Raw genomic sequence first — 61,591 nt, forward strand, 5'->3', positions numbered from 1 at the left:
GCATCCGCCGTGTCTTACTGGACACCGCCACCTCACTGTAGTCATCGTGAAGAAAGCGCTGCACAATGGCCGTCTTGCCCACCCCCTGAGCTCCCAGCACCGCGATCCGGAACGGAGGGGGCATTGCCTTGTTTCCGCCTCGCCCCCGGTGGGCCGCCCCACCCTCCCTGCTCTCGCAAACAGCTGGCCAGTGCATTCAGAGCGGCACATGGGCAGCACATAGTCCTGACTGAAGTACAGAAAGCAGTGTTGGCCACAGCACAGTCCCATTCATAGGCCAGCAGCCACTAAGAAAGAGAAGATTGAAACAGCGAGAGAGATGACAATGTCAATCAAGAGTCCAACTCATAAAAACAGGATAAATGAATCATTTGAAATCAAGCCACCTTTATATAGATTTATACAATAGAGATTGTTTCAAGGCAGGAGGGGGGACTGCGTTGTTTTCTACGATCAACTTAGGCTTACGACACATTTGGGAAACACAGCCCAGTTCAGTTCAATAACTGTGTTAAGTTTATCAACAAGTTCAATTCAGCTATAAACAGAAGAAAATAGTGTTGTTATTGACTTGTTAGTTCAGCACCACATAAACTGACACATACATCTATCCAAAATAGTTCACTGCAAATGTATGATTGATTAATAGGTATCTACTAGTAACTATGAAAATAGTTAAATTGTTGTTTACATTTACAAACAGCAGCTGAGTACTATACAATTCAGAAAGCAAAATACTAAAATAGCAAAATAAGATGCAAAGAAAAAGAAGCTAAAAATACAAAAATAATAATTTAAATAATATTACTAATAAATAAAAAACTAAAATAACAAAAAACGAATAATAATAAACTATATTAAAATAATATATCATAGTCTAACTTCATGATATGTCACAATGTCCCCATGATATAAAGCACTTAAAGTGGGTTGGGATGATTTAAATGGAGCAAAGATATTAATAGGAATCGCCACACATAAGCAAACGACACAGGCAGCAGCACCTCTATGTGTGTGAGCTATTCTTATAGAGCTACTGCAGGGGGCAGGATGAATGATGCTAACTCAATAGTTACTATGATTCTTCTCAAGTGTCAATCTACACAGCGTGATTAGACCAATAATAATGGACACAATGCTTACGTAACGTATTCTCTGCATCCTATAGAATAAAGACGCACTTGTCATGTACTTGTTCATTTACTCACATATATAAGCGCCGAATACCTGTCTAAATGCCCCACCCCATGATATCCAACACTTTATCATTCCCATAAAGCTTTTTATATTTGAAGCATGCGACTGTTGGCTCGAGCGCATCGCGAGCGCAGCAGCAACGGCTCCGGCGACTTACCTTATGCGCAGGTGAGAAGTTGCATTCTTCGTGAGGTTCGGGCTGCTGAACACCTGCGCGATCTTTCTCGTCGAGTTCTCACTCTCTGCTCGCATTCAGGTGCAGAAGTAACCCTCAAAGTGTCCTGGAGGAATATCCTGCTCTTTCACGTCATGTGGACCTCGCGCACAGCACTGCGCGCGGATGCTCGCCCGTAACAGACAGATAAATCAACGCTTGCGCGTAAAATCAGAGCGCCGGGTCAGCGTCACAGGTTAATTGAATTTGAAAAAAAGCTGAGAGCTCTGCTTTGTCTATGGCAAGCCTCGTTGACATTTATGCCTTAAAACAGATATGTCTGTTAAATCTTTTACGTTGGTTATTTTTTATTTGCAAATTAAGCATGAGAAAATTTTGTTTCATGGCAGAAGCTACAGTTAGCCTATTACGTATTGGTCTTGAATTGGAATAAATTGGGGGTCTTTAGATTAATCCATTCACTGACATTAGAAAGCACACTCCATCACTCATCATCTGATGGTTGAAGTAAATCACTGCTGGTTTATCTGTGCCAATTTTGATCATCAAAGGTCATTTTGTCTCCTGCTGCTGCTTGCCATAATTGTCAGCAACATTAAGCCTTAAGATTTTAAAGATGCATCTCTGTTATGTGATTCTGTAATTCTACAGGACTTTAATTGAAGCAGAAGTTGTGAATAATGAAGATGAATAGGTTAAAGTAACATGTTATGATGAGTAGCCCAAAGATTATGTTTGCAATATACATCTAATTCATGTAATTATTAATAAAATGAATTACAATGAACATTATTAATGTTCATTGAATTGCAATTAAATTTGATCTTCAACATTTCACTGGAGGCCTTCTTAGGGACCAATTCTGTGGGGGTCATCTTATCCTAAAGGTCTTAATTTAACTTTTCATTTCAAAGAAAAAACAATTTTGTTACTTTACTGCTGGGTCATTCCGTGTCAACTCAACCAGAGGTTCCTGGCTCAAATTTTTGATTTTGCTAATATTTTTTATGAAGAAAGATAAACATGTATAGTGATAAAAGCCAAAATATTAAATGTTATGGATCAATATTTACTGAGTAATCCACTATTTTTTAAAGGGGGGCAAAAAATGGCAATTTTCACCTGAGATTCAGAGCCAAATTACAGCGGATTAAAAATCTGTTAGTACAATCTGTTGACTTTAGCTGTCTTTGTTGCAGCTTTGTTGCATTACTTGCCAGTGACCATACAAAAATGGGAAAGAGCACTTTTCAAGTTTTTTTCTCCAAAGTTGCATGCCTGTAACTCAAGAAGTATTAAAGATATCTTAATCCTTTTAGATATTGGGTCTTAACAAACTTCCCTTTTGGCATCTTCATTTCTAAGGCCTTATATGGTTCAGTTCCAGAGATACTGGAATTTCAAAATGGCTTCAGGAGTAAATCGTTAAATTGTACACATTTTCAGTGGTCACTTTGAAAAAATATGACACTTCTTTTTTTTTTTAAAGAGGAATGTCTGAAGAACAAATAATGTTTAAACTAGAAATGTGTCTTGTTTCCTTTTGTCAAAACAACTGCATTGAACATACCTGTCTGAGTACCATATTCTTTTTCCAAAGTTTGCATGCCTATAACTCAAGAATTATTAAAGATATTGCAATATGATTTTAAATTCTAGTTCTTAAGAAACTTTTCTTTTGGAATCTTTATTTTCAAGACCCTATATCATTCAGTCTCAGAGATATGGGGGTCTTGATGAGGGAGGTCATGTACGGGACACATCAATTAAGCCCAAAATACAGGACATTTCCGGCTAATACAAATTTTTAATGAGCCGAAAAGAATGCGCGTCACACCTCTGTTTATCAATTTGCACTGGCTACCAATAGCTGCTCGCATTAAAATTCAGAGCATTGATATTTGCCTACAAAACCACCACTGGCTCTGCACCCCTTTACCTACATTCATTACTTCAGACTTATGTGCCTCTAGAAGCTTGCATTCTCCCAAAGAGGCACAAAATCACTTTCACAGACTTTTAAATTAACTGTTCCCTCCTGGTGGAATGACCTGCCCAACTCAATCTGAGCAGATTGGCTAAAAACACATCTCTTCTATCTTTATTTTACCCTCTAACTCTAGCACTATCTATTCTAATTCTGTTCTTTAAAAAAAGAACTCCTTTGCTCCTTTTAGACTTGCACTCTATTAATTTACTAACTGCTTGTTTTCTTAAAAAAAAAAAAACGAACACTAGTTTCTCTAATCTTTTTGTATTCTATTTATTTCTTTTCTTTTTATTTATTATACAACTAACAAAAGCAAAAGATGCCTCTAACACTAGCTTACTCTATTCCTTTTCTATTCTGTTTTCTTTTTATTTATTATATAATAAAAAAAAAAAACCTTGCTACATGTACTACGTTAAGCTAACTGAGACTTGTTATAGCACTTGCATATCGTTGCTCTTTTGTTGATTTTGATTGATTCCATTTTCCTCATTTATAAGTCGCTTTGGATAAAAGCGTCTGCTAAATGACTAAATGTACATGTAATACGGGACAGCTGGCATCCCTATTTACTGCACAAATCTAATTCCATCCAATTCCACCATTAAATGTAACATAAAAAAGGTTAATATCCAACTTGCGTATGACAGTTAGCAGAATAGAGATTACGTTTTTATAAAGTTTTAAATATGGATATTTTTCTTACAAAACTGCATCAATTCGCTTCAGGAGGCCTTTATTAACCCCCCAGAGCTGTGTGGAGCACTTTTTTGGGACTATTGAATATAGTCCAACACCCATTCACTGCCATTATAAAACTTGGAAGAGGCAGGACATTTTTTTAAATAAAACTCAGATTGTATTTGTCTGACAGAAGAAAGTCATTTACACTTAGGATGGCTTGATGGCGAGTAAATCATGGGGAAATTTTCAATTTTGGCTGAACTATCCCTTTAAAGCAGCTGATATGGTCATACAAGATATTTAGGCCTGCAACCTTTGATATTGAGTTGTTCAGGGACTCATTATTCCATTTCGTTTTATGTTAAGAAATTTGCAGGAAAAAAAAGAAGTTGAAAAAGAGAGAAATCTCTAGTTCTCCCGCTTTAAAGCGCCTCCAGCTGGCAGAGAATGAATTTGTATTTTCAATAAGTCCGTCTGATATATGCAGCAAACATATTTTGCTTGTTATCAAAACATAATCTACTCTAGAGGGACTTTGCTGTTGTTATTGATTCTATTTGGATGTCTACCAGAAGTTAAGTTAGGGCCACAAAAGCGAGCATGCGAAGTAACGTTTGTTTATGTTGTTGCCGTTGAAACCGTCTATAAATCCACAGAATTCTTTTATTCAATGACAAAAAAATTGATAATTTAACCTCAAAACCTAAAAAGTCTAATAACATTAATAAGAGCATACATGTATTGAGATGACATTTAGTGACATCTATCAAGTCAGAAATTAAGGGGTCTTGAGTGTGTGTTGTATCTTACCGGTCTTAAACTATTACTAAAGAATAAATGTTAAAACGGCTTGCCATAGTTGTCTCCTTGCGTAAATACGCTGCGCGTCATGAGCGGTAAATACCGGCGAGTAAATAGCAGCACGCGAATGAAGAAAACTCATCACTGCCGTGCTGCACGTGGACACACTTATTACCTCAAAATCGATGGATACCGGTTTCACATAAATAATCATACCCCTCTCAGCGGCTTCTGTTTATGAGCGACTGTCTCGTGATTGCCCATTGTTATTGCTATCTGAGAATGAATAACGTTACACTCTGTATCAACAGCCTGCGAGTACCACGGCTGTCTCTTAGCAACCTAATCTTTCCTTCTGTTGCTAAGTAACCACGTGGTTGTTACCTGTTCGCTTCACGTCACTCACACAGTCAGTGGCTGTATAGGTGCGACAGGACTTCAGCTCAGCACTGTTAAAAGAGAGCAGGGTTATGGCTAATTATTATTCCCATTTATTAAAAAAAAAAAAAAGAAAAGAAAGGTTTTTAGCAGTTAAATGATATTTGTTTTGGGGTATTTGGACATAATTGTTCTAAAAGGGGAAATGACATCAGATAATGGAAGTCATTAACTGAATAAATGGGATTAATAATTATCCACAACCCTGCTCTCTTTTAACTGTACTGAGCTGTGAATATCTAATGTTCTGTTATGTTGGTATTTTAAAACACTTTCTGTTATGTTGGTGTTTTTGGGCATGTTACCATTTTGGTGAAGTGGTGGAGCATGTGCTTGGGCTGAGGATGAGGATGAGCTAAAAACATTTTAAGTAGATTTGCAACCTGAATTCCGGAAATATTGGGACGTTTTTTAAATTTGAATAAAATGAAAACTAAAAGACTTTCAAATCACATGAGCCAATATTTTATTCACAACAGAACATAGAGAACATAACAAATGTTTAAACTGAGAAATCTTACACTTTTATCCACTAAATGAGCTTATTTCAAATTTGATGCCTGCTACAGGTCTCAAAAAAGTTGGCACGGGGGCAACAAAGGGCTGAAAAAGCAAGAAATTTTGAAAAGATTCATCTAGCAACTAATTAAGTTAATTGACATCAGGTCTGTAACATAAAAGGGATGTCTTAGAGAGGCAGAGGTTCTCCAATCTGTGAAAGAGTGCGTAAAAAGATTGTGGAATACTTTAAAAACAACGTTCCTCAACATCAAATTGCAAAGGCTTTGCAAATCTCATCATCTACAGTGCATAACATCATCAAAAGATTCAGAGAAACTGGAGAAATCTCTGAGTAAGGGACAAGGCCAAAGACCTTTGTTGGATGCCTGTGGTCTTCGGGCCCTCAGACGACACTGCATTACTAAATTACTAATTACTAATACTTGACAATACTAAATGGGCCCAGGAATACTTCCAGAAATCACTGTCGGTAAACACAATCTGCCATGCCATCTGCAGATGCCAACTAAAGCTCTATCATGCAAAAAGGAAGCCATATGTGAACATGGTCCAGAAGCACTGTCGTGTCCTGTGGGCCAATGCTCATTTAAAATGGACTGTTTCAAAGTGGAAAAGTGTTCTATGGTCAGACGAGTTCAAATTTGACATTCTTGTTGGAAATCACGGACGCCGTGTCCTCCGGGCTAAAGAAGGGAGGGAGACCTTCCAGCGTGTCATCAGCGTTCAGTTTAAAAGCCAGCATCTCTGATGGTTTGGGGGTGCAGAAATGCATATGGTATGGGCAGCTTGCATGTTTTGGAAGGCACTATGAATGCTGAAAGGTATATAAAGGTTTTAGAACAACATATGCTCCCCTCCAGATGACGTCTATTTCAGCAGGACAATGCAAAACCACATACTGCAGCTATTACAACAGCATGGCTTCGTAGTAGAAGAGTCCAGGTGCTGAAGCCTGCCTGCAGTCCAGATCTTTCACCTATAGAGAACATTTGGCGCATCATTAAATGAAAAATATGTCAAAGATGACCATGAACTCTTCAGCAGCTGGAAACCTATATCAGGCAAGAATGGGACCAAATTCCAACACCAAAACTCCAGAAACTCATAAACTCGATGCCCAGACGTCTACAAACTGTTTTGAAAAGAAGAGGAGATGCTACACCATGGTAAACATGCCCCCGTCCCAACTATTTTGAGACCTGTAGCAGGCATCAAATTTGAAATGAGCTCATTTTGTGCATTAAATTGTAAAATTTCTCAGTTTAAACATTTGTTATGTTATCTATGTTCTATTGTGAATAAAATATTGGCTCATGTGATTTGAAATGATTTTAGTTATTCAAAGTATTCAAATTGAAAAAAAATGTCCCAACATTTCCAGAATTCGGGTTGTAATAAAAAAAGCAACAACTCTAATGGGAGGGCTGACATCCAACATAGTGTGTGTGAAGAAAAGTTACATGTAACTTGTTAGAATGTTCTTATAACACTTTGGCTGAAGTTGCATGGACAGTGGTTCTACTTGATGGGAACATGTTAAACTTCATGAAATATTTTATATAGGATGAACTAAAGCAAAGTGAATAAACACCACTTAAATTAGACATGTCCAAATAACTTCATTCAATCACATGGAACCACTGACCATGATTGACAGTTATTTTTTGTCGTTTTGGTTTGCTCCTTTATGAACTGAGTCCAAGAAAATTTTCAAAGGCACCACTTGTTTTTACTTACAATAAGCCAATTCATATATATTATAGAAGTTTCCATTACATTTTCATTAATATTTATTTTGGGTTTTATTACTTTAGGTCTAGAAATCACAGCGTTACAATTCCAGGTTTTTTAATGACCGTATGGAGCCATTTCTTGAATAAAAATGACAGTTGCTGGGGAAAATAAATGAAAATAAGAATAATAACAGTTTATATTCAGAATTTGTGTGTGTTTTAAGCTTTCTTTTTGTCTTATTTGATATAATTTGAAGCCATTTTGCGGCATCCTTGGAAGTTTGCTGAGGCCCTTCAGTGGGCACCCTGATTGAGAACCACTTAGCACAATGAAACGGAGCTGAAAGAGTCTTGAGACATGTTTACACACTTCACCTTTCTGAGTAACTGAAAAAAAAAAAAAACAGCCAGAGACTGAACTTCCAAAGACGCCGGTATGACGCATGAGTACGTAGACAAACCATTACAAATTGTTCGAATGCATCTCAAGAATGAACCTCGACTGCCCCCTAAATCTCTGTGCATGTGCTGTAAGAGCTGTTCAGTATTCAGTGTGGGCTCTGATGCAGATCCGAGTGATTACGACATGCCTGCGTCACCTCCAGCACAGAGCTGATTATCACCAACCATGACATCATAAACTCAGACGCATTCAGCTACTTTTGGTGAGATAGATGTTATATATCGATATTATAATACCATTGTAATTCTTATATAATTATATATCATATTGTAATTGTTATAAATAATATTATCTACATAATTTGAGTAAAAAGGTGATCTGAGAAATACAGGTGAATTGCAGGACGACAAAGATAGTGAGGTTGAATACACACTGCTGACTTTATTTTGAATTACCATCCATAAAATAAATCTGAAACAATCTGATCAGTTGTTTTGTTCAATTTCTTTATGTCAGACATCACATTTCAGTATTGCAATGCACTGTGATCACATTGGCAACATGGTAATCATTAAAACTCATATTTGCACATTTAAGGGTTACTGTCTTAATATTTCACCTTCTTACACAAGTGTTCTACTGGCAGATGTTTATTGGACGCTGCTTACATGCAGTTTCACAGGCACATTAGCAACTATGGCAACAAAAAAAAAGTTCACATTTAGTCACCAGCACCACCATAAAGACTAGTACAATTTCAGGGAATAAAACAAACTCTACTCAACAGTCCAAAAGTGATCCATCCTTGTATCGCTGAGTCTATGTTGATGATTTTTTTTTATTGCATCTCTATATGTTAGTGTATTAGTTTGAACCAAAGCTGAGCAAGGTTGTATACTAATGTTGAACAGATATTTCTAACACTCCAAGGAGACCAAAAACTACCTCACAAAACCTACTCACTTTCACAAGCACAATATATCACATATGGATGGATTCAGTCTGGGAATGAATATCAGATGGCCCACTTATATAAGATCGATAGAAAACATGTTTCAGTCTTTTCTAATCACATTAAGTTGATTCATAGCAGTTCAAACAATATAAGACATTGATGGAGTGTCGGCATGTTCATACAGTGGTTAAGATGAACAAGGTATACAAAACATTAAAAGGAATGTGGCATTTTTGTGTTGGTCAAAGCATGCAAGGCTAATATCAGATAGCTGGCACATTGTGCAATTGCATGAAGCAACATTGCAGCATATCAGAGAATGAAACAAAAGCAATAATGCCAAAATGCATGATGTAAATGATGCAAAAATGGTAACTATTTAAGGTAACCTACAGTGGTTTTTAAGTGGTTACCATTAAAACAGGATAACTTTTAAAAGTACATCCACATCACATTTCTGTATGCCAGACATCTGCTTCGTTACATTCCTTTGATGCTATTTATAGATTCAACTTGTACACTTTTTCTTTCTTTGCATATGACCAATACAGGGCATGTGAAGGTGAAGTACTGACCAAGCATTTAAACAATTGAAAAAATACATAAAATCACATTGGTGCTGTGTTCCAAAATTCCCTTCAACACTTTATCAACAACATCAAGACATTTGGCTAGAACAGAACATGATTTTTACATAGTGGGCACATGGAGTAAACTGGTACCTATAGATGGATTTAAAACGGCAGAAAACATGGAAAGCTGGATCCTGCAGACAAATACGTAGAGGGAGAAAAGGATGATAGAGACGTTCAATTCTTCAGAATGGCATCGTACATCTGGTACACATACTGAGACACCTCTGGAGCCCTGCATTTCAGAGAGAGCTAAAAAAGGAAAGAAAGAAAAAAGCAATGAGTAACTTCAAATTAAACGCGGAGTGCTCTAATATAAATGTGCAACAAAGTACTTATTTTGGTACAGTCATACAAATAAAAAGTTTCATTTTATGAAAAAGAAAAAAAAATTCCTCAATCAAACATTGACAATTATTAATATTACAAATAAAATGAAAAATTAATAGGACAAAGGCAGAAACAGTTAATTAGAGCCACAAATGTTCATTCTCTGCATTTATTGCGATTAAAACAGACCTGAGCAGCTTTTTGGGTCATGACCCACCACTCTTGTGGGCTACATATATGCAATAATATGTGCTATGAATGACTGACTACTGTAAGAGGTTTTTCTTGTACTGGAGTTATAGCTGTTTTTCACCTTTTCAAGAAGCCTTGAGTGAAGACAGACAAGTAAAGCGCTACCCACTTAAAAACTGAAGTGTTACAATCAATGTTCCCTTAAAGACCAAAACACACACACACACACACACACTTTGAGTAAAATACGCATAATTTGAGTAAAAAGTTGAATGACAGAATTTGCCCCTTTTACTTCAATGACAGCAACATGAACTAGATAAGTTTGTGTCAAAGCTGATAATCATTTCAGATGATCCAAAGAACAAACAGCAAAAATTTCTGCCTGTCTGTACAAAGAGCCACATGATCAATGTCAGAAATTCACTTATTTGATTAGTGATCCAGAAACAGTGCAGAATATTTCTTATTTTATTTTCCAACATTTCTTGGTTAGAATTTTTCAAAACCCAAAAATGTTTTTTCCTGGTTTAAATTAGATTCTGAAAGTGAGTCACAGACTTTTGGACTACACTGTATTTATCTGTATTCTGTTTTTAGTTGACCCCCCAAGAGGAAGTTTACATATACATACATATATATACACATGTACATATACATATACATATACATATAGATATATATATTTTTTTTTTAACAGTCTGCTCCGGTCCTCAGACACAATAGCATGGATCAGATTGTATGTGCGAGTCAGCGCAGACCACAAAACGTATCGGAACCCTTTGAATTCTACAGAATGCTCTATTTTATAGCAATATGGATAAGATTGTGATTGTCATACCCTGTCGAAGACGGCTTTACCGAGCTCAGCGGCTCTAGCCCCAGCTGTGATATAAACAAATGCTATTAGCTATTTAAAAAAGGGGGCGGGGCTGCTTGATATGTCCCATCCTGTCTTCCTGTTTCAGTTAAAATGATGTCAACACAACACGCTGCCTGTTTCACAGCACTTCAGTGGACCTTTAAAAAAATGGCACAGTGAACACTGCAGTTGCAACTATATTCACCCTGAGAAGCAAATTTAAGGGCACAAAAAATAAACCAGAAAAACATTTCTGTTTTTTTGTTTTTTTTTGTCAATGAACGCTTTCCTTTAAATGTCACTACATTTAGACTGACAGAAGATAAATAAGTGACTTTAATCCAATTGATTGCACTGAGTGATTCTCAGACCACCAGGAACATAATCCCATGTACAGCAGGGCTTGTATTGGTTACCTCTACTTGAGGAATGTGCATCCAGAGGCCTTGGCTCTTGGCAGACAACAGCACTCCATCACCGGCTGTTAGGTTAAACCGCGCTGGCTCAATGGAGTCCAGTTATCATCTGTTCAGATCGGAGCCAGCTGCTGCCAGAATACTGAGAGCTGAAGTCTCATTAAAAATCAATTGTCTGGGATCAGGTAGGGTTTCTGATCGCACTGAGTCGACCTGGCCTCGGGGGGCCACAGGCAATCAAGCTCAGCATTGGCGGCTGAACAGATGCCTTCTGAATAATCAAAAAGGGTCTACTGCTAATCAACAGATCAATCTATTTAGCAGACTCTTAATTTGGCCACCAACTTCCCAACAGAAATAAAGAGCCCATGGCTGCTGAAACTGAAAGCAGATGCCTAGCTGGTCAGTCAGTTGAGACTGGTTTTTGTGTGTTTTTGTCCTAAGGACTACAATGCTTATTTCTCACTGGAAATGGAATCACAAGTTGAAAAAATTACATTCATGAATTATTTCAACTCTTCCATCAGATGCTATTCTTATTATTTCCACCAACTGCCAACCACGCACACAGGATGGTGGGAAATCAGAGGCAGTGAGCAATATATCTATGCTGCCTTCACAAAAACAATTTTATAGAAACATTGAATCTGGATGTGTCCTGATGCCTGTGTTCCTGCACTAATTATAAAGCACAACACTGCTACTGAGTCTATAGCATGAAATGGAGCAAACTCTGAGTTGGTTCTTTTTAGTGAATCAAAAACAATCAGTGCAACTACTGTAGTCTGATTCTCAAATGAATGACTCTTATGAGACTGTGGTTTAGAATGACTAATGATTGAATCAAATCAAATCCATACAACTTTTATGGACCAAAGACGAAAAGGGGTTTTCAAGCATCATAATAATAAAAGTTTTATATGGCTTTAAATTTTCTTTTCTTTTTCCATGCTACAAAAATAATGACTACTATACCTTTTTACACTGACTTGCAGAAAAAAAGAAGTTAAATGTCATTCAGTGTAACAACAGTTTATACAAAAAAAAAATCTTGTCAGGCATATTTACAACAAGAACCATTAGATGACATTAAAAGTCTCTATTTAAGGATTACAGTGCAGCCCCAAAAACTAATTCATTGTCATTGTAAATCTTTACCAATCTTTGCCACTATCCTTTTTTACATCATTTGTCAGCAAGAGTTTTTAATCATTTAAAATATAAAATTTTGTATGATTCTTATATTTATATATATATATATATATATATATATATATATAGATAGATAGATAGTAAATGAATAAAATATAAGAGTAAAATATCAGAATAGTAGAAAGTATCAGAATAAAATGTTCAATTTTTACATAAATATATGTTACACTGAATGAGAATGAAACATTATTTCACCTATATTTTGACTTTTTTTTCACAAGTTATTTGAAACTTTAATAGACACTTTACTTGCATTTAATACATATTCTATGTATATAAAATCAATTTTGTAAACTTAATTTGATGCAGACACCAAAATGGGACATCTTGTCTTTGACCCATACACAGTAAGCAATTTGTCAGTAGTATTTATTATATTAATATTAAATTTATAATCAATATTATTATTATTATTATTATTATTATTATATTAGACTAATTAATGGCACGTTATCACGTTATTTATGTTTTGTATAATGTATAAGGACAATTACTGCATTTATATATTATTTTTATGTATATAATAAACTAAATATTTATCCCTTCAAAGTACTAGAAGAATTAATGGAATCAAATCCAGAACCTTTAAATTCTTTATGATTTCCATCCCCTCACTACCTGCACAGGCAAGCATTTTTCAGTTTTCAGACGCTGACCATCTGCCGTGTACACACTCTCTCTCACACAAACACACATTTACACATCACTGCATGCTTAGCAGAGAGTTGTGAAGATCTGAAGAGGGATTTTCTGTCTAGCTTGTCATGAAGCCAGTTTTATCCAAGTGCTTTGTGTTAGATGAACAAGCATTAAAAACTGTTGAATATGATGCTGTAATTTGTCTCATCCTCACTCATATGATTATAACAAACCACTGTCAAATGTGCAGCTGGAGCTTATCGATCTCCAGTGCCATGCTGTTGCCAAGGAAAGGATCACTGCAGGTGCTCAACCTGTGTTCTGTGCCTCACTGAGCGAAAGATATTTCAATTTACCAGGCAGAGCGTCGAGCAGAGGGTTGAGCAGAGCGCTGTTTGGCCCCACATGAATTATAAAACATGTAAGTACAGACCTCGAACAGATGATGAGCACTCATTTCCATACTCGGCATCTCAATTTCAAAAATGCAACCTGATTTGATACCAGATGAGAGGTTTGTGAAGCACCGTTCATACTGAGAGTCTCTGCTGCTCAAAGGCTGATATGAATTATACAATATGACATGTTTATATGTACCCACAAAGAAATTCACTTGAAAATAAAAATCGTTTCAACAATGTAATGTAAAACCTGTATGAGTTTTTCTTTTTTGTGTGAAACACAAAAGGATATATTTAGCAGAATGTCCGAGCTGCTTTTTTCCCACACAATGAAAGTGGATGGGGAGCAGGGACAGCAGTCATTGTCATTCATATTCATAAGAAAAGTGCAGCTTGGACATTCTATTTAATATCTTTTTTTGTGTGTGTTTAAAACCACAGAGGAGAGTGCTGCCACTTATCGAGATGCTGCATATGTAACAGCATGTATGCATGTTGCTGTTTGTGAAGATAATTCAGGAACGTTAAATAGCACTGACCCAAATGAATAATTATTTGATACGACAGAATCAAAGGGCACTGGGGCTCCATGAGCTAAAAATGGGGATCAATACTCCACCTGTCGTGCGACAAGCCTTTTCTGAATGCTTCACACTGCTCTTGACTTTCCTGTTCATTTAATGCATTAGGCAAGCAAGTCAAGCAGAAAGCACGACTTTCATGGTCATAAATGTATCATGTTTTAAAAGCCTGATCTTCAGAGCACTGAATTATATAATAATGTGCTGAATCCTTGGAGTGGATTGGTGTACAAAAAAGAGAAAAGACAAATAAGCCAGGTTTTACGTTAATATAGTATTCTGTCAAATTTAGGGATGAAGGATGTCCTTGAATATGTTCTGGACTATGTCAAAAGCATTTTGTCTGTCAAGGGACAAGATTTATTTTGCTCTTTTGCGGCAAATTGGCATGCGCTCCTCAAGGCAGACTTTGTTTGAATACACAATTGGTCAATCTTTGTGCTGTGAGCGATTACCGTGTAATTGGGATTGCCAGGTTGTATGCGGAGTTCGGCGAGGATCCAGATCCCGTTGGTAAGTTTGAGCGACTGATACAGCATGTCCTGGCCTTCTACGTTCCTCTTGGCGATGGTGTAGATGTTGTTGTTCTGCAGTTTGCCTGACACCGTATCTGCCAATACCACAGATGCATGGTTACCCAACAAGATATTCACAGAAGTCTCTCACTAGAGTACAGTTATCAGCTGAAAAGCTACAATGTTTCCATTTAAAAAAAAACAACAACATTAAATGGTCTAATGAGCACTGGTTACGAGTATTTCCTATGAAACAGGAATGGACTATATGGAAATAACCTGTTTGTACTATGGATGAATGCATTGAATACACTCGGAATGGATACATTTCAGCCAGTTTCTTCACAATCAGCTTATGGTTGGCAAAGAGCATTAGCACAGTATGCAAAGTATGAGCATTAGCACAACTAAAGGCACACAATGAACCGAAATTCACTACTTCCTTGTTGGAGATGGTTGGTATTTGAGCAGCAACATGCAGAATTGTATCGTCCTCGAAAAAGGCAATTCATCTTTCTCTTGTCATTTGGGTGGAAAAAAAGATTTTGCCTACAATCATAAAATTATTCGAATGAATTCTGAATACTTTAAAGGTGCCATAGAATGCATTGATACAATATTTTAAATTGTTCTCTGATATCTACATAGAAGGTATGTGGCTTAGGTAAGGGCAAAAATTCTCCAGAAACGGTTTTACATGTGCATTTATAACCCTAGGATTTCTCCCTAGAATGAAATGGTCTGTTATTGGCTTATTTGGAAGGGTCATGAATAATAATGTTGAGCTCTGCTCTGATTGGCTGTTTTACAGTGCGGCTCATTTTAGTAGCTCACACAGCAGGAAGGAAACACAGGGAGGAAAATATATATTTCAATACTTTCTCTCGCAGTTATATCGTCAGGTAATTATACTGTATATAAAATGCGGGCATCAGGGAGCCGCTATTAATATGCAGGGCACTGAAACTGCTTTCAAATGCACGATCGCTTTTTACTTTCACTTTTGAGATTCGCGATCGCACGAACTCTGTTTATACTATGGAGCGGCGGTACTTACCACACATTTTACAAGATCAGATGCTTGTCAGTGGTGCTCAGGATCTGTAAATCATTCGCCATCATCCTCAGTCATCTCTCCTTACTCTGTTTCTGTGGTAAGTGAAATCTTATGTACTGCAATGTAACAGGCTACCGCTAGCAAGGAGCTAACCATGTCCCTTTAGTGGCTCGCGTTATTTTATTAGAACGCATTATTTGCTTTCCGTGCCTTTCTGAATACAGTTTTTTTTTCTTATTTGAGGGGCACACCAACAAACGAAAGAAGTAAACAAAACATATAATAATAATAATAAACAAAAACAAATAAATAACGTTTACAAAAACCTCTTTTTCCATTATAAGGTAATCTACTGCATGTAACTGCCTGTCCTAAAACTACTTTACACATCATACTATGAAACTCCTGAGTGATGCTGTTCTGGAATAAATCACTCCTGAGCCATATCATTGAATTTTGGGAACACTGGACGGCATGGAACGAGAGAGAGGGAATGATGAAACCCTTGGCAACAGAGACAGACATGCGCTGAAAGACAAGGACGCAAGAGCAAAGTAAAGGGGCACAATAAAACGCAATGAAGTGTTTGAAGAGGGAGAAAGATGGATTGGGGAAATAAAAAGCCATAAGGGTGACGGACAAAGAAGATGGAAAACATTTATACACAGAGAGGGAGGTCCGAGGGTGGCGGCAGTCAGTGTGTGTTATATAAGCCACAGAATCAGGTGATGACAGCTGGTGTTAGCAACATGTGGAGCGTGCTGTGACTCACTCCAGTTCACACTACTGCTGTCAATCCTGAGAGTCTGCCTTCACAATACACAGCACACACACAGAGCTGCACATGACAGGAGAGAGAGGCGGATGAGGAGTGACAGTGCAATATTAATACAGATTTTCTAAAGAAAATGCAAAACATGCCGCTACAATGCTAGGGTTTTGTGGGTGGCTGCCAAGGCATTGCTATGCGGTTGCTTAAAATGTACAATATGACTTTTAGCACATTGCTAGGTGGCTGCTAAAGAGCCCACCGGCAACTCTGTGATATTTTGGTCATTTATGGGATATTTTCACCCATTTTGTCACCTCCCAGGTGACAATTGCATATCTAACTGCTTAGAAAAGTAATAGCACATCTCTCCTCAACAAAGCCACATGATTTGAGGTATCATTCACATCTGTAGTGAGTTACAGGCTAATGTTTATTACTCTGGGTTAGGGATTTCAACAAACCCTTAACCAAAATATGAAAAACAGTTACTTTTCTCAGTAAGCACCACTAATATGAGTGTAATGTATGCAGTCGTGTAACAGATGTTATTGCTGTCACATCTTGCAGCAAGAATGATCATCTCAGTTTTTGCTAACAATTTGAATGCAATTTGAACTGGCACAAAATGTTAAAATATAATTGCGTCACAACAGTTTGATAAATATAATAAATGTTTCTTGTGCACCAAGTCAGCATATTAGAATGATTTCTGAAGGATCATGTGACACTGAAGTAGTAATGGCTGCTGAAAATTCAGCTTTGCCATCACAGGAATAAATGACATTTTAAACACATTAAAACAAAACAAAAAAAAAACTATTTTAAATTGTAATATTTCACAATATTACTGTTTTTACTGTATTTGTAATCAAATGACAAAAAATCTAAATTTTGAATTGGTCTAGTAACATCAGTGTCAGCTAAAAAGTTCAAAATAAATGCATCCATAAATGTAAAGTATTAGAATGTCCTGCCCACACCAAAGATGAGAACCTGTATGAAGCAATTAAATTATTCTTATTTTTTGTAACGTTCATGTACAGGCAGCAATTCTGCAGCATATCAATGAGATTTTGTAAACAGTTGTAAAACATTAAAGCTGAAAACTAATTAGTGATGTTTATTTTCTGCTGAATTAAGTGCTGAAATTACTCATAATTAGGAATCTGTTGATCCACGGACACAAGAACTGCGACTGCATCCTGATAAGGAACAAATCAGCCAGTCTCAACAACAACAACAAAACGCCAAACACCTTCTCACTAATTCAATTCTACGAGAAAACATTCAGTCATTTACAAATAACAGCAATGGACACGGTGTAGGAAAAGGTATTCTGTTACAGCCTGCCCTCATTTGTGCGCTCCATTACATTCACATTGTTATTCAAGTCATGGCAAGCAAGAGCCAATCGGCATCTCACAATAGCAGTCGATTATTCTCTACATGCTAATAAACTGCATGGTTTCTCCTCCCAAAACAAGGCATCAAAGAAAAAGGGGGGAGGAAATCAAAGCCTGGATTTGTCAAACTACTGCTGTTCTTGCATGAACTACATGTGAAAAATCAGACCACAAACACTTTATACAGCTGTATAAAAACGTGCATCTGTGTGCCCTGTGTGTGCTTGCTAAAAAGAGAGCAGATGAAAGCAGGGAAAGTGAGATTGTCTGACGTCTGGTGATTAAGGCACCTCTGGGCGTCTGATCAGTAATTCCAGAAAGTGAAACAGGCTCTCTGTGCTGGTCCCTGTGTTCGGGGCTCCTCCACCCCCCATGTCTGTGTCTGTATGCTCAAATTGGCTCCAGGTTGATGAATACAAATAGAGAGCTGATAAGTCTTGAAATACACCAGCTCTGCCAGAGTCTGTGCACAAACCGCCACGTTCCACAACATTTTAACATTGCCACCAGACTAAATAATTAAGTATGAATAAAAACAGAATGGTGGGAACTCTTTTTTTTTGGTAACACTTTACAATAAGGTGTCATTTGTTAACATTAGTTAATGTATTAACTAACATGAACAAACAATGAACAAGGCATTTATTACACTATTTATTAATCTTTGTTAACGTTAGTTACTGAAAATACAGTTGTTCATTGTTTATTCATGTTAATTCACAGTGCATTAACTAATGTTAACAAACACAACTTATGATTTTAATAATGCATTAGTAAATGCTGAAATTAACATTAACTAAGATTAATAAATGCTGTAGAAGTATTGTTCATTCTTAGTTCATGTTTACTAATGTTATTAACTAATGTTAACTAATGAACCTTATTGTAAAGTGTTACCCTATTTTTCTTCCTTAGGAGTCAAGAAACTCTTTCTGTTTTTTGTTTTTTTAAATCTCAAACTGTGCAGAGGATGATGTGTGATAAAGCTTCAAGCAAACAATTCAATTGTTGGCTTAATATCAGAGCATCATGAAGTCACAGTCATAAATCAATAATGTATGCTATTCAACATTGTCTGTGACTATAATGAGGCCTGTGCAAACTTCAATACCAGGTGTGTAAAAAATAAAATAAAATAATCGTAAGATTAGAATATATTACATTGTCATGTTTTATAAAGAATAAAATTTGTGAACTATTCCCAGATATAAATGTATATAAATTTATATTTATACAACAGTTCTTTCTGGTCCTCGAATCTGATTGGCTGATAAGAGTATGATATTATAGTGATAACAGAACTCCAACAACCATTTCACCGTTTGTATCACTCCGCTTGCCGAAACTGCCGTATTTCTTACAGCGAGTGTCAAGGTGGACGCCCATATCTACTATAATTTAAAAAATAATACAGTTTTGGCATCACAGAATGTAGTTTTAAGAGTTTTTTAGGTGAGAATGTACTTGTTTAGACTTCAAATATGTGGATTGTTAAAAAAGATAACATCTATTTGAAAATTAGCTTCGACGTTTTCGGAGATGTGAGCTCCAAGGCATTAGCGGCCGTTCAGCGTTCATAAATCCACCAAGAGCGCCTCATCTTGGCCAGATCTTCTGGAATTTGCGCTGGCTCTGATGTCTCTATAGTGGTTAAACATGAGATCATTTGTTTTGGGTAAATCTAATGCAGTTTCATTAATCTATTATTTGTTCCAGAGCAAATAGTTTTGACTGAGGGCAAAATCTCATCACGTTATATTTTATGTAAATTCAATGCTGTATATCAGAGCGCTGCCTTTGTACTTTTGACTGAATTGCCTAGCAACTTTTATGATGGCTGTTGATGTTGTTTATTGCATAATATTATTCCATGGTCTGTCTGAATACTGGATTCTGATTGGCTGGCAGGCATGCAGTAAAACGGTTTAATGCACAGGTAGTTCCAAGTCAGTTTAATCACCGTTCCATATTAAAGGCTGCTTTAATTGATGCACACAAACCCACACACATCATTCGCACACAAACAAACAAACAAACATAGACAGAGAGAGAGAGCGTGAGACGGAGATTGCAGACTGCACTGCTCAAACACATAAACTTGTCTTCAACGCTTCCCCGTGATTTTTATTAATAAAATAGCCTAGATCGTTACATTATATTCCTCAGCAACGAGGTGGTAAAAATCGCTGTTTTTGAAGTAATTAATTGTTTGTAGAGAGAGAAGCGCAGACGCAGCACGCAGGTAACGCACACACAACTGTCATCTTTCTCTCTCTCGATTGAGCGATAATTAATTGAAATACAGGTGCTGGTCATATAATTAGAATATCATCAAAAAGTTGATTTATTTCACTAAAAAATTGTGAACCACAATAATGGGGAAGACTGCTGACTTGGCAATGATCCAGAAGACGAACATTGACACCCTCCACAAAGAGGGTAAGTCACAGAAGGTCATTACTGAAAGGTGTGGCTGTTTACAGAGTGCTGTATCAAAGCATATTAAATGCAAAGTTGACTGGAAGGAAGAATTTGGGTAGGAAAAGGTGCACAAGCAACAGGGATGACTGCAAGCTTGAGAATACAGTCAAGCAAAGCCGATTCAAACACTTGGGAGTTTCCACAGTCAGTGATGATTTGGGCTGCCATGTCATCTGCTGGTGTTGGTCCACTGTGTTTTCTGATGTCCACAGTCAATGCAGCCATCTACCAGGAGATTTTAGAGCACTTCATGCTTCCTTCTGTTGACAAGCTTTATGGAGATGCGGATTTCATTTTCCAGCAGGACTTGGCACCTGCCCACACTGCCAAAGGTACCAAAAGCTGGTTCAATGACCATAGTGTTACTGTGCTTGATTGGCCAGCAAACTCGCCTGACCTGAACCCCATAGAGAATCTATGGGGTATTGTCAAGAGGAAGATGAGAGACACCAGACCCAACAATGCAGATGAGCTGAAGGCCACTATCAGAGCAACCTGGGCTCTCATAACACCTGAGCAGTGCCACAGACTGATCGACTCCATGCCACGCCGCATTGCTGCAGTAATTCAGGCAAAAGGAGCCCCAACTAAGTATTGAGTGCTGTACATGCTCATACTTTTCATTTTCATACTTTTCAGTTGGCCAAGATTTCTAAAAATCCTTTCTTTGTATTGGTCTTAAGTAATATTCTAATATTTTGAGATATTGATTTTTGACTTTCATGAGCTGTAAGCTCTAATCATCAAAATTAAAAGAAATAAACATTTGAAATATATCAGTCTGTGTGTAATGAATGAATATAATATACAAGTTTCACTTTTTGAATGCAATTAGTGAAATAAATCAACTTTTTGATGATATTCTAATTATATGACCAGCACCTGTACATGCTATAATTCATTCAAATAAATGTGGTCTTACCGTACTATTTCATCTCTGTGTCTGATTTGAAGCAGGCAGAATGCTAGAGCTCACAAGCCGTAACTGACGAAAATAGTCACCATTTATACCCATTCGGTCAAATATTGCGCTACAAAGAGCAATACTAGTTTTAACTTGTCTGTAACTTGGCAAATGAACAGGGAGTAAGCGGTATAATCAATGGCTTGCCGTGTATTAAAGGATTTTAAATGCACTTCGCATCGGGTGGCTCTTTGCCGCCGTGTCATGATTATCAAAACCGTTGATTATCCCTTACTTATTCAATTTGTGTGATACTGCTCATATATAAACTTGCACCCCAAGAAACATTTCTTATTATCAATGTTGAAAACTATTGTGCTGGTTAAATGTTTTTTAGGAAACTGTGATGCATACAAATATAAATCTTTTGTAACATTATAAATGTCTTCACTGTCAGTTATTAAAAATGTAATGCAGCATTGCAGAATTAAAGCATTAAATATTACACACACATAATATATATATATATATATATATATATATATATACACACACACACACAAAATCTATGTATCAGAATATATTCTAAAAATCAAAACATTGAAAAATACACCCGTTGATATCACAAAATTAATTAAACAAAATTTATAGCAATCAATTTTAAGAAGCACTCGAATTCAGAGAAGAACACAAATGTCTCTATGATTTAGTTTAAAATCAAATGCAACAGTGCTGATATTCTCAACAGCACTGACAAACATGAGAAACATTGTGCCATGAACAATCCCATTAGAGGGTTTTTACACGGATTTACCATGGATTTAACACTAACTGCACCATGGTATTGTAGCTGAAATGTGGGATATACATATGGAATTTTATTATATTAATGTAGACATATATTAAATGTATTAAAGGACTAATAGTTGTTTGTAATAGCATTTGTGTTTATTCTAAATGTATTTAGACTGCTTTCATACAAATACTGTAGAAACCATATAGTTACATTTTACCATGGTAGTGAGGTGCTATGTGTGGTTTTAACTTTGTTTATCATGATCTAATTGTGTGATACTGTAGATGGCCAATAATCAAATTAGTCTTAACTCATACAGTCAGAATATTTACATTTTACCCTATAAATATGAGGTTGTTGCAATTTTTTTACAGATGTTAATGCTTTTGTTAATGAATAAATTTACATCTTCATTGTGCCAAGTCAGGGGACATAAACCTGTTTCAAGATTTGTAATCACCCATTAGAATGCAGAAAATGAGAAGTTAATTTTTCTATTAAGATATTTTGCTAAGGAAAATGCAACCCGAATTACGGAATTTTTTTTAAATTTGAATAAAATGAAAACTAAAAGAATTTCAAAATCACATGAGCCAGTATTTTATTTATAATAGAACATAGATAACATAAATGTTTCAAATGAGAAGTTTTATAATTTTATGCACAAAATGAGCTGAAATTTGATGCCTGCCACAGGTCTCAAAGTAGTTGAGACGGGGGCATGTTTACCATGTTGTAGCATCTCCTCTTCTTTTCAAAACAGTTTGAAGACGTCTGAGCATCAAGGTTATGAGTTTCTGGAGTTTTGATGTTGGAATTTGGTCCCATTCTTGCCTGATATAGGTTTCCAGCCGCTGAAGAGTTTGTGGTCGTCTTTGATGTATTTTTTGTTTAATGATGCGCCAAATGTCCTCTATAGGTGAAAGATCTGGACTGCAGGCAGGCTTCAGCACCTGGACTCTTCTACTACGAAGCCATGCTGTTGTAATAGCTGCAGCATGTGGTTTTGCATTGTCCTGCTGAAATACACAAGGCCTTCCCTGAAATAGACGTTGTCTGGAGGGGAGCATATGTTGCTCTAAAACCTTTATATACCTTTCAGCATTCATAGTGCCTTCCAAAACATGCAAGCTGCCCATACCGTATGCACTTATGCACCCCCAAACCATCAGAGATGCTGACTTTTAAACTGAACGAGATGACATGCTGGAAGATCTCCCTCCTCTTTAGCCCGGAGGACACGGCGTCCGTGATTTCCAACAAGACTGTCAAATTTGGACTCGTCTGACCATAGAACAATTTTGCACTTTGAAACAGTCAATTTTAAATGAGCCTTGGCCCACAGGACACGACAGCGCTTCTGGACCATGTTCACATATGGCTTCTTTTTTGCACAATAGAGCTTTAGTTGGCATCTGCAGATGGCATGGTGGATTGTGTTTACCGACAGTGGTTTCTGGAAGTATTCCTGGGCCCATTTAGTAATGTCAATGACAGAATCATGCCGATGAGTGATACAGTGTCATCTGAGGGCCCGAAGACCACGGGCATCCAACAAAGGTCTTCGGCCTTGTCCCTTACGCAGAGATTTCTCCAGCTTCTCTGAATCTTTTGATGATGTTATGTACTGTAGATGATGAGATTTGCAAAGCCTTTGCAATTTGACGTTGAGGAACGTTGTTTTTAAAGTATTCCACAATCGTTTTACGCACTCTTTCACAGATTGGAGAGCCTCTGCCCATCTTTACTTCTGAGAGACTGCCTCTCTAAGACATCCCTTTTATAGCTAATCATGTTACAGACCTGATGTCAATTAACTTAATTAGTTGCTAGATGTTCTCTCAGCTGAATCTTTTCAAAATGTCTTGCTTTTTCAGCCCTTTGTTGCCCCCGTGCCAACTTTTTTGAGACCTGTAGCAGGCATCAAATTCGAAATTAGCTCATTTAGTGGATAAAAACATTTGTTATGTTCTCTATGTTCTATTGTGAATAAAATATTGGTTCATGTGAATATTGGCTTCAAACTGAAAAAACGTCCCAACATTTCCAGAATTCGGGTTGTAAACTGGCTTTTAGCATCTGAGCTATGAAAAAAAATGGGGTTGTTTTTCAAGCAGACACACTGATACAAAGTTGCATCTATCTGTATCAGATGCCAGTTTTGATAAGGACAGAGCCCAAACTACAAAGAGGTATGAGCGCTCTGGCAAACAGATCAAAAGTCCTTTCCAGTTACCCTGCTATTTGTAAGCTTTTCTTTATTCTATCCGTCTTTGATTCAATAACCACTGATCCATACATCACAAAACCCCTCAACACAAACTCACGAGTCATGCATGTTGAGGGCTAGATGATCTCACCTGCGTTTAAGTGGCAGTCTTTGATCTGGTATTGCAGCTCATTCTCATTTGGAATGTCCTTCCATGTGGCCAAGAACACCTGACGCTCTGTTGAAGAAAAGTTTAAAGATTATCACGTGGTATTGGCCAATCAGTGTCTTAAGTGAGTTCAATCCTAGTTCCATCCAATCAATCCACTCTTTTATTAATCCTAAACTCAATCAAAACCTCAGCGTGAAACAGTGTGCTGTTTTTAGATCGAGCATGTGTGCGCAGAGTGCTTGTACCCATTTTGCCGTCCTCCACGAAGAAGACGCTGAGAGGGATCAGCGTGCTGAAGTAGAAGACATCAATATTGTTTTTCACAGCCACCTGGAGTGAGAAAGGTTGAGTGGTCAGACTTTAAATACACTTCACTGTATAAGGATCTAAAAAGCCTCTGCAGCCCGACTGCATTTTGATGCTGTCCTTATTCACCAAATGGAAAAAGAACTTTCAATTGCACAGAAAGGGACAGAAAAGGGAAAAAAGAATAAAGGCACAAGAACAGACGAGAGGGATGGCAGAAATCAATGGTTGCACCCCGCTGATGAGTTCTTTCATATTTTACACCATGTAAATATTATTAGACTGCAAAATCGAGCCATTGAAATCCAATGAATAAATTATGGCATAACTGGCCTCTATTTTTAGACACCCAGTACATTTTTTGTTGGAAAGGAAGATAATTTTTATTCTTGGTTGGACATAGAAGCACAATTGGCAGATTTTTTTGTATTTTCTGACTAATTAAGGAAAAAAATGTGGAGTGGTTTTAAAAATAGTTCACCCAAAAATAAAAATTTGCTCACCCCCAGGCTGCCCAAGATGTAGATGAGTTTGTTTCTTCATTGGAACAGATTTGGAAAAATTTAGCATTACATCTCTTGCTCACTTGCAGTGAATGGGTGCCGTCAGAAACATCATAAAACATCACAATAACACACAAGTAATTGATTCCAGTCCATCTATTAACATCTTGTGAAGTGAAAATCAGCGTGTTTGTAGGAAACAAATCCATCTTTAAACTGTTTTCACTTCAAACACTTTCTTCAAAAATGAGTCCATAATCCATAACAACGCAGTCCTTAACAAATATGGCGCTGGATTTTGATGTGAGAAGAGGATGGGCTTTTTTTATTATTATTATGAATTATGAACTCATAATTCACGCCAGAAGTCACAGTTTAAAGTTAAAACACCTTAATGATGGATTTACTTCTAGCAGCTTTTCACTTCTCAAGACGTTAATAGATTGACTGGAGTCGTGTGGATTACTCATGGATTATTGTGATGCTTTTATCAGCTGTTTGGACTCTCATTCTGACGGCACCCATTCACTGAATGCTAAATTTCTCCAAATCTGTTCAGATGAATAAACAAAGTCATCTATATCTTGGATGGCCTGAGGGTGAGTTCATTTTCAGCAAATTTTCATCTTTGGTTAATATTACCTCCTTAAATGATACAAGTAAGAAAAAAAACAAAACATGGATGAATCGGTCAAAATAATCAATAACATGCATGTACATAATAGAGAGGTTGAATTTTTATTTTATGCCATATAAAAAAATTCTGGAAAAGGGCGGCTGGTACACTCATCAAAATGCATCTTTTTGTGTTCCACAGAAGAAAGAGACTGGTACAGGTTTGAGAAGACAGGACGATATTAAATACACCTGTTTAATTAACTTGGACATAGGTCATAGCATCTCCCGGCCACTCAAAGGGCATTCGGTTGCTGTTTACAGTGATGACTCTTGAGCTCATGAGAAAGCTGAACTCATTAACGCAAGTCATAAACACTCTGCAGGCAGCTCAGCTTAATACTGAAAACACAGATGCTTGCCACTAACAACGGTGAAGAGGAGAAAAAGTCACAGAAGGTGATCCTTAAACAGGGGACACATGAAGCAAAGAGAGCAACCCAGCAGGATGTCACAGGCAGAAAATAGAGGTGGAGGAGGAAAAATGCTGGGACATTGTAGTGTAAATGAATTCTAAAGGAAGGAACAGTCAGAGCAAACACTGTTGGACGTCCATCTGAGGATAAACCGACACACTGGTGTAAAACTAATGAGGCAGAAACATGTCGATATAAATCATATGAAACGATGATGATTCATAATGACATTTGTATCTGATTGATTATCTGCATTAGTAGACTAGATGCTGTGGGCAAGTACTCATTATCTAGAGTGTTTTAAAGGCATGAAATTGAATGTTTTGCAGCCTCTGTTCACACAAATGATCTCAGTAACTAATGAAGCACGTGGGGACGACTGACTCAATCGTGCGTGCTGTGCAGTTGAGAGCTCGGAGGTTTGGTTACACAGAGATGTCATTTAAACATTAACGCATATTTGTAATGTGTTATTTCCTGTGGGATGATTAATGCATAGAAGGGATTTTAGGAGGACCCAATAGGCGTGTGTGGGTGTGTACAGGGGCGTAAAAATACACGGCAACAGGCAATAATGCATTGTACCTGTAGGTTGTTGAGTGGGTCCATTTTCATCACAGGGCCGATGGTGTTGAGAGGGAGGGAGATGTCGATGCTCTGGCTGGGCATCAGTGGAGTGTGAACGGGGAGAGGTGTGGTGGGGATCACTCCAAAACTAAAGACACAAAAAAAGACAATAAAACATATGTACATAGTCTCTAATTGCTCTACGTCATGTATCAGTTACAGGAAAGGCATATTAACACTTGGCAACAAGAGCAAAAATTAGAGTTACTGGCTATGTGGTCTATAACTTTTAGGATTAAAAAAAAAAAAAAAAAAAAAAAACACAATACATGGTTTAAATGGCAAGCTATGTGAAAATAACCATCTAAGTCTAATTAGATATTTAGATATCTAATTACAGCAGATCTACTGTTAAACTTTGCAGAAAATTATCATCAGAAGTTGTTTGTAATTGATTTTCTTTTTTGTTGTTATAGCGGCTAAAATAAATAGATGGAAAAGAATATATAAAAACATTGAATACACAAACTATACAAAAAAAAAAAAAAAAAAAAAAAAATATATATATATAAAAAAAACAGTAATATTGTGAAACATCACAATTTAAAACGGTCTTCTATATTAATTAATTTTAAAACAATGTATTCCTGTAATGGCAAACATGATCCCTCAGAAAACATTTGAACAAGTAGTCAAGAAACATTTCTTATTATTATTAGCGCTGAAAACAGTTAGTACTTTTGTGAAAATAGTGATTCCTTTTTAGTAATTTTTGATTAATTATTTGAAACAGAAATCTTTAACAACACTATAAATGTCACTTTTGTTCAATTTAATGCATCTTTGCTACGTAAAAATAATAATTTCCTTTAAATCCTGCTGACCAAGAATATTTTAATCGTAGTGTATTTTAAATGTCATTAAAATGTATTTAAAATATAAATTTATATTTATAAATATAATATAAATTTAAAATCTATTAATCAAATTTATAAAATACAATATATTGTATAAAATACAATTATTATTAATTGTATATATTGTATTTTATAAATTTGATTAATAGATTTTTAAATTATATTATATTTAAATTAGTAATTGTTGATTTATTTTAAATATTTCAAGTATCTTTGGCTATATAATTGAATTTTTTTTATATATATATATATATATATATATATATATATATATATATATATATATATATATATATATATATATATATATATATATATATATATATATATATAAAATTCAATTATATAGCCAAAGATACTTGAAATATTTAAAATAAATCAACAATTACTCAAATTTAAAAGCTTCATTCTGTAAAATGGTAACAGGAATACGAAACCACAATGATCATCATCAACTATTATCACAATGACTGTAAACAGAAACACAAGCACAGACCTGTTCTTGTTGAACTGGATGGCAAAGTCAGTCATGTGCTGCAAGGCTTTATTGGTGAAGGACATGTCCATGTACATGTGACCTTGACGCCGAGAGAAGGTTCCAGATATCTCCAGTCCTTTTGCTTTGACTGCTGGCAGCCATGCCTTCACAAACCAAAGAAATGAGTGTTCACGGTACATTCTCTAATTTACAGTTTGTCTAATTAAGTAAGGCTATGATCTTCTCTAAGAGGATAACTACAGTCATTCTAAATTGAAGGGCCGTTAAATAGAGGAGTCTGACATTCACCTACACTCACTCACCCAAACACTGTTGCTTACAAGAACTGAGCTGGCATCCAAAAAGAAACAAAATCAAATTAAAAGAGACAAATTAACACATATACAAGTAGCATGAGGCATCCAGAGCACCAGGGGAACTGGAAGAACTCTACAAGGTAGTTTATAATGTAACCTAATAAGAACTAATTGTGCTCTGACCTACTCTACTGACCTACTCTGGCTCTAACGGAGCTCTTATTAATGATGTTGCCCAAGACGTTGTTCCCCCAGGAGCCCTTCTGCACGCCTGTATTTATGTCGTACATGAAGTTAATGCGCATGCTGGAGAATGAGAACAGACTGAACTTCCCTTCTTGAAAGGCTCTTCATTATCTTCTAGTGAGATATGCCCTAGTAAATTCTAGGATGTGAGTTGCCCTGCTGTTTACTGTCTACATACAGCAGGCAGCTACCAGTGCCCCAACTGAAACCAGTCCTCGTAAGTGACTGAACTGAAACAAGTTTAGGATTTGGACAGGTTCCGGCTGTTTTGATTGGCTGGCTGTTTGAGAAATAATATAATAGATCAGAAAAGTTTATGGTTTACAGTTTAACACTGAGCAATACTCACAGTTTTAGGTGCCACATATCCTCCTGTAGCAATGGACATTCCCGAGGACAACTCAAATAGGTCATTGAGGCCGCTGCTGAGAGCAGCAGGTGTAGGAGATGGCGCAAAAGTGTTGGGTACCGATGACGGGATGAAGTTTTGGCCCACCTGCGTGACACAAACATTGAGTTCATAAGACTTCTGAGTGTCAAAAGAGTTGAAAATACTCTAGCAAGCATTTGTGTAATCTTTCAAGCAACAGCAGCAGGATTTCTTCATGTAGGCGATAACCAGTTGTGCAGTTGTGTTAGGGAAAACCACACTACAAGTCAGAAGTTTGGAATAATTAAGGTTTTGCAATGTTTTTAAAAGTCGTCTCCAGTGCTCACAAAGTACACACTGAGAAAATGAATTTATTTTATATGATATTGTGAAATAAAGTAATATTAAAGGAACTGTTTTCTATTTTAATATATTTTCAAATGTAATTTTCCTGTGATGTCAAAGCTGAAATGTCAGCAGCCATCACTCCAGTCTTCAGTAGCATGTGATTCTTTAGAAATGATTCTAATATGCTGATTTGGTGGTCCAGTTTTCATCAAATATAACTGGCGCTCAATTATTAATAAATGAAATAGTAACTGATTTTTGATCAGTTTGATAACTTTTTTTTTTCATCTGTAATTATTTGTGGAAACCTAAATACGTTGGGGGCTCCACAAAATATTAAGCAGCAAAAATGGGTTTTCAACATTGATAATAATGAGAAACGTTTCATTCTGAAGGATCAGAATGTGACACTAAAGACTGGAGAAATGGCTGCTAAAATTTCAGCTCTGTCATCACAGGAATAATTTTTACATTTTAAAATATATTTAATTATAAAAATATTTCATAATATTAATAAATCAAATAACTGCAGTCTCAATGAGCATAAGTTACTACTTTCAAAAACGATTTAAAAACTTAATTATTCCAAACTTTTGACGAGCGGTCTAAATAAGAGCAGTCCAAGGAAAAACAAGGCATTTAGGTACCCCAAAAAAAAAAAAAAAAAAAAAAACACTGATACTTAAGTCAAATAAAGCAGGTTATGTTAAACAGAAGTCTTTAGAGAAGTTCATCATATCAAGAGCATCACCTCAAAACAGGATGGATTTTTGTGCATGCAAAAGAAAGAAACAAAGCAGAACACACAGCTAAGTGCCTACTCTACACAGGCTATTAAGAATCATATAAATAGCACAAAACATGCTGAGTGCAGACAGACGGATACGAGCGGAGAGAGAGAGGAGCTCACTTACTGCAGGACTGCCCCCAACACCTCCTCCCAGATCTCCCCCGAGCTATAACAGGGAACAGAAGACCCATTTCCAGGCCAACAAACAACAAAAGAGAGAGACAGAGAGACACGTCAAGGATCCACTAATAACAGACTTTTCCTGTTTACAAAAGACACCATGTCACAAACAACTTTTAAAGCCTGCTATTTCAAACTTTGTTTTTGCCATGGCTAAAATCAACCTCAAAATGTAATCTTTGAGACACCCGCTGCCATTAATTCAGCTGTTGACCAAGACTGAGATGAGTGACGCTGATGACAGAGACATCCCTGCAGGAAGAAAGAGTTGAGCAGCGCTCCTGGGTTCCTTTGCAACAATTCAGCTTGTGTGTTAGCAAAAGTTGTGGAATTTAAGAAAAAACTGATTTGTCAGTGAAGTTACTGCACTGAATTACTGAAGAAAAAAACAAAAACAAAAGCTTTTGTTTTTTTTTTTTTACAGTAAAACAAATAATACAAACAAAAATAAAAGGAATATTATAAAAGCAAGGCAAGACTATTTTATCCATTGACAATAATTGGACTGTGAAACTGTTTTATATAACAGGCGGTTGGTGAGGTTGAAAATAAGAGTTTTGGTGATATCAGCAATGAAGGAAAAATTCTTCAGTATACCAAAGTATTCAATTTTAATGTTTGGAATTTGGTTCACCGATGCATCATGCACAATAATACTATAAATGTGCATTTAGAAAGTAAACAGGGTCAATTCTGATTTTATGTTATGTCCACATTCCTCTTACTGACCTTCAGCTGTACAGTCACCTTGATTTTCACAGTGAGAAAATGAGCAAGATTAAACAACCTTGCCGCCTCACACGCAGCAGGACACAAATCACAAGCGGAGCTGTGAAGCGCAACAAGCAACGTTTAGGGAACGTCAGAAATGGATGGTTATGTCAAATGCAAATATTCTGAACCAAATCTCAATGGAGAAAAACCCCCCCAAAAAACATTTGATGCTTTCTGAGTCATAATGTGATTCAGATTAGACAGACTTAAGAGACCTGCTAAATGTCAATGTACATCTGATATGAGCTAAAGAGGCTGTTGAGACCATGAGTTTAAAATGCATCCCTTCAGGTGCTGAGTTCGCAGTGTTCGTGTCTCTGAAACACTCACGACCTTGAGCAGTCCGACGGATCTGCAGACTGTTCAGTTTAACATTCCGCAGCTCTGAACACTGTCTCCTTGATAAGCATGACAAACACATTGGTATTTTATTGGAATGACTCATTTAGTCAGCAGAAGTATATTCACTGTACTGAATACACTCTTAAAAATAAAGGCTTCATGATGCCATAGAAGAACCTTTTTTATCTAAATGGTTCCATAAAGAACCTTTAATATCTGAAGAACCTTTCTGTTTCACAAAAGGTTCTTTGTGGTGAAAGAAGGTTCTTCAGATTATAAAAAGGTAAGAAAGAGATGGTTCTTTAAATAACCTTTGACTGAATGGTTCTTTGAGGAACCAAAAATGGTTCTTCTATGGCATCGCTGTGAAGAACCTTTTAAGCACCTTTATTTTTAAGAGTGTACAAAGCTTTGTGCCCGTGTTAAGCTGCGAGTTGCGACCAGGTTTAACAATTGGTTGGAAAAGGGTAAAAATTGCCAATTTGTTTGACAATCCATTCTAAATCTTGTATACTCCAGTCTATTTTGATTCTTGGATTTTTGTTGGATTTCATGTCCATTTAGAGAATTTACTTGGGTCAAAATGTCAATACATTCAGCATCAGGAATCAGTGGCGGAATTATTACACCAGAACAAAATATGTTTCTGTCATGCTTTTATCTTTGATATGTATATGTTCTTGTTTCATTTTTTATAGATAATTTGTTTTATTTGTTTGTTTGTTTGTTTGTGTGTGTGTGTGTGTGTGTGTGTGTGTGTGTGTGTGTGTGTGTGTGTGTTCTAACAAAAACGTGTATATAGAGCAAAAGGGTCTCAATTAGGCATGTTCAAAACTACTTTTTTTTTTTTCTTAAATAATCAGTCATGAGTTGCCTGAGTGACTAGCTGGGTGATTGGCTTCAAAGAATAATTCGGTTTTGTCAACACTAACTTAAAATGTAGCAGGAAACTCATAAATATGATGGCCAAGGACACTGTCTGAATGGCTGTACTGGCGTTGCTTTATGAACCTCTCCTGTACACTGCAGATCTACAGTACAGTGCAATGTGTCAAACAGCTAAAACAAAGCATACCAATTAAAGCACAACTGCTAAACAGAATAAATAAATAAATAAATAAAACACTACTATTTAAAAGTTTGGGGTCAGTAAAATGTTTTTAAAGAAATTAATACTTTTATTCAATAACAATGCAATTACATTTGAATTACATTAAATGAAATTGATCAAAAGTGACAGTAAAAGTGACGTGTACACACTCAAATAAATGCTGTTCATTTGAACAACCATTTAAGAATCGTAAAAAAAAGTATCATGGTCTCCACAAAAAATATTAAGCAGCTGTTTTCAAAATTAATAATATTAAGAAATGTTTTTTTAGGCACCAAATCAACATATTAGAATGATTTCTGAAGGATCACGTGACACTGAAGACTGGAGTAACATTCAAAAATATATTAAAATAGAAAACTTGAAAATTGTTACTTTCACAATATTTTTAGTGTTTTACTTTTGTTTGATCAAATAAATGCAGAATTGGTGAGCATAAGAAACTTTTTTTATTTTTTTTTAATTACCAACCCCAAACTCTTTGAACTGTATGTATATGAGAATAAATGTAGTTAAGTGACTAGTCTGTCAGTAAACCATTGTGACCCATCTTACTGCAAGTTCTTATCTCATCTTGCCTGGGGCACAAGAACCAGCACCTCCGCTTTTCCCAGCCCCAAATACTGATTTAACTGCTGGCTGTAGCACATCTCAAGTCTCACAACCTGTGTTTTGTCATTTGGCAGAGGAGTAATTCATCAGGAGTATCACTGAGCAGGGAAACTCAATTATCAGTATATCACTAGTCTAGAGACGGGATCGCAAAACCTTTCCTTACACCCTGTTCAACACGGCTTGAGCTAGAACAGCATCTTCACACAGCAAGAGGCATGCCTCTCTATCCTGGTTTATATAGGGCACCCGTGAAAAGCTCTGACACAGTAACTCCTCCAATTTGGGAGAAGATTGCACTGAGGAGCAGCACCTGCGCTGCCCAGATATAAACGCTTCACATGTGCCATGCTGGAAATGCCTGCAAGATGCCTGCTTGACAAATCCAATTATACACATGGAGGAGGAAATAGGCCTTTTGTGGCTCCAAAAAAAAAAAAAAAAAAAAAATGAACAAATCGTTTCTGGATGTGAAGATCCTGGTATATACACACGATATTTCCAATAATATTCATTAAAGGGACAGATCACCCAAACATTTCTGTCAGCATTTATTCACCCTCATGTCATTCCAGACAATACAATTTTCTTTAGTGGCACACAAAAGAAGGTATTCTGTTAAACAAAGGTAAGATGTTCAATTTTGAAAGCTGTCAAGTCCTCAAAGTCTGACGAAGGCCGCTTGCGGCTGAAAAACTGCAATCCATTAAATTATAAAGCATTCTTTTGGAGGAAAAATAATGGTGTGCCAGTCATTTTGCATAGTATTTTCTTTAAAAATGATATTTCAGTTTTTCTACTTCTATTTAGTTCCATGTGCTAGTTGTCGTTTCTTGTAATTAAATGTGAAATTTTTTTTCAGTATATGGAAAAGAGCAGCTTAGACATTCAGTACAATATCTTAACTTGTGTTCCACAGAAGAAAGTGAAATATTTTAAGATGATGTTGTTACAGTGTAATTACAAAAATAAGTATGTGTGACCCTGGACCACAAAACCAGTCTTAAGTCACTGGGCTATATTTGTAGCAATAGCCAAAAATACATTGTATGGGTCAAAATTACCGATTTTTCTTTTATGCCAAAAATCATTAGGATATTAAGTAAAGATCATGTTCCATGAAGATATTTTGTCAATTTCTTACCGTAAATGTATCAAAACTTAATTTTTGATTAGTAATATGCATTGCTAAGTACTTGATTTGGACAACTTTAAAGGTGATTTTCTCAATATTTAGATTTTTTTGCACCCTCAGATTCCAGATTTTCAAATAGTTGTATCTCAGCCAAATATTGTCCGAACCTAACCATACATCAATGGAAAGCTTATTTATTCAGCTTTCAGATAAAAATTAAGAAAAATCTGAAAAATTGACACTTAAGACCAGTGTTGGGGAAAGTTACTTTTAAAAGTAATGCATTACAATATTGCGTTACTCCCTAAAAAAGTAACTAATTACGTTACTTAGTTACTTTTTATGGAAAGTAATGCGTTGCGTTACTTTTTAAATATGAGCAGGGCTTGATTGTTTTTAATACAAGAAGTTCTATTTATAGCAAATGTAAAAGCCCTTTCACACCAAAAAGTGTAATGAATAAACCTCAGGCTGAAGGAAAAGTAAATTCACGTCTGTACAGTAGAACACAAGAGGAGAAGGCTCAACATTCTTCAGCAATAAGAAAAAAAAACAATGAAGCACAATTGTTAGTTTATCTAAAGTCATTTTTGCTTATTAGTGTGGTTGAACTGGATCATCAAGGTCAGCAGCAAAGGCATTGGTTAATAAAATGGGATTAGATACATTCGTGTTGTTTAACATATTTAATTATTGCAGGTTTGCGTCATATTCTGAGTTTGCATTTCACTGTTTTAATTCATTTTGATGAATACTAAATCAGTTTTTTTGTGAGTGGGATGAATAAATGCATAATCACATTTCGTCTAGAACTACAGTTAACATCATGTTCACACAGCGCACTGTCAGTCAATAAATGGGAAAAAAGTAACTGGCGTTACTTTTTTGAAAAAGTAACTCAGATATTTTCTTGTAAAATAAAAAGTAATGCGTTACTTTACTAGTTACTTGAAAAAAGTAATATTATTACGTAACTCGCGTTACTTGTAATGCGTTACCCCCAACACTGCTTAAGACTGGTTTTGTCGTCCAGGGTCACATATATTACATATACTTACTATTGGGATGTTTAGAGTTAGATACTTGTAATTATATATAATTTACTGTTATTACTACTGTAAGTACATGTAAAATTAAGTATTATTGTTAATATTAAAATAAGTGTAAATATTAAACTACAAACGTACAGAAGATTTTGTGAATATTTTGATGTCCTTTTAGACAGCATGATTAGAGACCAAAAATGTAAATCTTCGCTTTACTTCCCTCAGGAACTGTGTATGCGAGTGTTGAGTGGAAGATTTTATGTGGGTTGATGACTGCGTATAAAGCGGCCCTGGGGTTCTGGTGCTGTGGTTGCAGTGAGTTTAGGAAAGCAGGGCCGGTGGCTGGTATGATATAATAATTTTGAGCTCTCAAACAGAGTCAGAACACTTCGCATACCACAGTCTCTCCACTTCAACACATGCCAGTCCTGCAGCTATGATCAATGCTCAAAGTAATATTCAAGGGGCCATAATTTATAATTCAGCAGCATGATATTTTAAAAGGACAGGCACATCAGATCAAACATGCATCAAACTCTTATTATCAAACGAGCAAAGAAAATCATTTCCATTATATGCACACTGCATAGTCACGATCATCCTTCAGTTTGCTCCATTATTATTCAAGTTTGGATTTGCAGTACTGAGCAGCATTCAGCACTGTGTCAATAAATGATGAGCGCTTGATTGGAAGTCAGAGTGCTTACGCAATCACATTCCAGTTAAGTAGCGCTGACCTCACTGCTGTTTCACCCTGCGCTTCTTCACTTTGCTGTTCACTGTCATCAGGCAGAAGCTCATAAGACGTGGTGGCCATGGTAACAACTAACGAGTGTGGTTATCACCCAAATGTGAAATATACCGCTGCAATCATCTCATGCTGAGTGGAGTGCCCTAAAACCTTTAAACCACACCTGCACCACTGAACATGCTATCCAGGCTGAACACAAGCCTCAGAGAAACTAGTGAAAACACTGGTCACTCAAAAAGAGGAACAGTTGCATGGGCATATCTGAGGACATGATTGCGGCAGATGTTGCTGAATTACATATTTCAGCTCACTAGTGAAGCAATATAATTACAAAACCTATTAAATATGTAATTATTGAAAATAAAATTAATGACTAAAATGTTAAAACATTTCCACCGTTTTGTTGAAAAAAAAATTAGCACTCCCTTCATATTCACAATTAAGCAAGCATAGTTTCTACCAAAATACCATAGTTACTATAATACAGGTGTCACTACTGTAAAATCATAACAAACTGATATGAAACCTCCTTCAAACAGCATTTCTTACATTGTAAAAATAAATAAATAAAAATAAACATTGACAGAATTTATATTTTGTATAAATGCCTAAACACTCTTAAAATAAATTACATCAATTTATAAACTTTAAAAAAAACCTGCCACTGACATAAGAAAAAAAGTCTTAAAGTACAGTACAGTCCAGTACGATTCGGGACGATACACCCTGATCCAGCTTGCTTTTCCACCGCCAACAGTATCCTTACTTGATAGGCATGGTGTATGCCGGAAAGTAGCAATCAAAACCTATGTAGCCTATGTGTGTAAAAATATAAAATTCTAAAATAAACAACTGTTTTTTTGTGTTTGCACACTTTGATGTAAACAAGCCCAACACACATGAGCAGCATGGTGGAACGAGTGAAGGATATGCTTCATTCCCCTTGTAGCATGCGCAAGTGACGATTCTCTGTCAACCAATCAACGTTCTGCAGTGAGTCTAGTTCACCCTTTAGGTACCGGATTACTGTGCTAGGTACCACAACGGAAGGATCCCAAAAAAGTGTTACATTATGGTTCGCTATTTTGGTACCATTCACAACTTTTCAATGGAAACAGAAATAATTGCGTACTGTACTGAACCGTACCACTCAGTGGAAACGAGGCTTTAGTATAGAGGTCTGCGCGGGACTGTTTTTTAAGTCCCGCTCCCGCGAGGTTATATCCCGCACCCACCCGCTCCCGCGATATATTTACTCTTTGTTCACCCGCTGTCCGCTTTGAATAATTTTCTTCCCGACCCGACCGTTCCAGCTAAATTTAGATCTCGTTTCCAGAATCACACATTTAAATTTCCTCTACTGAAAGAAAGACAGATAGGCTAACAAATAAAAGTGTAGTCTGCACAAAACTGTATTTGTTATTTTATTCGTCTTGTCAAGAGTCTTTTATTGACAGCAAAATGTTAAACGAATTTTGTGTCTTAAGACACGAAATTCATTTAACATTTTGCTGCCAACACAGTAGGAAAAAAAAGTGTCACAGAGAAAATAAAAATGTACAAAAATTGTATTCCTTATTTTTATTCGTCTTGTCAGGATACAATTCGTTTAACCTTTACAACACAATATAGGAACAAGTGTCGCAGAGAAAAAAAAAAAGATGTAGGTTGTACAAAAATGGCCTATTATAATTTTATTCGTCTTGTCAAAATACTAAATTCGTTTAACATCTTGCTGTAAACACAGTAGCCTAGGAAAAGTGTCACGGAAGAAAAATAAATAAATAAATTCGACATCTGTCATTTAAAATTATAGGCTAAGCAAAATATAAACAAAACCGAGTTGAGCGCTGAAGGACAGCGCATCCACATTTTGCTCCATCTTTATTCTGCTCTGTCACTCATGGACAACCTGCCTGTTCTGTCTGCGGGTCGTAGGCTATATTCACTGGTAGGCTAGCCTGCTCTGAGCATCCTTATGCGTATGCTGCGCACAGACACTCGCAAATAAAACGAAGCACTGTTTCATGCGTGCAGCGCGTGCATAACAGTCCAGTGCAGGCTGTACCGGTGCTTGAATAAAGCGCAGATATGTTGTTCTGAAAAGACGTCGGGAACGGGATATTGTTAGACCGCCTGCTCCCGTTCAAATTGCACCAGAGTTACCGACCGCAACCATGTTTTATTCGGGAATTTAATCCCGTGTCGCAAGAAATCTGATCGGGTCCCGCGGTTCCCGCAGGACGGCCGCGGGAATGCAGACCTCTACTTTAGTAGTATCAAAATTTTGCTAGATAAACAGTTTTAAAAGCTGTTTATATATTTGTACTGGAAAACAAAACAAAAATACTGAATAATAAACTGATTTTTGCATACTATACTAACAATAACTGAGGTAACCTTGGCACTCCAGTGGAAACTATGGTTATAATTGTAAATAGTTAAAACAAGGATTGTTGGACATTATACAAGACTGTAAAATCCACCAACAGAAACAGAAAATTATAAGAGAAGAACACGCACCAAACTGTCAAGACCACCTCCGAGGAGATCCACAGCGCCTATCTGCATGGAAGACCCCTGGGGCACGTTGACGGGGGGACCGAGGTCCAGATTAAGCAGGTCTCCCAGAAGGTCACCCTGAGATGGAATGACTTGGGGTTGATCGATAGAAGCAGCCGGGCCGGTACTGACCGGACTCTCCCCGGTGTCGATACTACAAAAGAATGATGACACACAAAGTGAACAAAGGATGCTTCATTGTTCTAGTGGAGAGAGGACAACATAGTTTCTGTGTGGCACTACTTTCGATGAGTCCCCCATTGTATTACTGGATTGAGACGGATTCAGACATCCTTTTTTCGAAAAACTGAGAATCACACATAGTAATAACACAAATAACATGGATGCCAGACCTTTACCATGACTTTGTGATTTTGAGTTCTTTGTGATAATTAAAGACCTTTTAAACCATTCTATAGATCTCACACTCACAGAGACATTTTTAGTCAATGAACATTTCAAGAGGTTTAGCCGTCTTAGTACCTGCCGTGCTGGATGGGCAGATGTTTGCGGTGAATACCGTGGCTTCCTTCCACAAAGGCATTGGGGGGTTTGTGGTAGACGGAGGCCAGCGAGCCGATGTGGCAGATGAGCTCGTCCAACAGGGTGGGCTCAATCAGGTCTGTTTCCTCTGAAATCAAAGGCTTCTCAGACAGCACAACCTCTTTAGCGGTCACAGGGTCAGTGGACAGCAGACGCCAGTAGATGTAGCCGCGATCACGCAGGTCAGGGTTATCAGAGTCCTGAGGAGATGAAGAAAAAAGAATAGTGTGAATGGAGAGGAAACGTGACACTGACAGCCAGACGCTGAGCTCCTTTTGAGATTTGACACTTTTATCCATCAGCTGCATGTGAATGTAATATTTATGATGGTGTGGATATGTACTGATGCTGATGGACAACAATGCCCAATGTTGTATACAATGAGCATAAGAATGCAATTGTCTTTCATTACAAATAGATTCAAATAAATAAATCTTTATCTGACATAAAGTGTGCCAACATTTGTTAACTGTATTTTCAAAATGCGGGGTGACTAAAGACCAAACAAATGTATCTGTGCCATTTTCAGCTGCTAATATCAAGTTATAGTGTAAAACTAGTTTATTATGCCCAAGCACATCTCCATCTCACCTGAGTGGCCAGACTGAGCACTTGCTGAACCAGCTCCTGAGTTTCTGAAGGCTTCTTCAGGAACAGCTTCACTATGGCTGTCAGCAGCGTCAACTGGACCTGAAAGCAACAAATGCAGCAGATACTGAACCAGACCCCTGCTTTTAAACAAACTATATACTGTATACAAAACAAAAAGACCATAACGGAAAACTGACAAAAAAACAAAACAAAACAAACACCGCCACCCAAACAAAAAACAAAACACACCTAAACAAACCAAACCAAAAACAAAATACAAAACAAAAAGAACAAAAACAAAACAGAAAACAAACTAAAAAATAAAAATATCAAACCTGAGTGCTTTCATCATGGAAGCCCTCAAGGAAACTCTCCAGGAGCTCATCAGCGTTGTCGATACGCTCAGCATATTCACCCACAATCCAAATCATGGCAGCTCGAGCGTCTGGCTCATCCAAAGAGTCCAGGTTTTCACAAAGAGTGGCAATTATGCTCTCATACCTGCGCAGACAACAGAGAGGTGTTTCAGCTGCCCATTAATTATATGTTCTTTCATTCTAAATCGACTTTTTATTTTTCTTTAGATCGACAATCTAATATATACTCAATTCCACAACATAGTGAGTTGCATACACAGCATTTTAAGGATCACAGGTGGACTCCTCACATGAAGGCTGTTCCAAAAGATAGGTTGCTTAATAATCCTAAAATACCTCATTTTAGTCTAATTCGAAGGCAGCACAGAATGTATACTTTACAAAACATGCAATCCCAGAATACACTCAAGCTCAGTGACAAAAATAAATCCAAAGTGGTGGAGGAATAGTACTAAAAAGTTTCATTTAAATTAGTTGAGATGAGAGCGGTGGACTGACTTGTTGGGGTATTTGCGGAAGATGTCCCTGATGACCACAATGGCCTCTTGCACAACGTAATTGACCTTCGTCTGGATGAGGTCCAGCAGAGTGCTAACACAGCGCTCAGCAGATTGCTGTACACACAAACATAAAAAGAAAACTCAGTCACAGCTACACATTACAATGACAAAACTCATCACAGCACTACAGCACTTCAACCATGATGCACAATGAAAAAAGCAATCAGGTTGCTTATAGAAGAGAAGATATTTTCAAACATTTCTCTATGCAAGGAGGTGACATACAAAAAGATTAATAGGGCTGAACAATGAGGCAAGACTTACCTCCACTTTGATAGCACAACGGCCAATGGCTCGCACGGCTTTCCGAACAAAGTCTACATCCACTTCAGTGGCATACTCTTTCAGTTCAGCCAATACCTACAGAAATCAACATCATTTTAAGTGGATTTCTATAGAAATCAATCGTACTTCTGAAATTAAAGGCTGAATGGCCTCCACAAAAGAAAAAAAACAGGGAATGGATACCTGTGTCTCTCACAAGGTTATAAGCTTTGGGGAAGAGTTCCGGAAGAGTCAGATGTTAACATTTAACAAATGGACATGTTTATGGGGCTAATAGCTTAATACAAGTAAATGAAAGTAAATGAAAAGTAAATGAAAAACAGCAAAGAGATGCATTAGAAGGAAATGCAATGAAGTAATTTGTTGTCATATGCAGTGTAAGCACAGCTGTCAATTTACAAGAGGCAGCTTAGAGCTTGACGGGCTTGTCGCTTAAGCATGTGTTTTTTGCTAAACACAATGACAGACCGTGAATGAATAGAAAGTGTAAGGGACCATGTTCCTTTTAGGCATAATTCGGAGCAACGTAATCAGGAGAAATCGACAATGCAGCTTTACTGAAGCTGAATTTGTTATCTTTTGCAATTTAGGTCTTGCAAAAAAGACGAAATCAAATAATTGCCCATTTGTACATCAATTAATTCTGCAGTGTTATGTACCATTCAGCTGAACATTTAATTTTTCATTTGAAATAAACTGTTGATTTGTTTTCCAGGTAATGCAATCTAAATCCCAGAGGACTGCGGCCAAAATCCTAAGAACATTTTTTTGTTAGCATCACAGGAAATTTACGACTTTGCGGATCTATCAGAAAGAGACTGTGATCTCTATATTAACATAATTGACTGTGAAAATCATTGAAGATAATGATGTTATTAATGCAGCTTCAATTAAGAGTTAGAGAAATTCCTCTATTACTTGAAACTTTTAAAGACCTGCATTAGCTGGCTGCCTCTGCCTACTAATGAAAGTAAAGAAACTACAGATTCTTAAATGCCCAAACTTGTTTACTTCAGACCATGACAATAATCATGTGATGCATACACTAAAAAAAAAAAAAAAAAAAATGGTATGAGCCATCTACTTTTAACAACATTTTAAGGCTTAAAAACATTTTAAAGATTTTAAGGCTTGATTTTTTTTAATGGAATCTACCTGAATAAATCATGTAAAATCTCCTGAATTATTTAATCTATGACACAATATATTTTTATATTATTAGTGTAATGTGCTCATTTGATGTTGTTGATTCTCAAGAGTCTGTGATTTTGAGTAAGGCCTGTTTGTATTTGACTTTGAGTTATTTTGTACAATTAAAACACTGCATACAGCCAGACAGCTCAAGCAGGAAAAAACTTGTTACTGCACTAGCATTAGCAAAGCTACTGCTCATTGAACAAAGCATCATGCCTCATAGTAGTAGTATATGCAGTTATCCATAACTATAGGCTCTACTCTTCTGCACAATGGTAATGACAGAAACTTCAACATAACTCTTTCAAATGTCAAACATAACTGAACATTAAACATTAATAGATGTTTTCCTTTACTCAAAAACACAAAGTAGCGCTTAATTTCAATATTTACTCTCCATATCCAGCCATAGGCAAATCATGCTGGGAATTTTTAAAAAACACAGCCAAAATAAAACTGTAAAATTAAGCTAATTCTCTTAAAATATATCATTTTTAATTTTATTAAATAAAATAGTAATTCAAGCCTCAAAACTGCTTAAGTTTCCTTAATAGATGAGGAAAACATTGGTTTTATTAGTGAAACGGTCTCAATATCTTCTATACAACACTGAACCACAATTTCTTTAATAAAATATACACACTATTTTTAAGTATCACCTAAGATTTTTAAATGAAAATTACAAGACCCCATGACTCATGACCCAAGACCCCCTTTTTTTTAACAGTAGTTTTGTTGTTGAATATCCGGTTCACTCTGTGTTTAAAGCTAAGAGTCAAACTCAGTTTGAAATACCTGGGCGATGTTGGCATGAGAGGCCAGGCGGATCATGATATCCAGTTTCTCCAGTTTGACATAGATGGGGTCATTGTACTTGACAAAGAACACTTTGATCTCTTGCTTCAAAATCTCAGGCCTACAGATAGAGAGAGTTTGAGGCTCAGTCAAAACATTTATAATTGCTAACCAAACAGACAACTGGACAATATTGCCATCTAGTGACAATACAGAATGTACTCATGTGTAAAGACACTGAGTGATTAGCACAATTATTAAACTACTGCCACAGTAAACAATAAAAAAAAGACTGAAAAATGTAAGGAGAGCAGTCTAACCGTTTCTGCACAATAAGGTTGATGTTCCTCAAGGCCACGTATTGGACCTCGGGTTCCCCAGACAACAGTGTCACGAGGGGAGGAGAGAGCTTCTTCAGAAGAGTGTTGTAGTAATCAGAGTCTTTGGGCAGGAGCTCCAGAAACTTCATCAGTACCTTCACCGCTGACAGCACCACAGCTGAGTTAGCATGAGAAAGACGTGGAGTCACACGCTCACAGATACTAAAAGAGACAGAAAGAGGGAGTTCAGAAAGATGATCTGGTATTTTTTTACAGAAAAGGTTTACTATCTTTATTTTCAGAAAAATATATTTTCTATTATTGAGGCAGTTCCTGCCAAAAATTGTTCATCAATAGATTGATCATGGAAGACAAAACCCCTATTAATCCAAACAACAAATGGATAAAAATTGTACAATTGGATCCTTGGATTTGGATTATTTTAAAATGTTTCACTAAATTTGGCATGAAATGGAACAAAATGGAATATAAAGTGTGGAGTACCTCAAGGTTCTATCCTGGATGCTTTTTTTTTTTTTTATGTCACTTTCATTTGACCAAAAAAAAAAAAAAAAAAACTATGTACTTCATTCATATAGCTAGTTATAGCACATTTTACCATGTGATTTCAGCCGTACTGACAAAATTGACATGTGGGGTTATCACAAAAATATTATTTTCTCTGAGGAGAAAATACCTTACTATTATTTAATATTAATAAATAACATTCAGACAGAGAAAGAATGTGATTTGTTGAAACATCTTGGACTGAATAAATCAATACCTGCATTAAAAACCAAATCCTTGATTTGAATTTCTTCAGGTTGATCTTCCCTTGAATTTCCTGTTATAATTATGCAATTCATAAGCACTTTGTGACCTGTATTGAACTATTCTTCATGCTTCTCTAAAAATTACTCATGAATTCTATGAATAGAATCAAAGAAGCGCTACACCTAAAAATGAAAGGCAAGTCTCTATTTCCACTCAGAGACTTATCCCCCAACAAATCTGTTTATCTCTTAATAACAGTCTGAAAAGGAAAATTACTATCATGTGAATAAAATCAAAATTTCATCTTAAAATAAGCCTTTGAGGAAATTAAATTAATGGTAACAGCTCACTCTAAGGTAGCACTAATCATTTTTATTGCTGTTCTATTTGCATTCTAAAAAACAAACAATATTATCATATGTCTGGTATATGCAATTAATCTTCTTTGACAATCACAAGTACAAGAATCAGCTTGTTGACATTTACCGGCTAGAAAATTGCTCTGGATCAAGTTTAACCTGTCAAAGCAGACAACAGGCTTTCTACTGTCTCTAATCCACTTCAGGTTTTTTTATAATGCAAATTCATAGTAACAGGACAGAAAGAAAACCTGTAAACTACATAACTGCTCCAGACTGTTAAAGAGACCAGTTTTATACTAAATATGTATATCAGTTTGCCTGTGCAGTCTCTAACTAAGCAATGTGCATTGCATTTATTTAAATGTAGTTTTAATTAAGTTTTCCATAAAAATAAATCTTCAATGGTTTAATGTTTGAAAATGATTTGAATTGAAAATTAAGACAGCTATAAATATTAGTACAGTTGTAAGTTTACACTTGGGCTTTAAAATTAATTATTATTGTTATATTTTACCATTTTATTATTTTACATAAAAATGTATAATTTTTATTGTCATTTATAATTTTGTTTTTATTTAGTAAGTTTTATATTTTATTTAATAATAACAATAATAATTATTATTTCATAGTAATCTTGATTAGCTATAATCACAGTTTTGGCCAAATTGTGAAGCTCTACAAACAAACAAAGGAAAAAAAACCAACATTTTATTGCAATTTTTATTAGAAAAATCGCAATTAGATATTTTTTCTCCAAATTGGGCCTATTTTAAAATTTAACTACGTATGAAAAATGTGCTATATAAATAAAATAGCCTTGGCTAAAGGGTACAAAACCTGTGAAGAAATTCAAATCTCGCTGATACACATAAGAAACAAAAAATATATGTATATATAAATAAGAAAATCATTCGCTCTCCATAATCTCCATACACCTGTAGAGATAAAGAAACTATGACTATGTGACTATGAGGATGATTATCCCCTCACCTCTGGGCCTCACGCTCGTCTTTGGGGTTGTAGTTGGAGAGACAGTCCAGGATGAAGATCTGGCCCCACTCAGTGCATTCGTTGAGGGCCGTCAGGAGCTTATTGATGTTTTGAGGATTCAAGTCCAGAAGGTTGCTGTTGGGGTGAGACTCGCTGATCTCAGACAGGGCAGCAACTGCATTAGCCACAACCTAAGTGGAAATCAGATATCAGTAAATAATTGTGAATGGGGAAGTATGCACTTAGGACAGTTAGATCAAAAGTATCTAACCATGGGGTTGGAATCAGCGATCAGGTCCCTGAGAGAATCCAGGAAGCCCTGGTCCTCCACCATCTGGGCGTTGATGTCATGCAGTTTGGCCACACACACTGCAGCGGTCTTCCTCACATAGGGGTCTTCATCCTTCAGACACTTTCGCAGAGGCTCGCACAAGTACTCAGTGATCTTGTCCACACGGATACAGCCCATTGTACGCACAGCCAGAGCTCGGATCAGAGGGTTTGGATCCTCACAGTCCTAAAAAAAAAAAAAGAAAGAATAACTTCAGACCTCCTGGTGGAATTTTACAAAATTATAGTACACTGATGTCCAAATTTGAACAGCAATTCTCACCTTGACAAAGCTGTTAACGGCCATGATGGCCATGTCAGGTTGACTCTTGGCATAGTTCATAAGGTACAGGTAAACCAGTTTCTTCAGCTCCAGGTTATCAGTCTGCATGCAGTTTACCACATCTGGAAACAAGGAACTGAAGAACAAGGTATAAAAGGTATTAGCATAACTATTAGGGTCAAAATAATCATCTTTTAAGAAATGTTGGAAGTTAGAGTGCATATCTGATTCAGTAATGGTGATAAACGAGTCAGTCAAAGCACCTGACATCCTTGCCCACTGTCATGGCTGCAATGACTTTCTTCACCGCCTCTTTCCTCTTCTCCTTCTTCTCATTGTTCAGCTCGGCCTTCAGCTCAAAGATTTCACCTGTAACAGACAGTAACATGATTAATGCTGATCTGATCTGATCTGAAGGTTTCAGAGACTAATGCTTATACAAGTTCTATGGAGCAGAAGAGTAGTATTAAATTCACAATTATTCCATACAAAAGTACACTATATTTAGTCAAAACTTTATTTACTATTTTTCTAATTCTAGAAATATTTACTTGACTAGTTTTTAAAATGGCAACATTTTCACTTTTAAATTAATCAGAAATGATCACTAGAGTGTTATTGATACAAATATACCCCTGATACCCCTAAAATTACCTGAAAAATCAACACTTAATATAGATTGGTGGTGTGTCAAGAGTGCCTCAAAGTCAGTGGCTTTTGGTGAAATTCACAAAACCAAATTTATATAACTAAACTATCATGACTCATAATAAAGAATGAAATACCAGAACTGAACATACATGGTCTAAAACAACATACAGAAAATATCATATCAAACTGTGAGTAAATTGTTCAGGAGTTTTAGATCAGTTCTTTTTAAAACCTATTACCATCTCATAGCCTGCCTAAAATAACAAATTAGCGCTTTACTTGCCTTTTTTGTTGGTGGTAAAATACTTGGAGTCAGTCATTCTGACAGCTTCTCAGATCTGAAGAGGAGGAAATAAAACACATTTACATATCAATATGCATAAAAGCAATAATAAAATCTCGAAATATCCGTTATTGACAGATGGCAATTTTCATGAAATTAGAATACAGATACAAATTTGAAACATGCCTGTAATTCCCAATTTACACAGGGACAGTTATGTCTAGACCATTTGCTACATGAGCATACAACAACACAGTAAAACAGCATTGCATTACAAAGGATTACATAAACTGAAAATATATGTCCAACTCAATATTTGCAGCTGTACTTCACAAATGTAATGACTTAAGTTCATTAATTGGGCGTGACCCAAAAATGATCCAGCTATGCTAGGCTAGTGAAAATCTTGGAAGCAGGACCTTTATCGACTGAAATACAGACATCTGTCTAATCCAAATTTCAATGCAAACAAGTGATGAAAACACAAAAAATCAGATACCCACAAGGGATGTAAGAATCGACGCAATATACGAAAATCTTCGGTTACTGGAGTACTTCCCGGCGAGATGGGAGATGCGGTTGCTGCCTCTGCTTTTGGTCGGCGCTGGAAGATGGAGTGCACCCGGAAAAACAAAATGAAGCGCGGAACCAACGAACGAGAAGAACGCGCGAGATCGGAGCCACGCTGATGTTACACCGGATGCACACAGAGGACTTCAGGGTATACGGCTGCAATCGTGCACCATTCTTATATAAGTGGGCTTTATATACAAGCACGGCTTGTTTATTACATCAGTTCACAAGATCATATTAGATACAATGCTGCAGGAGATAATATCAAGTCAAATGTTATTTGTCTCAGATTGCGTGGAAACCAGTGAATGGGCTACATAAAGTCAAGAAATCTAGACTAGATTCCAAAATATTTGTGACTTCATGTGCCTAAACAGCCTCGCTTTTTTCTTATGTTTAATTTTGTTACATTTTATCCTTTGAACACTGCCAACTCTACATGGTGTGTTTGATTGTATTGCAGAAGTATGGCATACTGCACAATCGCATTGCCACCTTATGATATGATTTCTTACTGTACTGTAGTTGGTTCTCTTTTTCTTTGGATAATTAAACATTGACGGGTCAATCTATGTATAAATGGACTATTCAGATATTCAGAAATTTCACAGTAAAATATTTGTCTGTTAACCTGTCACTGAGTCCTTAAATTAAGTCCTTAACAGCTTTCTAGAAAACAAAAAAAACTAAAAAGATTTAAAGGCCTCATATGATGGGAAAACAGACAAAACTGGCTTTGTAAAAACTTTACTGATTTATTTTGCTCCTTCATATGTGCTGTAAAATAACAGTGATCTAAACCAGTGTTTCTCAACTGTGCGGCCAAAGAAACATCAACAACAACAAAAAACGTAATTCTAAATGTTTTTCTGATGCGAGACTTTTATTTTAAAAGACGTGCATAAAAGCCATTGACACTTCTGTCAGATGCAGTTTGCATGAGAAACACACGCCGACCCGATTCAGCACGCGGTCAGATGAGATGTGGATAGGTTTAATGTCGGTGTCATTATTCTATCGTAATTTGGTAATTTACGAACTCACCTCAGAAAAACGAACTATCCTGTCCTGCCAGCAGTTATATCGCGCAGTTATATACGCGCACTCTTCAATGCGGCGGCGTGCTGTATATCACTTCACTAAAGCGCAGAAACTATACGATCATGCAACGTGTGAAATAAAAGTACAGTACCGATAAATCAAACAACTGGTACTGCTTGTGTTAACTGGAAAGGATTTGCATGAAGGAATGGTATTCATTCTATTCAGGAGCAGTTTCCATGTTTCATTAACAGTTCATGTTAGTATTGTATATTCACCATGGTAACGGTTGTTTCCATAACCCAAAATACCATGTTATTTTCACTTTGTGTCATTTTGTATATGTTTAAATGACTGTGGTGGCTCATACCAACTTAATTGTATTAACAAAAACTAGACAGCATGATTATTGCACAGGTGTGCCTTAGGCTGGCCACAATATATTACAACTTATAATATATTGAATACTATTATAAAATGTTTTAAATGTATCTCTACAAATTATATAATCAGCTTATCTGTAATGAAAAAATATTGCAACAGTTTTATTAAATCGCTTCTTTTCTCTGTATGGCTGGCCATCAAATGAATGTGTAGAAACAAAAGATTGCTTTTGGAGGCTGATTGCTGTCTGAATGACCGGCCATCCACATGTATGTATGGAGTCAACATTGTTTTTGGAGGCTGTAAAAGTTTTTTTTTTTTTTTTCTTTTCACAAATTAAATAAAAACACCTTTTAACACCATGGAACTGAAATATTTTAAAATGAAAAAGAATGATTTTACATGTGGTGCATGTAAAAGTATAGCTTTCTCCAGTCCTCAAATCCTGAGGTTCCTGGCAAAAACTTTATTTCTTCTGAATGTAAAATTCTGAAACTTGGAAAAATACCGCTCCAAATGTCTTCTTTCAAATGATACCACAAATGTGCAAATACTTAAAACTGCATTTTCTGCATAACGAGTGTGCTGTAGGCAGTGTTGGGGAAAGTTACTTTTACTTTTCAATATTGCGTACTCCCTAAAAAAGTAACTTATTACTTTACTTAGTTACTTTTTATTGAAAGTAATGCGTTACATTACTTCTGCATTACTTTTTAAATCTGGGCAGGGCTTGCTTTTTTGTTTTTAATATAAAAATTCTATTTTTTGGCAAAAATAAAAGCCCTTTCACACCAAAAGTGAAATGAATATGCTTCAGGCTGAAGGAAAAGTACATTTAGAAAACATTGGTTAATAAAATGGGATTAAAATACATGCAGGATATTTGTTTTAAGCTGGGTCGAGGCAGACTATAATTTCTTACAATGGCAACACAAGAGCTGTCAGTCAATACATGAGAAACAAAGTAACTGGAGTTACTTACTTGAAAAAGTAAATCAGATATTTCCTTCTTAATTAAAAAGTAATGCGTTACTTTACTAGTTACTTGAAAAAAGTAATCTGATTACATAACTTGCGTTACTGTAATATGCTACCCCCCAACACTGGTTGTTGGTGCGCAGATGTCTGTGTTTTATTGGTTGTTTTCTCTCCACTTCCCACCCTCTACACCAGGGGTATTCAATTAAAGTTCCAAGAGACCCAGTATCTATATCTATATACTATGGATAGTCACTACAAATTAGGATATTGGGTCCTCAGAGCCAAAGGGCAGTGGCGTCTGAGAATTTTTAAAAAATGAATAAATATAATATTTCATCCCAATTAGATATTCGATACCATGACTAAGGTGCCCTTGAGCAAGGCACCTAACCCCTAATTGCTCCCCGGGCGCTGGAGCAATGGCTGCCCACTGCTCCGGGTGTGTGTTCACTGTGTGTGTGCATCTGTTCACTACTCACTGCTGTGTGTGTGCACTTGGATGGGTTAAATGCAGAGCACCAATTTCGAGTATGGGTCACCATACTTGACAATACCTCACGACTTATCTTAACTTAAAAAGTAAGATCAGATGTTTTATCAGACTTTTTTTTTTCCCAATTAGATACATAGGTAACGCCCCATTCACACTCTTGACGGAGGGCGTGTCTGAAGCTGGCGCGATCATTATAGTGACAACAGCCAATCACATTACTTTGTGTGTTGCATGAACGGGATTGGCTAGCGTCTGCTCTAGGGTATTTGCATGAGGCGATCTGATTGGCTGACGCCTAAGTTGGCGCTTGAAAAGTTGAGCAAATACCCGCGTCAGCACCAAGCTTCAGACACGCCCTCCGTCAAGCGGAGTTCAGAGTTTTCCTTTTGAAGTCTGGACCGTTTTTATATTTTGCTTAAAATGAGTACTAAAAACAAGCAAATAATGTAACCTACATAATCAAAACGCTCATCATGTGCAGAAAACAAAGTTAATTAGTAATTTGAAAGTTTATGCTGTCTTTCCATGCTATCTAAAAATAATTTTCCCATTTTAAAAATTGTTTATTTTAAAATGCTCTTAACATGCTGATTAAAAGTGTAAATGAAAAAATGTCTTGTCACAAACTGGGTTGCACGGTCAAAGTTATATGTGATGGGTAAAAATAACTAATTGCAGCATTGTTGTTTTCTGCGAAAGTTTAAAGTATTTTGCCGCTCGCTCCATACTGTTGTTAAATTAACCGCGTTATCCGCAGGAACGTAGGCAACACGTGAAAGGCTTGCATGAAGCATTTGCCTCTAAATAAAAATATTAGCGGCTAAAACGCAGAAAGATCATTACAATAAACGACCCCGAGCGCTAGAGGTGTGTGCAGCTCCGTTGTTTTGACGCGCTGCTCACTTTATGTAGAAATGGTCGAATAGAGCTGCGTTGATTATGTCTCGCGGTCCGGTTGGACACAGTTCGCCATTTGAATATATGCCCGCTCTCCATTTCCCACTGTTTTACACACCCATCTCTCCAGACTTTTTCAAATGTGATATGTGAACGATCAGTGTTAAAACAGTGGCTTTCATGACACTTAGTTCAGGGTATTTAAAGGGGGTGTGAGGTGGGGGTTGGTCAGCCTAGAAGCCTCAAAACAACTGATCTAGGAAGGACACAGCCTCATTAGTTTGAAAAGTAACCTATGAAGGGGTCGTTAAAGCATTCAAAAGACAACTTAATTTGGCAACTAAATAACACTGTGTATTGCTTGAAGACGCGCAACGGCTGTGCTGTGAATTTTTAAAATTTTTCGTCGACTATAGAGCAAAATCGGACAATATTGTGTCTAATATGTAAGTAACTTAATTTTAACTTCTTGTTAAAGGAAATCCTGCATAGTGCAACTCCGTAGCATGTTATACAGTCTTCGTTTCCTACATTTCTTTTTTATTTTCTTAAACTTTGAATCAAGCTTTAATTGTTTGCATTAAGCAAACAAAACCTTGCTCACAGTTATCAAAAACATATTATGAAATAATTAAATTGCAATACATTAAAGAAGTATTGCGTGCTTCTGTGGTGGCTCGGATTCGGCGTTCACATGTCCACTCCATAGATAATAAACTCACGAGTTTCAAAGTAAAACTCTGAGTTGACTCAACTACCTTAAGACCGCGCTACTATTATCTCTTGTTGGAAATGTAACTTTTTTTTTTTTTTTTTAGCTGAGCTACCACCCAACAATCACAATTCACACTTGAAAGGAGAGGACAGTGAGAACATGAAGGATCCTTGCAGAACAAAACAGCATGAGACTGAAGAACAAAGAGGTTGGTGTCTGTTCTTGATTCTTCATTAGGCAATTGTAAATTCTAAAGGCCCTTTCACACAAAACATGAACTGAACCAGTGTATATGAAGCCATTCATGGCACAAGCATTTTCTTGAAGCAACCCTGTTTTTATTCAGAGAGTGAGCCCAATCCAGTAAATTATAACTTATGTCATATGCCCAGCACTGCAGCAGGTTTCTGGTGGTGTTAGCACACTGAGACTTGAAGTTGCATTTTTCTTCGTACTACACACATATCAGCAGAAGCCTCAAAAATAGTTTTAAATAAAATATTTGCATTTCATGAATGCAATGTGAATCATAAAGCTATTTCACTCATGCAAGACCAACTTGTGTCTGTTTGAATGAAATAACAATTAAAAAAAAAAAAAGCTCTTGCCAAACTCACATTTCAGTAACATACAGTATTTCAAATCAGCAATAACATAAGTCATGAACTGTTTCAAATGGTATTTCTTCTTATGGTCATATCATGTTAAATAAAAAGATACATATTTTAGGATGGTTCAGCCGATGCGTATGCATGAATTTCAGGTCATTGACTGTTTTTATGAGAACAAGAGCTTCTAATGCGATGACTTTAGTGATCAGCTCTTTTATATATCAGAGATTATAGTTATACTAGTAAAACATCTTGGTATGCAATTTTTGATACTAGCTGTCACAAAAACTTTGCTAACACAACAGCATTTTTGTTGTAGACAAGCTGTAGCTCACTGCAAAATAATTGTTTGATAATAAAGACAATGAAGATTAGAGAACAGGATGTCAGCTCATTAAGCAAAAAGAGGTTTTCTCATAAGAGCAAGATATTCAGTATCCTGAAGCCTCTCTTCCATTTAAAATCCATAAAAAATGTCTTTGTCTCCCTGGCAGATGGTGATCTTACTCATGTTACTGTGTGTGTGTGTGTGTGTGTGTGTGTGTGTGTGTGTGTGTGTGGGGCATGCAGTTGCTCTCAAACAGGTCCCGGGGGCCACTAGGGTGCCTCACCAAATTCCAGGGGGCCTCAAGATGTAAAATGCTTTAAAATAAGCTAAAACAACTAAATATCAAGATGACTGACATAAAACTTTTTACTGTTTTTTTTTTTTAATTTTTTAAAAATGTATTACTGTAATTAAATAGAGACTGTGGAGATATTGCCATATTTCTGAGTTAAAAGGGCATTCAAAAGATCACTCAGTTTAACTTTTACTCATTCTTACGCTAAAAGTAATGTAAAAAGGAATTAAAGACGTTGCAAGGCAGCTGCAATATGTCCCAGAATTATTGTTTTAGCATTTAGCATTACAAATCATGCTCATAAAAATGCACATATTTGTGCAGTTATTTCACATCAAACATGAGATGTCTGTGTTGTAAATTCATTAACTGTGGTGCTCAATTTTAACTGATATCTCTTTTGACTTATTTTAGACCTGATGGAAGAGAACAAGAAAGGAAAAAAAGAAGCCAAAAAATCTGTCAATGGCTCTGTTCACACGAGAATTCGTACTAGAGAGAAGCAGAAACACAAAAAGGCCATTAGGCAGCAGGTGAGGATCACCGCTGAAGAAGATAAACTGTACACATGTGATCAGTGTGAAAAGAGTTTCACATGCAAAGAAGACCTGAAGAAACACATGAAAATCCACACTGGAGAGAAGCTACACACGTGTGACCAGTGCGGCAAGGGTTTCAAACTCAAAGGGCAACTTGGGATACACATGAGAATCCACACCGAAGAGAAGCTGTTCACATGTGATCGGTGCGGGAAGAGTTTCTCACAAAAAGCACACCTTAAGGAGCACATGAGGATCCACACCAGAGAGAGGCCATACTCATGTGATCACTGTGGGAAGAGTTTCCCTCGAAAAGACAGCGTTCAGAGACACATGACGACCCACACCGGAGAGACGTCGTTCACATGTGATCAATGTGGGAAGAGTTTTGATGTCAAAAGAAGTCTGTTATCACACATGAAAATCCACAGTGGAAAGAAGCCACATGTATGTGTTCAGTGTGGGGAGAGTTTCAGATGCAAAACAGGTCTTAGGCAACACATGACAATCCACACTGAATACAGGCCGCACACATGTGATCAATGCGGGAAGGGTTTCACACGAAAAGAACACCTTCAGAGACACATGCTTATCCACACTGGAGAGAAGGAGTACTCGTGTGATCAGTGCGCAAAGAGTTTCTCTCTAAAGCAATCCCTGAAGAGCCACATGTTGGTTCACACTGGAGAAAAGCCACACACATGTGATCAGTGTGGGATGGGTTTTACAAGTAAACAAGGCCTTACTGTACACATAACTATCCACACTGGAGAGAAACCGCACACATGTGATCAGTGCGGGAAGAGTTTTGCACTCAAAAACTTGCTAAATATTCACGTGAGAATTCACACCGGAGAGAAGCCGCACACATGTGAGCAATGCGGATGAAATTCACACAGAGATCACAACTTACGGTACACAAGAAAATCCACACTGGAGAAAAGCCACACACGTGTGATGAATGTGGTAGGAGTTTCACACATAGTTCCACGCTCAAAAAACATCTACATACCCATTCTGAACATAAACCGTTTTACTGTGATCAATGCGGCAAAGGGTTTATTCTGGAATCGGCCCTGAAGAGCCACCTGAAAGTTCATGCTAAAGTCCGAAATTATTTCTGTCTTTTGTGCGACAAGAGTTTTAGTCTGCTGAGTGTTTTTAAACTGCACCAGAGAAGACACAGCTCTGTGAAGTCTTTTATGTGCTTTGAGTGTGGGAAGTCCTTTTTTACAAATACTGAACTGAAACAGCACCAGACAAGTCACACTGGAGAGAAATCTTACAAGTGTTCATACTGTGACAAGGGATTCTCTTTATTTGGAAACATGAAAACACATGAGAGGATCCATACTAGAGAGAAGCTGCAAACGCTGCCCTCCAAGTGAGAAGAGTTTTAGTAAATTAGATTCTCTACGCAGTCATACAAAACACAAATGTATGAAATCGCCGTAAACTCTCTTCTGTATAAATCTGCCCTAACCAGTGTGAGGATGAGGATCAGTATCATTCAAAGTTGTTGCAGCTGTGAACAAAGTTCATCTTCACATACCCACAGAGATGGAGTTTTATTCTCAAGTTTCACGTAATTTTCTTATGCATATGTATATGTATTACTCTTAGTTCATTTATGAAACTAGTTGTTTACTTAATGTTCTTGTGCTCTCATATGTAGTTCAGGAAGCTGAAGCAAAGACTCTTTTTTTAGACTCTTTGTTTTTCATTGTGTTTTGAACATCTAGCTATTCTGCCACTTATGATATATTTACCATATTATGATGCGTGTTGTAGTTTCTATCAAGTAGTTTTGCAACTGCTAACCACTTTTCCTCTTCTCTTGAGATGTTTTAGTTATCTTTTAAGTCATTAAAGATAGAGATCTTTCTCATTGGTTTTACCTTTACTTTATTTTTGTATTTGTTTCAATTACTCATTGATTAAACAATCTATTTATCTAACTTTTTGTCCATTTTTATTGCTTGATAATTCTACTTGCATTAAGAATAAATTCCTTCATCTTAGACGGGGGCAATTTGGATTGGGTTTCATCAAATGTACAGCACATGCCCACCAACTTGGCAGAAAACACACCTAATCTGAACTTGAAATGTTTACATAGGTCCATAAATACATTTGTGTATGGTATGATAAGTTATTTCCACAGCTTTCTGTCATGCCTCCACATGAAATGGCATCTGGTCAATGTGCACTTCTACCACTGCAAGCAAGCAATGTCACACGCAACCAAGTGAACTTGAGACAAAACCAGACTATGAAGAAAGATCATCTCACATCATGCACATATTATACATTCTAAAATAATATCTAAGCATTGCAAACAATATTTCATGTGAATTCTCTTGAATGCACATGAAATATTGTTTCAAGAGAATTCCATTCTCTATTTCAAATGTTGCAGAGTAGCTAATAGTGCTTTTCCTTTCAAAATATTTTGAACTAAACTATGCAAATGTATACAGTTTACACAATTACATATGCAGGCATGTGCTGTTAACACAAGATATATAAAGAACTGTTTTAATGCATAAATACAAGTATTTGAAACGTTTAATTAAATGCTGAATAAATCAAAACCTTTTTAATTGTATTTATTATTTAATCTCATTTAATAACCAAAAATAACCACATTAACTTTGCAAGAATAAACGTATAAATGGCAGATCTTTCATGTATTTTTTGACATATTTTGTCCTATGGCTTTTTGTTTTTATTTATTTTTTCAGAGCTCATGGAACGAAATACATTAAATACATTTGAACAGAAGTCATAGGCAATAAATTATAGCTGTAATAGCTCAAAGAGCCCACATTTTCTTGTGCATATATCATTTCACAGTAACATTATTAGTGGTACTATACATTTATCTTAAAAAATAAAAATGCATATAGATTGGTTTTGAAGTTTGACATTACTATCTGACGCTGTTGCGTTTAATTTTTTATTGAGAAATGTAGTTTTCTTGATTGTTTCAGAATCCATTCATTAGAAACAGTGGAACAGAATAGAATAGAATATTTTATAGACAACCCCAGCACAGTAGGTGGCAGTATGAACCTATTTTGTTGCCTTAAAAGACGACAGAAGAATAACGCCAGTAACAGGAAAAAGAAAAAGTATTGCTACAGGTTCAGGTTGTGACCGTTGCATCGTGAATTATTTTTGTGCAATAAAACGATGGAAATATTACAATTAAAAGACTCTTAGGACTAATTATAAAATATTCGCTCGCTTTGTTGTTGTTGTCTGAACCGTGCTTGCTCACATCGGTACTGACCCCAGTGTAATGGCAGAGCGAGGAGCACATTTAACAACAGCGGCTCCAGCTGAAGACAGACCCTCCGTATTTGAGGCTTTAGCTCAGGACTCTTTGATGAGTGCAGTTAAACCTGCATTACTGCATGCTGTGAAGGTATGCTGCTCACGCATTTAATATATCTTGTACTGCATTTGCCACAACTGTACAGTAAATGACATTATGGTATAAGATTAATCTTGCTTCCAAACATCTATCTTTGCCTCATGCTCTAATATACCTGACAGATTGTAAAGTGAATCACAAGAACTTAAACTGTGTGCGAAATACAATACTAGCAGTATATGTATACTCTGCCCATGCACACTGAATACCTAATGAGCAGAATCCAATCCAAGAACACTGTGTTTAAAACCTGTATCCCACAATGCAATGGGTTCAACTTGACATCCCCAGCGAGAAGAATGAACCAGGCTGAATTGAACCTATATACACACAATTGAATGTAAAACCACAAAATAACCATAAATTTGTGAGCATCGTGCCATGGGCTTTCAATCTTTTAGATGCCACAAACTCCCAAATATGATCTTTCTCTCATGTGATGGATCCACATGATAAAATGTAAAAGTTTCTTGTATAAAGACTGAATTTGGACTGTGAAAAACTGACATTTTATTATACGTCTTAATCGTAATTTGAAAATATTTAAGCTAAGATAAGCTACTTAATGTAGTCCTGTACTGTTGTATATTATGTATTTGTTTAGTTTGTCTTAATCTAGTTTAATTTAATTTTCATTTATTTTAATCTTATTTTTTACACTTCTTTTTTCTCTGAACTTTTCCATGGACATACCGTTGCAAACATACTTGTATTGTTTTACATATATTAAATTACAGTATTTACTGGCATTGAATACTCCTGATGTGTAAACCCTGTCTTTGTCCACAGATCCTTGCTACGTCTAACCCCGCTCGCTATGGAGTTCTTTGGAGGAGGTTTGATGAGATTTATGCTATCCTGGACATGTTACTGCAGCATCATTTCCTTTCCCGCACCAGCGCCTCGTTTTCGGAGAATTTCTACGGTCTGAAGCGTGTTGGAGAAGACAGCACACGTGCGGCTCATATGGGACTCCGGTGCAGACAGCACTGGCGCTCCTTGCTCCTTCTGGCCCTCCTTCCTTACCTACACAACAAACTGGAAAAAATCCTGGCTCGACAGAGAGACGAGGACGATTTCTCCATCCGCTTGCCTCAGTCCTTCATGCAGAAGTTGTACAGGGCTTTTTTGGCTGCGTACCCTTTTGTGTGCATGGCTTGGGATGGCTGGGTCTTTTGCCAACAGCTTTTGTATGTTTTCGGCAAAACACGGACACATTCTCCACTCCTGTGGCTGGCAGGGGTTAAACTCTCATATCTCACAGCTAATGACATACACAGCCTGGATCTTAAGCCTTCGGGCCCAGAACTGAGCCCCAGTCAAAGGTGAGTCTCTGCTACATTATTTTCTTAAGGTTTATCAAAATATAAAGAGGTTTAATTAAAGCAAAAATCTCTCTTTTCAGCTTTAGAGAGAAATTTCAGCACTTGGTCTCTACAGCGGTTGGTGGTGTGGCTGTGTCTCTGTCAACCAGCCTCTCGATTGGAGTGTTTTTTCTGCAGTTCCTGGAGTGGTGGTATTCATCTGAGAACCAGAGCACTGTTAAATCCTTGACCTCCCTTCCAACCCCTCCGCCGCCTCTCCACCTTCACAGCCAGGAGACGTCACACACGCACATCAAAGTCTGCCCGCTCTGCAGGAAAGTGCGCACCAATGACACTGCGCTTGCCACTTCAGGCTATGTGTTTTGTTACAAGTGTATATATGTGTATGTTAAAGCCAATCACAGGTGTCCCCTCACTGGCTACCCTTCAGGACTGCAACACCTCATTAAAATATACGCACCTGATGGATAGACAGGTCAAATCTGTTTAATTATGTTTTCAAGATGCATTATTAATGTGGACCTGTCTGATTTGACATAATTATGACAGATTGTTCAGGTGAACAACAGGTTTAGTGTTAATTGTTATCCTAAGGAAGGCTAAAATGCTTTTTATAAGTTGCTAGAATTAGTTTTTGTGATACGGTTATAATGGATAATTAATTTGTGAAATATGTAAATATTAAATTTGTACAGATATCATCATCGCCGACTCTTATTTAAAGTTGCAATGCAATGGAAGTAATGGCAGATATTTTATTGCTTATTGTGACATGCATTCAAATGTAATAGATTACTGGGAGGGAAAAAAAAAAGTTATTAAAGCACAAATTAAAGCCTTGACAAACTCTTAAGTTGATGCAGAAAGTCTTAAATCCATAAAGTCAAGGCATTAAACGGTGCATTGACTGCAAAAAATACATATGTGACCCTGGACCACAAAACCAACACGGGTATATTTGTAGCAATAGCCAACAATACATTGGATGGGTCAAAATCATCCATTTTTCTTTTATGCCAAAAATCATTAGGATATCAAGTAAAGGTCTTGATTTTGTAAAGATTTTGTAAATTTCCTACCGTAAATATATCAAAACTTAATTTTTGATTTGTAATATGCATTGCTAAGGACTTCATTTGGACCACTTTAAAGGCAATTTTCTCAATATTTTGATTTTTTTGCACCCTCAGATTCCAGATTTTCAAATACTTGTCTCGACCAAAAATTGTCCTGTCCTAATAAACTATATCAATGGAAAGCGTGTTTATTCAGCTTTGAGATGATGTATAAATCTCAATTTTAAAAAATTGACCCTTATGACTGCAGGGATTAAAGTTCTCCGTCGCTTCGAGAGGTTTTCCGTCATTTGCAGGGTTCCCGCCTGTCCTTAATGTCTTAAATTCACTTTTCATAATTTTAAGGCCGTGAATAGGCTTACATTTCTCAAATAGTGTAATACATGCCTTATGAGCGCTTATGGGCACACAAATCGGATATGAACAGTTGCAATATGCTGTGTGGACAGTCAGTTATTCAAATCCGATTCCATCCGGATATGCACAAAATCGGATTTGGGCTGACAGTCTGAACGAGGCTAAAGTAACGCCGCTCTCATCATTCGCAGTCGGGTAATTAGCAGATAACACAGAGCAGAATTTAAATTTCGGCGCGGGATTGCGGCTATTAAAAATAATTCTACTCATTCCCGCAGGTTTCCTGTGACTGGTTTTGTGGTCCAGGGTCACATATTTGTCTTGTTCTCCAGTACAAGTGTTAAATCAAGATATATTTCTCAGAAATTGTTCACATTTTATCTGAGCTCCCAGATATTTCTTCTTGTTTTAATCATAAACACGTTTTGTTTTATTTTTGTAAAATGAATTCAAAAGTAGGCTAATAGAGATCTAACTTTGAGTTAAAGTGTTGCTAATACAACACAATGTGTGCTCCCTTACATTTACTAATCGAACTAATCGACGTATTCCCCTCAATTTATTCCTTACATTTTCTTTAACTGATCTTAAAAAATTCACAGAGTTTTTCATTTATCTTCATAAAACCGGCAGAAACCTTGTCAGAGAAGGTCCACTTACGACAATTTGTTAAAACATCACAGTCAGAAAGTTATTTTTTAATCTAACATGCATTTACAAAATGGTGAATTTTCATGTTATGCTGACTCTAATTCACATGTATTTTGCACATTTTTATATTTTCTTTTAATCATAAGCGTATATTAATTTTTAGTATGATAATTTAAACCATTTGTTTATTGAACCCAGACAGTTATAGAAGAGCATAGGACAATCTATGATACTGATGACAGCTGACCCAACTAATTCAGTGCATATGGTGCTGTTTTCACACAGTTACATTCAAATAGAGCCATTTCATTACTCTTAGCAGAACATTTTATATATAGCAAAACGTCAGAGCTTTTCCTCAAATTTACAGGGTCTGACTCTGCCATCTGTTGTAGCTTAGTGACAGCAAATGTGTAATGCCTCCTGTCACAGCAATTTACACAGATTGACCAACATGCATGCCAAGGTGTCCTACCCCCCAATGCATTTAGGAAAAACAGCATTTAAATGATAATTCTGCTACAGTTTTTGCTTGGACATGTTAAACATATCTAATCGATTTGGGTAATACATTTTCATTTTGCAACTTATAAAGCTTTAAAATGTTTTTAATTTGCATATTAAAACTAG

General features: G+C 36.6%; 4 protein-coding genes across 9 annotated transcripts in view; 2 read left to right on the top strand and 2 right to left on the bottom strand.

The window, feature by feature from the left end:
• Positions 1 to 1,599, bottom strand: part of LOC131540269 (ras-like protein family member 10B) — a 42,717-nt gene extending 41,118 nt beyond the window's left edge. For all 3 annotated transcript variants that reach the window (XM_058774883.1, XM_058774882.1, XM_058774880.1), the window contains exons 1-2: positions 1,355 to 1,599; positions 1 to 287 (exon numbers count right to left, since the gene is read on the bottom strand). The exon at positions 1 to 287 is cut by the window's left edge and continues 92 nt beyond it. In XM_058774883.1, the coding sequence (XP_058630866.1) occupies positions 1 to 196 (196 nt within the window). In that variant the 5' untranslated portion in view covers positions 197 to 287; positions 1,355 to 1,599. The remainder of the gene's footprint in view (positions 288 to 1,354) is intronic.
• Positions 1,600 to 8,359: 6,760 nt separating this feature from the next.
• ap2b1 (adaptor related protein complex 2 subunit beta 1) lies at positions 8,360 to 47,899 on the bottom strand. Of its 2 annotated transcripts, none has more exons than XM_058775785.1 (22): positions 47,760 to 47,899; positions 47,257 to 47,311; positions 46,586 to 46,691; positions 46,323 to 46,458; positions 45,981 to 46,226; positions 45,710 to 45,900; positions 43,584 to 43,805; positions 43,264 to 43,384; positions 41,254 to 41,349; positions 40,928 to 41,043; positions 40,388 to 40,553; positions 40,053 to 40,151; positions 39,402 to 39,661; positions 38,880 to 39,072; positions 30,530 to 30,571; positions 29,247 to 29,393; positions 28,353 to 28,498; positions 26,958 to 27,087; positions 24,718 to 24,802; positions 24,452 to 24,538; positions 14,619 to 14,773; positions 8,360 to 9,782 (listed from the first exon to the last, which is right to left on the bottom strand). In XM_058775785.1, the coding sequence occupies exons 2-22, from the start codon at positions 47,291 to 47,293 to the stop codon at positions 9,708 to 9,710; spliced, it is 2,856 nt and encodes a 951-aa protein (XP_058631768.1). In that variant the 5' UTR covers positions 47,294 to 47,311; positions 47,760 to 47,899; the 3' UTR covers positions 8,360 to 9,707. The 2 variants fall into 2 exon arrangements, with proteins under 2 accessions (XP_058631768.1, XP_058631769.1); XM_058775786.1 differs by having other exon boundaries at positions 47,756 to 47,888.
• Positions 47,863 to 56,071, top strand: drll.2 (draculin-like, tandem duplicate 2). 3 transcript variants are annotated; one of them, XM_058775788.1, is made up of 3 exons: positions 47,863 to 47,977; positions 52,444 to 52,548; positions 53,989 to 56,071. In XM_058775788.1, the coding sequence occupies exons 2-3, from the start codon at positions 52,500 to 52,502 to the stop codon at positions 54,999 to 55,001; spliced, it is 1,062 nt and encodes a 353-aa protein (XP_058631771.1). In that variant the 5' UTR covers positions 47,863 to 47,977; positions 52,444 to 52,499; the 3' UTR covers positions 55,002 to 56,071. The 3 variants fall into 3 exon arrangements, with proteins under 3 accessions (XP_058631771.1, XP_058631772.1, XP_058631770.1); XM_058775789.1 differs by lacking the exon at positions 47,863 to 47,977 and adding an exon at positions 50,988 to 51,595; XM_058775787.1 differs by lacking the exon at positions 47,863 to 47,977 and adding an exon at positions 51,621 to 52,071.
• Positions 56,072 to 57,219: 1,148 nt separating this feature from the next.
• pex12 (peroxisomal biogenesis factor 12) lies at positions 57,220 to 59,727 on the top strand. The gene is made up of 3 exons (XM_058776579.1): positions 57,220 to 57,543; positions 58,342 to 58,877; positions 58,958 to 59,727. Exons 1-3 carry the CDS (start codon positions 57,418 to 57,420, stop codon positions 59,346 to 59,348), a joined length of 1,053 nt encoding a protein of 350 aa, XP_058632562.1. The 5' UTR covers positions 57,220 to 57,417; the 3' UTR covers positions 59,349 to 59,727.
• Positions 59,728 to 61,591: the final 1,864 nt, after the last annotated feature.

The sequence above is a fragment of the Onychostoma macrolepis genome, chromosome 05 (assembly GCF_012432095.1).
Source record: "Onychostoma macrolepis isolate SWU-2019 chromosome 05, ASM1243209v1, whole genome shotgun sequence".
NCBI lineage: Eukaryota > Metazoa > Chordata > Actinopteri > Cypriniformes > Cyprinidae > Onychostoma > Onychostoma macrolepis.

What these genes read in the sequence shown, in the direction of transcription:
- pex12 (XM_058776579.1), top strand. Translation starts at nt 57,418, where the DNA reads ATGGCAGAGCGAGGAGCACATTTAACAACAGCGGCTCCAGCTGAAGAC. An exon ending in CATTACTGCATGCTGTGAAG is followed by an intron (nt 57,544 to 58,341) that starts GTATGCTGCTCA and finishes CTTTGTCCACAG; the next exon opens with ATCCTTGCTACGTCTAACCC. An exon ending in GAACTGAGCCCCAGTCAAAG is followed by an intron (nt 58,878 to 58,957) that starts GTGAGTCTCTGC and finishes CTCTCTTTTCAG; the next exon opens with CTTTAGAGAGAAATTTCAGC.
- ap2b1 (XM_058775785.1), bottom strand. Translation starts at nt 47,293, where the DNA reads ATGACTGACTCCAAGTATTTTACCACCAACAAAAAAG. An exon ending in ACAGTGGGCAAGGATGTCAG is followed by an intron (nt 46,459 to 46,585) that starts GTGCTTTGACTG and finishes CTTGTTCTTCAG; the next exon opens with TTCCTTGTTTCCAGATGTGG. An exon ending in TGCTCAGTCTGGCCACTCAG is followed by an intron (nt 39,662 to 40,052) that starts GTGAGATGGAGA and finishes TCATCTCCTCAG; the next exon opens with GACTCTGATAACCCTGACCT.
- drll.2 (XM_058775788.1), top strand. Translation starts at nt 52,500, where the DNA reads ATGAAGGATCCTTGCAGAACAAAACAGCATGAGACTGAAGAACAAAGA. An exon ending in TGAGACTGAAGAACAAAGAG is followed by an intron (nt 52,549 to 53,988) that starts GTTGGTGTCTGT and finishes GACTTATTTTAG; the next exon opens with ACCTGATGGAAGAGAACAAG.